This window comes from Heteronotia binoei, chromosome 9 (assembly GCF_032191835.1).
Source record: "Heteronotia binoei isolate CCM8104 ecotype False Entrance Well chromosome 9, APGP_CSIRO_Hbin_v1, whole genome shotgun sequence".
NCBI lineage: Eukaryota > Metazoa > Chordata > Lepidosauria > Squamata > Gekkonidae > Heteronotia > Heteronotia binoei.
The window spans coordinates 101,321,365-101,392,720 of record NC_083231.1 but is presented as its reverse complement, the minus strand read 5'-3'; the positions used below and the strand labels follow the sequence as shown (position 1 = coordinate 101,392,720).

The 71,356-nt window shown below is 46.3% G+C and overlaps 2 protein-coding genes across 4 annotated transcripts in view; both read right to left on the bottom strand.

Moving 5' to 3' along the window:
• KLHL8 (kelch like family member 8) overlaps nt 1-26,276 on the bottom strand; it is a 29,065-nt gene extending 2,789 nt beyond the window's left edge. The window contains exons 1-9 of one of the 3 annotated variants that reach the window (XM_060247081.1): nt 26,197-26,276; nt 20,437-20,758; nt 15,280-15,828; nt 14,580-14,766; nt 14,223-14,366; nt 8,714-8,825; nt 7,487-7,655; nt 6,997-7,156; nt 316-517 (exon numbers count right to left, since the gene is read on the bottom strand). In XM_060247081.1, coding sequence (XP_060103064.1) covers nt 316-517; nt 6,997-7,156; nt 7,487-7,655; nt 8,714-8,825; nt 14,223-14,366; nt 14,580-14,766; nt 15,280-15,828; nt 20,437-20,640 — 1,727 coding nt within the window. In that variant the 5' untranslated portion in view covers nt 20,641-20,758; nt 26,197-26,276. Of the gene's footprint in view, nt 1-315; nt 518-6,996; nt 7,157-7,486; nt 7,656-8,713; nt 8,826-14,222; nt 14,367-14,579; nt 14,767-15,279; nt 15,829-20,436; nt 20,778-26,196 lie in introns of those variants that run through there. The other 2 variants (XM_060247082.1, XM_060247083.1) reach the window with 2 other exon arrangements.
• An 11,593-nt stretch (nt 26,277-37,869) lies between these two features.
• LOC132577349 (17-beta-hydroxysteroid dehydrogenase 13-like) lies at nt 37,870-71,140 on the bottom strand. The gene is made up of 7 exons (XM_060247080.1): nt 70,906-71,140; nt 56,424-56,531; nt 49,281-49,412; nt 46,594-46,700; nt 44,736-44,873; nt 42,499-42,615; nt 37,870-39,420 (listed from the first exon to the last, which is right to left on the bottom strand). The coding sequence occupies exons 1-7, from the start codon at nt 71,113-71,115 to the stop codon at nt 39,312-39,314; spliced, it is 921 nt and encodes a 306-aa protein (XP_060103063.1). The 5' UTR covers nt 71,116-71,140; the 3' UTR covers nt 37,870-39,311.
• Between the last annotated feature and the right edge of the window lie 216 nt (nt 71,141-71,356).

Sequence of the window (71,356 nt, the reverse complement as noted above, 5' to 3'; positions counted from 1 at the left end):
ATCTTTGGACTCAGTCTAGAGAGAATTAAAGGCAAGCCAACAAGCAACTGTGTAGAATACTAGCTGCACATTTTTCAAGAGTTTGGTTAATTTTTAGCAGCCAATTCAGGAAGGCTTGCCTGAAATATTGGCAGAATGGGGAGGGACAAGTTATAGCTACATAAAGTGTCCCAGAATGGCTCCGTTTTTAACAAAAGGGACACTCTGGCATAGATGAGCTCTGCAATGCCTCAAAGTACTTCTAATCTACTGTCCATATCTTTTATATTCACCCACTATGGAGATCTAGCTTAGTGAAAGTAAGATTCTGATCACCTGTTCACCACGGGATCAAAAGCTTCCACAGTATTCAGATAAGCGTTTCCATTGTGTCCGCCAACAGCAAAAATTTTCCCCATCAATGTTGCTATGCCAACTCCACCCCTGGGGGTTGTAAGCTCAGCCACATACTCCCACTTGTTACAGCGAGGGTCAAATCTTTCAACCGAGGTAAGTGGAGAATTGTCATCAAAGCCACCTGCAACAGCAAGATATGTGCATATCAAGTCTCCTTTCATACAGAAAGCAACCTAACCTTTGTATCCAGCTATTCAACAGAGTATGGGCATATGGTACATACGGTGAAAACACAAGAAAAACAGGTTACTCACCTGTAATTGATGATCTTCGAGTGGTCATCTGTGCAGTCACACACATGGGGTTTTCCTATCAGGACGAACCCTACCTCGGAGATTTTAAATAGCTAGCCTAGGCGTTATTTTTGGCGCGCACTCCCTCCCGCTCTGGGGAGCAGGCATCCACTGCGCATGCCTGTAGCGCGAGGGAGGCGCCCAACCCACTCAGTTTCTTTCCCCGCCGCTGACATAATAGGAGCGCGGATATATAAGACAAGTAGCCAGCAGCGGGGACGGCTGGGCGGGCGTGTGTGACTGCACAGATGACCACTCGAAGATCATCAATTACAGGTGAGTAACCTGTTTATCTTCTTCGTGGTCTCTGTGCAGTCCCACACATGGGTGACTGATAAGCTGATCTGCAAGGCGGTGGGTGCTGGCACTAGAGTTGGAGGAAAAAATAGTGCAAAGGTTAGTGCAACATAGGCAGCACATTATAGGCTATAAGGTAAGTAACTACTCACCAAGCCCGGACCAGCTTCTTAGTCAAAGATGGAGCGAAGAACTGCCTGTCCAAAGGATGCATCCCGCCTAGCACGAACGTCCAAAGCGTAGTGCGTGGCGAAGGTCGAGGAGGAAGACCAAGCGGCAGCAGCGCAAATGTCCTCCATGGATACACCCCTGGCAAGGGCAGATGACGTTGACAAAGCTCTTGTAGAATGAGCTCTTATGGCAGATGGAACTGGTTGCTTCGCGAGCTTGTAGCACAGCTCTATAGCAGCAACCAACCACTTTGATAGTCTCTGCGTAGATATCTTTTTTCCCTTATGACGGCGGCCGTAGGCCACGAAAAGTCTGGAGTCTGTGCGGAACGATGCAGTTCGATCTATATAGTAGGCGAGTGCTCTTCTCACGTCTAGACAGTGTAGAGCTTCTTGGCCCTTATCCGTAGGCCGTTGGAAAAAGGCAGGTAAGGTAGTGGTTCTATGCAGATGGAATGCGGAGACCACCTTCGGTAAGAAAGCGGGATCTGGCCGTAACACCACCTTATCATGGTGAAACATGGTGTAAGGCGAGTCCGCTCTGAACGCGCAGAGATCACTTGCTCTTTTAGCAGAGGTGAGTGCAACTAAAAGAGCCGTTTTCCATGAGAGGAGGTGAAGTGGTATCGTAGCCATAGGTTCAAAAGGTGGTTTTACTAGTTGGCTAAGCACTAGTGACAAACTCCAGCTAGGATACATTTGCCGTAGTGGTGGGTGCAAATGTAAGATTCCCTTTAAGAAGGATTTCGCAGCAGGGTGTGAGAAGACAGTTCGACCCTGTACATGCGGGTGAAAAGCTGAGATTGCTGCCAGGTGCACCTTCAGAGAGGAGTACGTAAGGCCCTTTTCTGACAAATGCAGTGTATATGCTAAGATTTGAGGCATGGAAGCCGAGGAGGGTCTGAAATTATGCTTGGTAGCGTAGATGGAAAACCTTTTCCATTTCATGGAATATGACTTCCTTGTTGACGGTTTCCTTGCATTAAGGAGAACGTGTCTTACTCCTTCAGGAAAGTCTGAGAACATATCCTCCAGGCCGTCAGGCGAAGTCTGTTCGGGTCGTGGTGCAGAACCCTGCCGTTCTGTTGGGACAGGAGGTTGTGTGCCAGAGGGAAGTGATGGTAAGTGCTTTCTGACAGGAGGAGAAGGGTTGTGAACCATGGCTGACGTGGCCACCATGGCGTCACGAGAATGCAATCTGTGTTGTCCAGTTGAATTTTCTGTATGCACCGTGTTATTAACGGAAAGGGAGGGAAGAGGAAGTGTAGTGGACCGGTCCACGTCTGTATGAAGGCATCCCCTGCAGACTGTTGTGAGGGCGGACCTCTCATAAAAAAGATCGCACACTGTGCATTGTCTGGTGCAGCAAACGCATCTATTGACGGAGTTCCGAATTTCCGGAATACTGGCAGAAGGTATGACCGGTGGAGTGACCACTCGTGGTCGTTGATGGAATATCTGCTCAGTCTGTCCGCTTGAACATTCTGTATGCCAGGAAGATGTACCGCAGTGAGGTGGATCTGATGGGCAATACTCCAATGCCACAGGTGCATTGCTCTTTTGCAAAGGCGGGTGGATGCTGTCCCTCCTTGCCTGTTTATATAAAAAACCGTCGCCACATTGTCTGAGGCGATCTGTACGTGTAGGCCTTGAAGAGATGGAAGGAACGATTTTAACGCTCTGTGAACAGCTAGAAGCTCTAAGCAATTGATGTGGAGCGACTGTTCGTACGGTGTCCATTGCCCCTGGACCGTGAGTACGTCGAGATGAGCTCCCCAGCCCCATCTCGAGGCGTCTGTTGTAACCACTGCTGATGGACTTGGCCGTAAAAAGGGCATTCCCGCAAGCAGGTGAGCTCGAACTGTCCACCATTCGAGCGAAGGGAGGATGTGGCTCGGAACAGTGAGGACCGTTCCTTGAGATTGGTGTTGGGGTCGAAACGCGCGGACGAACCAGATTTGTAGGGTTCGCATGCGTAGTCTTGCGTGTGTCAGAACTGCCGTTGTGGCTGCCATAAGTCCTAACATGCGCTGAATGTTGAAGGCCGCTTGTTTGGGTTGTTGCATTATTTGTGTGGCCAGCGTCTGAATGGAGGATATCCTGTCCACAGGAAGATACGCCTTGTGGTCCGTGGTGCACAAACGAGCCCCAATAAACTGAATGTCTTGAGTTGGGGTAAGGTGTGACTTTTGATGATTGACCTGGAGGCCCAGGTTTGCTAGGAGCGCAAGTGTGATGGAAATGTCCTTCATCAACTGTGTCCTTGAAGCTCCCACAAGGAGCCAATCGTCTATGTATGGGTAGGTTGCAACGCCGCGTTGCCTGAGGTACGCTGCAATAACCGCCATACATTTTGTGAATGTCCGTGGTGCCGTGGAAAGTCCGAAGGGCAGAGCTCGGAACTGGTAGTGGTTGTTGCCAACGGCGAAACGCAGAAACTTCCTGTGGCATTGGTGTATTGTCAGGTGGAAGTATGCGTCCTGTAAATCTACCAGTGCCATCCAGGAGTTTCTGGGGATTAATGGCAGAATCGATTGTAAGGTGATCATTCTGAATTTTCTGTGGCGGATGAATTTGTTTAGGGCTCTTAGATCCAGAATCGGGCGCTGTCCCCCATCCCTTTTCGGGACTAGAAAGTACCTGGAATAAAAACCTGTCCGATGATACTGGACTGGGACAGGCTCTATAGCCGCTTTGGCTGTTAAGGTGTCTATTTCTTCCTGAAGGGAAGGTGATGGGGGAGTGGAAACAAAATGATGTCTTTTTGGTGGTGCTTGGAACTCTATGGAGTAGCCCCTCAAAATAATGTTCAGAACCCATTTGTCTGTGGTTATTTGTTGCCAATTGTCGAGAAATGGAAGAAGCCTGGAGACGTGCTGAAGTGGTAGAGGTAGAAAGTCAAAGAGACTGCTTCGATGAAGATGCAGCCTTTTTAGGTGGTTGTGGTCTCTGCTGTCTCTGGTTAAAGGATTGCTTTGGAGGAGGAGCTTTACGTTTCCAGTATTCAGATTGTCGAGGGGATCTGGAACGTTTGAAGGGGGTTGGTTTCCATGATCTGGGCTTATAGCTCTGTTGTTGTTGCTGCTGTTGGGCTACCCCCAATCTTTTCGCTCGTTTGCGGCTGTCGTCCACGGTGGACAGTATATCGTCCGTTGTGGCATTAAAGAGACCTTGGCCATCGAAGGGAAGGTCTTCTATCTTGAATTTTAGATCAGGCTGCAACGAAGAGGATCGAAGCCAAGCATGTCGTCTTAGGGCAATGGAGGCGGCCATCGCCTTGGAAGTGCACCCCACAGAGTGACGGATGGTGTTTATCTGTTGCTTTGAAATCCTGTTGAGCTCCTGAAGTAGCTTGCAGGCTTGTTTCTGGGAGGGCTCAGGCAGGGCAGAGACTAGCGTATTCAGTTGGGAGGAGATATTGTGGGAATACGCGGCGAAGTATGCTAGGTAATTGTTGATCTTGGCAGTTGCCGTCGAGATTGAATACATTTTCCTTCCAAGAGTATCTAACTTCCTGCCTTCCTTCTCAGGGGGTACCGGGTGGCGGGTCTGTTTGGTTTTAGAAGATGAATGCACTATCAGAGAATTCGGTGCTGGATGGCTAAATAAAAATTTCGAATCCGGTGCTTGGATCCTATAAAGGGATTCGATTCGTTTTGAAGTCGGGGGAATGGAGGCTGGGTTGTCCCAAGCTTCTTTGATGGCTTCTAGGTGTACCGGCAGCATCGGCAGAAAGGAACCAGCAGGTAAATCTGAGTGCACCAGGTCGTGTACCACGTCTGTCACCTTGGGTGCATCCGAAGTAAGAGTTACGTTAAGTGCAGAGGCCATATTGGCAATCAAGTCCAGGTATGTCTTTGCCCCTTCGGAAGGTGACAAATCCGCGGGCTTGGCGATATCTGAAGCAGGGGACCCAGGGGACATGGACTGTATCGAATCCGATGATTGAGCTTCGGATTCAGCATCAGAGTCAGGTTCGGGTTCAGGTAGGTCCGGTCTGGTTGGAGTCGTGCTTTTGGGTTCCACTGGAATCGCACCCCTAGGTTTAGAAGTCGAAGTGGAAGGAGTCGGAGACGGCTGTCTCGGTGGTTGCTTGCTCCGTTGGACAGGAGTCGCTTCCTTGGATGGGTTCATGTGATAATCGGTTCGGTACCGAGAATGATGGTATCCGCAGCATGCATGGGATTCGATGGAAGGAGACCTTGAAGCATAATGGCGTCGCCTCGGGGACATGGATGGGGACCGAGATCTCGGGTTGTAGCGATGGCGGTCCCTCCCTCTACTAGGGGATCTCTCCGGGAAACGCGCATGATGGTACCTATATCTCTCCATGCTGGGAGACCTGGCTGGGAACCGATGCGCATCGAAGTACCTGTAAGCATCATGTTTGTACTGGATGGGATTCGACATATCGCGGAACGATCTAGGATTGATGTGGTGTCGAGTCCACTGTTGCGGGTCTCGAATCGGCTCCAGCGCAGGGTCTAGCATGGATCCATGCGGGGAAGGGGATCGGGACGGAATGGGAATAACTTCTTCCGTCTGCTGGTGCGGCGACTCCGTAGCCGGGGTGGTCACTTCCTGGGTGTCGGATCCGGGAGTGGAAGGCTCGCATTGCGTCTCAGGCTCATTCTGTTGTTCGGAGGATTTTCTCGAGTCCTTCGGAATCTTCGGGTCCTTCGGGTCTGTCGGTTTCCGCGGAGCCTTCGGATCGGACGGTTTTCTCGAATCCTTCTGGCCCTTCGGGTCGGAATGCTTATGTTTCTTAGTGTGCTTCCCGCCCTTTGGTTTAGTCGCCGCGGCCGTTTGTTCTGACGTTCTCGCGCCGTCGCCGGCTTTCGCGGCATCGCCGGACTTATGCTTGCTGGGAGCAATGGCCACTGAAGCTGCCGACCTTGCGCCGTCCCCTTGGGGAGTCAGTAGGGGAGGCGACTTACTTGCTGACGAAGATTGCGACATATCAGGCTGGAGCACAGACTCCATTAAGTGGCTTCTGAGTCTAGCGGCTCTGTTTTTTCGCGCCTGTTTGCAAAATTGAAGGCAGTGCGCACAGGCGTCCACTTTATGGGATTCTCCCAAACAGAACAAGCAAAGCGAATGCCCGTCCGATGTAGGGATTTTCGCCCTACAGCGCGAGCACCTTTTGAAAGTTATTTTACTGTCCCTTCCTTCCATACGCCCGGGGGGGGGGGGTGGGGGTGGGGGAAGGGAGGTCTGAGGAAAAAGCGGGGAAGATATTTATCTAAATCTTTTTTTTTTTTTTTTTTTTTGAAGATAAGAATATGAAGAAATAGCGAAGGATGAAATAAGAGGAAACTTGAGGAAAACGAAGGCTAGATATCTGAGGTAAGTGAGGAGCGCAACGAGGTAGGACTATCCCGGGCGGCGGTTGGAAAGAAACTGAGTGGGTTGGGCGCCTCCCTCGCGCTACAGGCATGCGCAGTGGATGCCTGCTCCCCAGAGCGGGAGGGAGTGCGCGCCAAAAATAACGCCTAGGCTAGCTATTTAAAATCTCCGAGGTAGGGTTCGTCCTGATAGGAAAACCCCATGTGTGGGACTGCACAGAGACCACGAAGAAGATCAGAGTGAAGTTCACACAGTTCGAAAGAAGGTACACAAAGGTAGCATGGGGACATGACATGCTTGCATCTATGGCACACCTCGTGACTCATTATTTCACACAATTCCATTGCAAGAAAAAATATTTTTAGTTTTTCCTGAAGGGTTACCAACTCAAATGTTAAGATGAGATGTAGTGACTGACTGCAGTTTCCCCAAACATTTAGGTCGCTGCAGATCTACAACGTGATCCACAGAGAGCAATTCTGAGCATTACTCACCTACTACATATAAGCAGCCATGGAGTTCACTGACCCCATTGCCAGCTCTCCGCTGACCCATTTCTTTTACTTCTATCCATTTATCTAGGTGAGGGTCATATTTCTCCACACTGGAAAGGGAAGCTACACCATCATTCCCACCAACAGCATAGACATAGTTCTGAAACAAGCAAAGAAGCTAACATGAATATTATAGACCATTGTTAAAGACCATATTAATGTAGCAAAAGTAACTCCACTGGCCCCTTTTACTCTCACAATATACAGAGAGATTTATGTAACCAGCTGATGATGCAATAGCTGTCTATCCCATCTGTAAGGCTTTTGTGGTAATGAGTCTGCCTACATACTTTGTCTCTTCACCTACACTCAACCTCATTTCACCCCTGCCACATATTGCTACAGAAAGAAGCATGCAAAGCATTAAGGATATGACTGAAATATAATACAAACATTGACTGCACTTTTCACACTGAAAACAGACACTTACTACAAGAGCCACAGAGCCCACTCCCCCCCGAGGAGTATTCATTGGGGCCACCGCACTCCATCGATCAGACTCAATGTCGTATCGCTCCACGTCACTGAAGCAAGTGTTGTCATCTAGACCTCCAATGGCATAGATGGGGCCTCCGAGAGAGGCAAGCGCAATCCCTCTCCTACCAACAACAAAAAATGACACATTCAGTTATGCTACATGACCTTACAAGAAACTGGAAAAAAGTTTACCAGTGTACTGCGTTCAGACAAAGAGATACACAAAGTGTAGCAAAATGGCAATGCACAACTTAAAGGATTCATCTGCAGCAGCTGCATGCAGATTCAAAGAAATGCTGCTCTGACGGTTAACAGGTAGGCCCTTTAGCAACAATTTCGCTTTAACAGTTCCTGGGAGACAGCGCTGCACTCAGCTCAAAAGCAAAGGGCAACCATTAACAAGACTACCCTGATTATCAAGTTTGACAGTCAAAGGAAGTTAACTAACAGAAACAGATCCTTTACATGTTACTTATTAGCCACAGGTGCCCTTGAAAACACTTCTTTATGTGCTTAAGGCCCTACACGGCTTGCACTGAGACCAAGAATCAGTGGTGTGAAGTCAGGGGGCAGGAGAAAGAGAAGAGGGTTGACAATGGCAGGCGAGGTCTCCACGTCAATCAATGCATGTATAACAAGCATTTACAGGCGCTGTATCATACCCTTCTCACCCATGCAAGGAAGGATATAAAGCAGCCACCGGAGAGAAGGACTGTTAAAACTGGCTGCTGGAGATGGGACCACTGCCAATGTTACTGCTAAAAAAACAAGCCTGAGGTGCTAGACCACTTACAGGCTTGGAATTCAGCCAGCCACACAGGAAACAGTATTCAGCAGAGGTGGCTCTTGAGCTACTGAGGATCACAACCATAATAAATATATTCTAAACTCTCAGGAGCCCCACCCTCTTCTGTTGTCTGCATTGAGGACTTTTTAGGACACTCATAAACTGGCTTGGCTACAACCATCATATTTAAGTTAACTATCTGATCTCCCTCTGCTTCCAAACACATGGGTTGTTTTTTTTCCTAAGTCATGCTTTTTCCTTCTCCAACAATCATTTTCCGTTTGCTCTCCTCTCTCATGTGTCATATCAACTTTAGGTTAGGTATTTAAACACATATGCCCCATGAATCTGCTTGCTTTTAAATGGGGTAACTACAGCCTGTATTCAGCCTACCTTTTGGTATTCATAGATGCTTTCATCATCCACTTATTTGTGAGAGGATCAAACATTTCCATACTTCCCAGATGTTCATTTCCATCATGACCTCCTACTGCATAAACTTTACCTGAAATAAAGTATTTGGATTTAGAAACACTTGAACAATTCTACCAGGAACAATACCACTTCAACCAATCCACACAATTGAATTACAATTAAGAGCACACCATTTTTAAATGTTTATATCCCATCCCCGAACTAAAAAGCTAGCTCCCAGAGGAAAATAACAATAAAATAAAATCATAGTAGAAAAAAAGAGATTGGATTTATACCCTGCCCTTTACTACTAGAATGAGTCTCAGAGAGGCTTACAATCTCCTTTCCCTTCCTGTCCCCACAACAGACACCCTGTGAGGTAGGTGGAGCTGAGAGAGCTCTGACAGAAACTGTTCTTGAAGCTCTGAGAGGACTTGTGACTGATTGAAGGTCATTTCAGCAGGTGCATGCAAAGGAGTGGGGAATCAAACCCAGTTCTCCAGGATATGAGTCCACACACTTAACCACTACACCAAACTAGATCTCTACTAACAAAACATTCTAAATATACCAAGCAGCCAACCACAAAGATGTAACCAGCTAGCAAAAAGCCAACATAGCAGCATTAATAAAAACAGGCTAAAACATTTATTTGGATTTCCAGAAAACTTTTAACAAAGTCCCTCACCAAAGACTCCCAAGCAAGCTTCAGAGTCACAGGATAAGAGGACTCTTACGGATTGAAAATCGACTAAAAAATAGCAAGCAAAGCGTAAAAACAAATGGTCAGTTCTCATAATGGAGGGATGTGAGCAGCAGGACCTCTTATTGGGATCAGTGCCTTTCAGCTTGCTCAAAAACACATTAGGGGTGAGTACTGAGGTGGCCAAGTTTGCAAATGACATCAAATTATTTAGGGTGGTTAAGACAGATTGCAAAAAACTCCAAAAGGATCTCTGCAAATTAGGGGGAATGGGCATTAAAATGGCAAATGAAAATCAGTGTAAGTGTAAAGAAGATGAAGATGATGATATTGGATTTATATCCCGCCCTCCACTCCGAAGAGTCTCAGAGCGGCTCACAATCTCCTTTCCCTTCCTCCCCCACAACAGACACCCTGTGAGGTGAGGGGCTGAGAGGGCTCTCACAGCCGCTGCCCTTTCAAGGGCAACCTCTGCCAGAGCTATGGCTGACCCAAGGCCATACTAGTAGGTGCAAGTGGAGGAGTGGGGAATCAAACTCGGTTCTCCCGGATAAGAGTCCGCACACTTAACCACTACACCAAACTGGCTCTCCAGTAAAGTGGTGCCTATTGGGGCAATAATCCCAGCTTCATGTAAATGCTGCTGGGATCTGAGCTGGCAGCAACAGTTCAAAAAAGGTACCTCAGGGTGGAAGTGGAGAGCTTGATGACAATGTCAGCCCAGTGCATGGCTGCTGTGAGAAAGGCAACCCCCCTGCTGTCCATAATGAAAACAGGAAGAGAGAATAAAATGGCTGCTATCATACTGCCGTTACACAAATCTATGGTGAGAGAACACTTGAAATTCTGCATATAGTACCGGCTATTGCGCCTGAAAAAAGACACGGTAGAATAAGGAAAATGCACAAAAGAGCAACTAAACTGATCACAGGGGTAGAGCAGCTGCCCTGTGAGGATCAGATAAAACGTTCAGGGTCATTCAGCCTAGAAAAAAGGTGGAGACATGATAGAAGGGGAAGCATGATAGAAGTTTATAAAATTATGAATGGTGTGGAGAGAGTGGACAAGGAGAAACTTTTCTCCCTCTCCGATGATACTGGAGATCAGGGCCCTCCACTATAGCTGAAGTGTGAGAGACTCAGGACAGAAAAAAGGAAGTATTGTGTCCATGGCCACCAACTCGGAAGGCTTTCAAATGGGAGTGAACAAATTCAGGGAGGAAAGGCTACCAATGGCTACAAGTCGTGATGGAAATCTACTTCCTCCATGCCTCTTTATATATCAGTCGCTGAGAAGCACAGGATACTGTAGTGGTCTTCCTCTTTCTGGGCTTCCTAGCTGGTTGGCCTCTGTGGGAACAGAATTTTGGACTACATGGGCTTTTGGTCTGATGTAGCATGGCTCTTCTTATGTATAGAGGGAAAGGTGGAAAACCAATGATCTGAAAGTCTTGCCAGAATAAAATCTTTACTCAGCAACAGAAAAATAACAAAATCTAGTACCAAGAGTTTGGTGTAGTGTGCAGACTCTTATTTGGGAGAACCGGGTTTGATTCCCACTCCTCCACTTGCATCTGCCAAGGCCATCCATAGCTCTGGCAGAGGTTGTCCTTGAAAGGGCAGCTGCTGTGAGAGTCCTCTCTAGCCCCACCCACCTCACAGGGTGTCTGTTGTGGGGGAGGAAGGTAAAGGAGATTGTGAGCCGCTCTGAGACTCTGAGATTCATAGTGGAGGGCGGGATATAAATCCAGTATCATCATCTTCAAGGGAAGTTGAGGGGCCAAAATGGAAAAGGCTTGCCATTGGCTGCTACTTGCCTCACCTCTGAAAAAGAGGGAAGCAGAATGCCTCTTTCCTTTTATGAGTGTATTTTCTCTGAACAATACAATCGTTTACAAAGTTATCAAATACACAGATCTAATGTGGTTATCAAAGATCTGGGCAGTCATTCTGGATTGCCTAGCAACAAGAGACAATGTCACTGATGGTTACCTAGGTAATCCAGAATGGCTGCCATAGTTTTATTTTGAAACTCAAGGTGAATAGGAGGGGGGGAGACAAAAGAGCAAGAAGGAAGACTAGGGAGAAGCACAGCCAGAGCAGAGGAAGGAAAATGGAATGGGGGAGAGGGGAGGCTCAACTCAGAAACTAAGATTATAGGGTGGGGCTGCAGTTACTATATAATCATCGTAACTCAGCATTTATGTAATGCTTTCAGATGTTCAAAGAGCTCTGCCTGTATTGTTTTGTTGTAATTTTACAAGAACTTGTAAGGTATGCTCTTATCCCTAGATTGAGAGGACTGAGACTAGAAAATACTATATAATCTTGAAATCCAAAGGAGACCTCCAAAAGGTAGTTGTCAGATATCATCAAACCAGCAGCTTGTCCTGCACAAGATGCAGACATGGGGTCACAACATTCAAGCCTGAAACAATTTTTCCCTTGTTCCCCTGACCTGTATTTTTAAAAATCCAGTCTGATGAAGAGTCCTGAAGAACTTGAAAGCTTGCATACTGTATTGTGACAAGCAGGGAACCCACAAGGGCTTGCAGTGGCATCTTTTTTCCCTTCTCTGAATACCCCATAGCCTCTCTCCATTTCCTGCTTTCTTGTCTACTCCCCACCTGCCAGCCAATCTATCCTTTTTTTTTTGGCCCCCATCTTCAACTTTCATTCCTCTCATAGCCTTTCCCTGGGAAAACTCTGCTTGGTTCCACCTCACTGCATGGTACCAGCTGCTGGGTCAGGCCCAACCGCCCAGTGGGAAACACATAAGGACTTGTGGGGACACCTCACTTTCCCCCATATCCCCCCAGTCTACACTATTTCCTCTTCTTCTCTTCCTGATAATCCCCATATCTTCACATTTCCATGCTTCCTCCTTCTCACCACCCTTCATCTGCCAGCTACATCTATTATTTACCTTTATTTACGCTCTACCAATTTCCATAATGGGCACCCCTTGCAATATTCTCCTCTCCTTTTTATTCTCACACCATTCCTGTGAAGTAGGGGATAGGCTGCTAATGAATAACTGCCCCAAGGTCACCCAGTGAGCTTCAGGGGCAGAATGGAGATCCAAATTGGAGTCTCCCAGATTCTGTTCTGAAATACTAACTGCTATACCACACTGGCTTTTGTGTGGTGGCTGCTCTGCAGCTAGTCTTGAGGGAGTCATGAAAGTCATGTGGCAGCATATAATCCTGTGGTTGCTACTGCGTCTGGCCCTGATGAGTCCTCCTGCAAGGGTCAAAACAGCCCCCCTGCCTTTTACTGATAGAAAACAAAGCTGGCAGGCTTGGCAATATGTTTGCCTAGCAACAGCCTTGGAGGGCTTTTGTTTCTTAAAGCTATAGGTCCTGCTTCTACTATTTGGGATGGGTTAACCCTACTGTAAGAGCCCCGTGGTGCAGAGTGGTAAAGCTACAGTACTGCAGTCAGAGCCCTCTGCTCACGATCTGAGTTCGATCCCAGCGGAAGCTGGTTCAGGCAGCTGGCTCCATGTTGACTCAGCCTTCCATCCTTCCAAGGTTGGTAAAATGAGTACCCAGTTTGCTGGGGGGAAAGTGTAGATGACTGGGGAAGGCAATGGCAAACCACCCTGTAAAAAGTCTGCCATGAAAGTGTTGTGAAAGCAACGTCACCCCAGAGTCGAAAATGACTGGTGCTTGCACAGGGGACTACCTTTAACCCTACAATAGTGTTTCCTTTTTTTAAGATTTCAGATTTTTTCCTGCAAACTCTTCCGCCCCCCCCAGATTTGTAAGTAAATGTCTTGTGTGCTTAGGGTTCCAATCTCTAACAGGAGTCTTGCAGTACCTTTAAAACTTTATGGATTAGAACCCTCTTATTCAGGCAGCTGAGTGTGTCCTTGTTATGCAAACATTGTGTACAGAATTACTGAAAAACAAAAAGGGCCAAGAGACCACGAAATGCAGCAAGTACAGGGTGGACTGTTTCATCACTGTATCTCATTCATCACTGTATCAAAAACAGAGCCCCGTGGCACAGACAGGTAAAGCTGCAGTACTGCAGTTTGAGTTCTCTGCTCACAACTTAAGTTCGATCCCAGCGGAAGCTGGTTCAGGCAGCCGGCTCCAGCTTGAGTCAGCCTTCCATCCTTCCGAGGTCGGTCAAATGAGTACCCAGCTTGCTGGGGGGAAAGTGTAGATGACTGGAGAAGGCAATGGCAAACCACCCCGTAAAAAATCTGCCATGAAAATGTTGTGAAAGCAACGTCAACCCAGAGTCGAAAATGACTAGTGCTTGCACAGGGGACTACCTTTAACCCTACAATAGCATTTTCTTTTTTTAAGATTTCAGATTTTTTTCCAGCAAACTCTTTTCCCCCCAGGTTTGTAAGAAAATCTGTCTTGTGCGCTTAGGGTTCCAATCTCTAGATTTAAGTATGTTGAGAATGAATGTATCTTGGGTTGGTCTTAGTAAAAGGCAACACATGGCTTCTGGATTTTCTATGGTCCAGTAAGTCTACCTGCAATCTCTATTAGGCTGCAGGCCTAACACAGAATACAAGTGCTACTGTAGGATTTACTTCCGATAAACATATCCAAGATTAGATTATTAGGCACATTACTCTTAGCACTAAAAAAACCTATCCATCATTGGTCTGATCAATTCAAAGTCCACCACCTCACTGAAGAATAATTGTATCTTTTTATCCCACCCCAGTACTATTTGTATCTGAAGGCTATAATTTTGGTTGATGGAATAACTGAGTCATTAAACAATAACAAAGCATACAGAAAGGGTTTTTTTTACTAACCTCCCACAGAGATGACACCCACATGCCTTCTTCTACTGTTCATTTCAGGGCCAAAAAACCAGCTGTTCGTATTTATTGAGTAGCATTCAATGCTGCGAAATGGGTCACCAGATCCACCACGACCACCAACACAGAAAAGAACACCTAACGGACAAAAGACAGAGGTACACATTATTTCATGATTAGGGTAAGATAGAAGGCTTACATAAGAAGAGCTGTATAACTTTACATGTAACTTGACGGATGACAACCATAAAATAAATAAAAAGTAATTACAAAAACAAACATCAACTACATAAATCTCTAACACAGATTATGTCAGTTTCCATAGTATCAGTACAGAGGTCTATTTATTACCTGCTGTGTGTTTCCTTGGTGTAGTTCGGATGGAATATTCAAAGTCTGGTACTGTATGACTGCTCAAGTGTAGGTGGTAGTTTCTTGCTTCATCCAGCAAGTCCCGACACTTTAAGTTCTGCTTGACAATCTCTTCTTTTGCCACTACACCCATCAGAAAACAAATGGGCAACAGAGGGAGACGCACCTGATGGGGACAGACGTTTTGCATAAGACTTGGTAATGCCGGTTTAGTTTAAGATCCAGGGTCTCAGCAACTGCACAGCAGGCATCCCAAGAGAAATTAAGGAAATACTCATGGGCTATGGGTAACAAAAAAGTCAACTCCAAAGCCCCCTCCCCCGATGACTTGAGAATAACAAACTCCACGAGTGAGAGTCATCACAGAATGTAACAGACAGAAGATTAATAGAATTTGCCTGTTTTGGAGGGAGCAGCAAGAGAACCCGCATTTGAGAAACAAATAGACCTTCTGGATCCTCTTGTTTCAGGAGACAATGGTGAAAGTGCTCAACATCAATTTATCATATAAGCTAATGGAAGAAAATTGTAAATATCACCCACTTAGCAAAGGTAACCCAAGCCTGCTAAAAGCCAATGCAGCATTGACACGTCCGCCCCACACATGGTTACTTCTCTGCATGTTGTGACACAACATCCTCCAACAGACACTGTTGCCCCATTTTCCCCTGATCCTCACCTGACCAAGTATTTCATCTAACCACATGGCATGATGCTGTGGGTTGGCATGAAGCCATTTAATAGCAGCAGTGTAGACTTGCTTTTCACTCTCAATGCTGAGGTCGCTGGAGGACAACAGTTTATGCAGGTGCTGAGGCGACACACTCACAAAGTCTTCGCAGTCCACAACCTCAGCAAAATGTTCACAGGCATAGCGATCAGCCATGTCCATCAAGTCAATGCGGTTATGGCTCTCTGCAAAGGCTCGCACTGCCAGGCAGTTTGAAGGGTGGAAGTGCAGTTTCATGTACTCACAGCAAGCTTTGGCCACTACCTCCACCTGGAGAATGCAAGCAGCATATAAGAGGGGCTGGACATTGTCAACTGTCAGAGTCAGTCGTGACGAATAGACAAACTTGACCAAATCTTCTATGGCATCACCATCAAAGTCTTTGATCTCAATTAATGTCTGCTTGGCTTCCGCCATTTCAGAAAGAAACATGGCTCGGAAGTAAGGAATAACACAAGCCAGCACTAGCTTGTGACAGGAAATCAACTTTGACCCAACCTGTTGGGAGAACATATGGTTTTAATAGCTGTAGAGTTATACATACAAAACTATAGAATTAGGCTAGCGCTATCAAAGGTCAGATGCAGTATTTGGACCTCATTTTTTCACCCCATTGGCCCATTTTTCACTCCAAATATGAATTCCTGAATATATCAGGTTGGATCCAATCAGCTTTTTCAGTAGTAAAACAGGAAGCAGGGGTCTCCTTTAACATGGCTGAACTGCAAACATGGAACCCACATAGCCAATATGCAAGTGGGATGGGGGCTAAAATAAGAAGGGGAATTTGGCAAGACAGAGTAAAAGCAAACTGGATCCGACCCATCACTTCCCCCGTTTAGAATGGAAAATATGCATACCATGTTGATCACACCTCAGGCACATTTGCATCTTCTGATAAATGTGAATATTTTATTGGAAGTTCTTGCAAGACCAGCATTTTGCTTTATCTACTAGACCAAGTTACTTCTGTCCTTGATATAAGGCATACTCATTCCTGTTTTCCACTATTTTCACATTCCTCTAGTTTAGTCATTAAGCAGCATTATCCACTTCAATAAGCTATTCTTTCAACCAGTTGGCTCCAGCCAGAAAACACAGCCAAAATGGTTTACTGCCAAGAAAGTGATGGGAAGGAATTAGCTGTACATGGCTTTAGACAAAGCGTTGCCACGAAATACACGGACAACACTATGCCCAGTCCTCAGTATTACAAAACTGGTGGATCTGTGTGTCTACTGTCTGCATAAAAGAAAAGGTTGACACATGCTTTGGTCAAATATGGTTAGACAACAAACAGCTAAGACAAAATTGCCTGATATTTCAACACAGAAATAGAAATGGCTCATTTCCCAATGAAACAGACCAGCAGTAATCAGATAACATATCTGAAATACGAGGATGAACAGGCAGGGGAATTACCTAGCTGGAGAAAACCTTACAGTTTTAAGAAATTACTAAAAGTGAATGGCCAGCACCTTTATACTACCTACAAGCATTTTCTTGAAGATACTCTGAAGTCCCCTGGAGCTACTGTGGTGTTTTGAGGTCAAGGAGAAGGGAAAACTTAGATGAACCTTGAACATTCACTAGGTAGGAGCATTCAGAAGCTACCAATTGTTACAGTTAGGTTTATCTGTTAGGTTTATCTCAAATGGAGATCTGTTCTCCCTTCATTAATTAGGCTGTGTCCTTCAGACCCAGTGCCCCAAGGTAACAGTAAGACCTTCCTCCCATGAAGTGGGGATTTACAACTTTTACAAGGGTTTCTTGCTGTCAGATTGTTACTCACGGATTTTTACTGCTCAGCTTTTGTGCCTCTTTTCTAATCGAAAGACTGCTGAAGTAAATACCACTTAAAGTATAAGCAGAACACTCCAACTTCATCCACATACAAGGCTGGGAGAAAAGTGCTGGAAGTAACGGAGCAACACATAGTAGGGCAGTGGTAAGGGAAAGTGCAACTCCCCTACAATGCATGCATTGTAAAAATCAGATCTTCCACTCCCTGCTAAGCATAAAAAATTTACACTTGTGAAGAAAAAACATGACAAGCCTCCCCAATCCCTAGTTTCGTTCCTCCCCCCCACCCCGCCCCTACAATAAGGAAGCACAACTAGAAGAACCCTTTCATCCATCTCTCCCTCTTCTCCTCCAGCATATATAAATTCACACCTCCAGAGATTCTCTAGAACAGTGTTTCCCATTTGCAGGGTCATGATCTGGTACCGGGCCACAGAAGCCTCACTACTGAGTCACAAGAAAAGCCAAAGCTAGCTCTGCCCCAGCAAAACTAGCCCTGCCTCATCTCTGTGTTGTGCAGAGAGGAGCTGGGCTGCCTTCTCCTTCCTTCTCTCCCGCTCCCAGTGTTTGAGAGAAAAGCTAGCATCCACTGGCACTTTAGACCCATGAAGTGTTCTTCAAAGTAAGAGCTTTCATGTGCCTTGCAGTATGTTCTTTTGGGGAGGGAGCGCCCTCTCTCTCTCTCAGTGATGCTCTGTCTGTATTCTTGGTGCTGGGAGTGGGGTGTGGGGAAGCAACAGTGGCAGGGTTTCTAGTGTCCTGGCCCCACTGGTGGACATTCTGGTGCTTTTTGAGCATTGTATGAGGGAATTTTGGACTGGATAGTCCACTGGTCTGATCCAACATGGCTCCTCTTATGTTTATGTTCTTTCTTTTCTTTTCTTTTTTCTTTTCTTTTCCTTTCCTTTCCTTCCATTTCATTCTTTCCCTCCATTTTTACTGGATGAAACTTTTCCGTTCATCATACTGTTGTTGCAGACATAGAAGCTCTGCCAATGAAAAGTTGGCACCCCCAGTTGTAGCCAGGTGGCCTTTCTATGAGATTTCTGTGTGAGTGAGTGAGAGTAAGAGGTGTGAGGCAGAAAGAGATTATTGGAGATTACTGCGGTATATCTCAACAGCATTGGAAGAGATGGTACTATGAACTTGGCACCATTTTACTGGTCCTGCTTTTAACAGCTGTCTGACACCAAAATTAAACCCCTCCTGTAAATATTAAAAAGGATGAAAATAGTTCACTGGCTAAGTATCTGCACAACAGGTTGCTTTTAATGGCATGAGAAACAGCCAGTAAAAAGCTGCAAGTCCCTCATAAATATCCTTTTTGGGATAACTGAAGAAAAGCTTGTATGAACTTCATGTAACTTGAAATTAATTCATTAATTGCAGTACAATTCTCTGCTACCTTTCACAGCAATTTCCCCGTGTTTCAACCAAAGAAAAGTATGAAAAATAGCTGTCAAAAGATTTTCTTGAAACCAAGCAAGCTAGGTTGTAGCTTGAGGCAGGGTTCCAGTAGTAGCAGCTGAAGGAAGAGTCTACTAAATGTGTCAGCATATTTTGGTGTACAGAAGTTGCCAGGGCCCAGTGTGGGTGGTACACAGTGCTGGCATTCCTGATGACAATGGCAACAGCACTCCCAACTGCATACACTGGCCAGTGCTGTTGAGGAAGGGATGCGTAGGTGGTGCAAGCAATTGAACATGGGAATTATGAGTGCTTGCAAGCTGGAGAAGAATACACAAACAGATAGGTGCATGCAGATGTGGGGGTGAAAAGAGAGGACCGCCCACTTTCCACCCCCATTTTGGCTCAGCATAAGTTTCAGAGAGATTTTTCTGAAAAAATGAATTTACTTCCGAAGAAGAGGCAGGTTTGGGGGAGTGCCCTGGAAGTGACATCACAGGAAAAGGTGGAATTTTGGTTCAGTGTGCCCTGGAAGTGACATTACTTGGTCCTTGACACCACAGGAAATGACATAATTCCTATCTCCCGACTACACCCCCAAAGTCTCCTGGCTCCACCCTCAAATTTGAGTGAGCCACGAAGGAGAAGTGTAAAAATAACAGAGCCATCGGAAAGAAAAGTTTGGGAAACCCTGTTCTAGAAGAAAGCAAAACAACTCTGCAGTCATAGAAGCCAGTGGTAATTGACATTAACAAAACAAGCAAAAGTACTAAGGTACAGAGCATAGAAGATCTAAAATGATGATGCTTACTATTGTTCCAGAGACATAAAAAAGTAAAGGTAGTCCCCTGTGCAAGCACCAGCTGTTTCTAACTCTGGGGTGACGTCGCATCACGACGTTTACATGGCAGACTTTTTTACGGTTTGCCATTGCCTTCCACAATATGTTAAATTGATGCAACAAAAATACAGGCGTGTCCAAAAAGTTGCTCATGTTTGCCAATAAGCCTGCTGCCTTAAAGACATTACAGGTGCCATGCAGAGAGATCCTTTTTTCATAGAATCATCCCATGGTGCTGCTGTATATTAGGAGGTCATCGTTATATGAATGAGTTCAACTGAGCAAGTTATTACTATCTGATTTCACACCAATCTAAGCAATAGTGATGCAATAATCTGCACTGACCAGCAGGGTTTTAACCTTTGACAGCAGGATTTTAACCTTGCAGCAGCATCACAAAATAAACAAACTTATGGAATAGCAGCTCCCACAACTGTGGTATCAACAGGGCATTTCAGAATGGAAAGAACAAGCTGGAAAGAAAACTTCCATTGGCATCAGCTGAGATACTGTGTTCTCATGGAATGTCTACAAACACGTCAGGGACTAATACAAGCAGTCTATCCTGGCTTTCAGGGACTGAAGCTGCCAAATAATTTTCATAATAAGTAGCAAGACTGAAGTGAAAGCACATTATGAAGAAGAAGAAGACTGCAGATTTATGCCCCGCCCTTCTCTCTGAATCAGAGACTCAGAGCAGCTTACAATCTCCTATATCTTCTTCCCCCACAACAGACACCCTGTGAGGTAGGTGGGGCTGAGAGAGCTCTCCCGGAAGCTGCCCTTTCAAGGACAGTTGCAGTTGCTGGATTTTATGGGAGTAAGGCATGGGAAAAGTTGGGGAAAGGGAAACAGGAGGCATAGAATGACAGTAACCACCAGTTTTGCAGGATTTCTCCTGATATATTCTTATATAGAGGCAAGAGCACACAGCATGAATTACTGAATGCTGTCAAGGAGAGCAAATGCATGTTAGTGACCTAAAACAGTAAATGAGTATAAAAAAATCTTAAGATAAACTCACACACACAAAAATATGGAATATGTATCAGCACCTTCAGCGTGACATCAAAAAGTTCCCCAGCTTCATAGAAGCGAAGGAGAGAGCTGTGAAAATCCTTCCATGCTTCATTTGCTTCAAATACAAATATTTCTTCTTCGCCATCACTATTCAAAGGGGCCTTTTCCTGCTGGTGCTGCCTCTTCCCTTTTACCCCACGATGCTCCACTTGCGCTGGGACCATGGAGTCAGAAGCCATCGGCTAGTTGCCTCCTTCCAAGCTGGTCATCAGTCTCCATGAAAAGACACAAAATAAATCCTGCCAAGTGAATCAGGGTAAACAATCAGAGCTGAGCAGCAGTGCCCTCTTCTCATTCCTATGGAAAAAATAAGAAATGCATTAGACATTTTCCACAGCAGAGCTTTCAAGGTTCAGGTTAAATGAAGTACTCTATGTCAGGATACTTAATTCAGGAATGTCAAACATGTTGCCCACAGGCCGGACTCAGCCCCTGCCAGACCGGTATCCAGTTCTCAAGTTGCTGGCTCTTTCCTGTATCCTTCTCCCAGCCGCTACTGTTGCTGCATTGCCAAGCCTCTCTTTCTCCTTTAGGGAGAAAGTGAGGGGGAAGGAAAAAGAGAGTACATGCTCCCTCTGCTCTCTCCTGCTTCCTTCTCTTGAGCTGCTGCTGTGCTGCTAAACCTCTCTTCCTTCCTTTAGGGAGGAGGAAGGAAAAACAGTGTGCATGCACATGAGAAAAGCTCCCTCAATGCTCTCCCCTGCTCCCTCCTCTAGAGCTGCTGCTGCATCACCAAGCCTCTCTTCCCTCGTTTGGAGGAGGGAGGGAGGTTGAAGGAAAGAGAGAGAGCATGCAAAAAAGAAAAGGAGTCCCACGGCACGTTTAAGACCAACAGGTTCCAGGTATAAGCATTCCTGTGCATGCTCATGAAGAAGGGAGCTGTGAAAATACTTCCCAGCTTCATTTGCTTCAAATACAAATGTTTCTTCTTCACCATTGTGAGGGAGGAAGATTTTTCTGACAAGCACTGCTCTGCCGTTTGCTTTAAGACCTGATCACACAAATACATGTTAAAACAGGAAGGGGGCAAGAAAGAGAGGCATCTGGGATAAGAGGAATTAAAGGGAAATCATTTTTACTTTGAAAAGATTTTTTTTAAAAAACAAAATAGGTTTCTTTGTGCATAGCTGGGATTTTATTTTTTCAGAAAGACCCTTATTAGGAATTACAGCACTTGGATTGGATTCCATGGTTTAATGACTGAAAGTAGATGGCTAGTTAAAAAATAAATTTATGGTTCCATATATTCCAGTTCAATACATGACAACTACTGTTATATTTCTTGCAAGATTTACAAATCCTATGTAACTCCAGCTTCGTCTTGCCATTATACAGCGTCTGAAGTTCAGTGTCCATTAAATAAAAAATGATTAAATTTGAAGTTACCCAACCTGGGGGAGGGTCAGGGACCCCATGGTGTCTACAAATTCAATGCTCACAAAGCATCAGCATTTAAATCTTTCTCAACCAACAGATACTAGTAATACAACAACAATTATGTGAAGGGTCTGTGAATTTCTTTGATATTAAAAAAGAGGTCCTCATGCTAAAAAAAGTTGGGAACTAGTGCCATAGAGCAGAGGTCCCTGCTCCCCAACATGAACATAAGAACATGTTGGATCAGGTCAATGGCCCATCCAGCCCAATACTCTGTCACACAGTGGCCAAAAAACGCAAGTGCCATCAGGAGGTCCACCACTGGGGGCAGGACACTAGACGCCCTCCCACTGCGCCCCCCCAAGCACCAAGAATACAGAGCATCACTGCTCTAGATAGAGAGTTCCAATCATAAGCTGTGGCTAATAGCCACTAACAGACCTCTGCTCTGTATGCTTACCCACATGCTACCCATAACCACCATGGAACCTGTCAATATCTTTTCTGGTGCCCCTCAACTGATTCTAGAAAGTGGGTGGGACCAGATAATTCTTTTGTTCAGCACTGTGTGATTGAAAGCAAGTGGAAACCATTTTATGTGGCTTCTTTGGCTGAGCCCACTAAACTGTGTCAAAATTTCAAAGGTGTCCAAAGGCTCCAAAAGTTGGGGGACACTCTGCCATGGAACAACCCAGAATTCTCCAAAATGAGGACTTCTGTGGCATGGATTTAGAAGTTTCCCAGTGGATAAATCAATGCAGTGAATCCTTTCTAGATGTGGGAAGCCTGACAAACTGCTGTGAGTAGAAAACGACTGAATTTTGAAGGTTTCCTTGCTACTGTTAAGAGAGGCCACTGTTACTGCTGGTTAAGAGAACAAGGCTGCACAAAAGGAAATGAATTTCTCCATCCAATCTGGAGCGTCATTTGACTTCTGCAAAGAACTCTACTTTTTCTAGTTTTTCATGTACAACTACAGTTGTCATTCTCAGTTCAAACTGATCACAACCTACTGCTTCAATAGCAACTGTTTCCAAATTCTGGCTGCCCCAAACACCCCCCAAAATGTCTGACCCCCAAAAAGGAGCTACAAGAGAAAGGAACATTAAATTAGCCTTTTATTTACTTCAAAAACCAGGCCATCTGGGAGAAAAGCTGTTACAAAAGAGAGATTTTAACAGTCACTGAAATCCAGAATACCTGCTAAACTTGCTTATGATTGCTGGGGGCAAGGGGGAGGGGAAGACTAATGTATTTTCTAGCTGTTTATTAAAATTGCTGGTATGACATATGAGCCAGCTTAATTTTTTTTCCTAACTCAAAGATCCCTCCTGCCTCAGAGCCCAGTAGCTACATGATAAAATTGAAGCTTGCTCTACAGCAGAGTGATAAAGGCAAAATATGCACATCTTGTAGCAAACAGGAACAAGGCACTCAAAATATCTAACTGCTTGTTGATGCCTTGTCCACTCCTAGGCTAGAAAACCACCAGGCATCAGCTGTTGTTTTCCTACTTACAACGTTCTTTTTTAAGAGCAGCTCTGCTAGACAAATCAATTGGTTTTTAAAGCCACCATGATAGCGACCAATATCCTGGGTCCTCTTGCATTAACAGGCATAAACTGAAGACCACTTGTGACATCAATTTGGCAATGGAAAGCTGTCGATTCTCATCCAATCTGGACTCTGCAAATTATGCTTATGATCTTCAACCTCTTGAAATTTCTCCAAGATGTTATAGTCTCACTCTCTTTCACACACACACACACACCAACCCACATCACTGGAGAAGTTCAAGCTCTCTTTCAACAATGCTGCAATGTTCCATTCACTTCACCAAACTGAATACAAGCCCTCCTCTTTGTCTGCTAAAAATATGCATTTTTTCATTGCTAAACAAAGGAATTAACAGATTCAGTGGTTTCAGTTCCCATGCCATACCAACTGCCTAGCCCTGTACCCTCTGTTGGTCTCAAAATACTGAAGTACAACCACAACTAAACTTAATTAGAAGAAGATAATTAGTATTGTGACTTTAGCTAGCATATTTCAGCATTTCACTTTGTGACCTACTTTGGAATATTTTAAGAAAGCTCACAGAAACAAAGAAAAAAATCTCACACATTTACAGCTGTATAAGACTGCCTAAAATACAACACCAGATCCCCACATGATCTAGATAGGTCTGACAGTTCACTGTTCTATGTCTAGCAAACACTATTCCACAGCCCACCCCCACCTGGGTTTTTTAAAAAGCAGCAACATCAAGATAAATATGTTCTTAATCTAATCATCTTTAGAAGAGTTGTGGCAAACCTAGATTTATACAGGTCAATCAATGTCAACAGGGCTATGCACAGGATACATAAAAACCATATTTTAAAAACAATAAAAATCAGATTTTATAAAACCTACCTAAATTTCAGTTTTTAATTAAGATATATTATAGCTCAAAGATACCTTGTAATGGGAATAGGGATTTAATTTGTAATTCTGTAGTATGAGATAATATTTTCATGTAACATTCAAGAAAAGTTTTGTAAATGAGTTCCAGTAATTCATGGCTCAGGGGTTCAATTTCATGCAGTCCCAGAGGCGTCTGTAAAGATTACTTTGGTTGATCTTTTCTGTCTACCCAACAGGACTTAGTATTCAGTCTGGAAGATACCATCACAGATGCTTAGTTTTGCAGCTCTCAGATTGCGGATTTGTGTAATTTGTAGCACAAGAACCAGGAGGGTACACAGGCTCAGCTACAGCAAACTACCAGCTCTGCAATCCTTTCTGCCTGTCTCGCTTTGCACTGCTGCTTGTGCCTCAGGCAGCACCACACTGAAGCACTGGGGTGGGGACACTGCATAAGAAATGTAGTGTGCAGTATAGTAGCACTCTCTCATATATGATCTAAGGCACTTGTCAAAGAAGCTGGACAGAATGGGGTTTTAAGGATTTTAAAAAAATTATTCTATGCACACACACAAAATGTTCATAGCCTTCAGAGAAGTAATAACTAAGATAAACAGTTTAGGGTCCTTGCCTCCTGCATAAAGACTGATGAAGCTAGACTCATTTGTCAGAACCTGTGCATATGATTTACCGCAATAGCACTCAAAGGCTACACTTTCCTTCCACCCCTTTTATTATTCAACTAGGATTACCAGATGAGGACCCCAACTTTCACCAACACAAAAAGCCTCCCACAACCCCCTACTCTTCCTTCTCAATATTACACACCCCCTCCAAACTGCAATTCCCGCCCCCCCCAGTCTAATTGCACTTTTTGTCCTACTAGAAGAAACTCTACTATCAATGCCAAATATCATATCTCATAATATGCTTACTGATTGACTGAAAATAATTCTTTAAGATTGTACTAGAAACAAAAATAACGAAAAAACCAACCCTTCACACAAGATTTTTTTTTCAAACGAGAGAACCATCAAAGTCTTCCAAAAGCGCCCCACACCACCCTTTTAAAGGGTTCCCCAAAGCAAGGGTGCATTCTTCCTTTCCACTCTCCCAGAGTCAACTGCTGTACAGAAACCCAAGAGAGCAAAAGCAGCCCCATTCAAATACATTCCGCTATAAACTACCCCGAAATACCGACCGTTCACCACCAATGTTTCCTCTAAGCTGCAGAGTCTTGTGAGCAAAAATTCTACTTTGTGAGCTACTGGCATTAAAGTTGTGAGCAAATGCATAAATTAGTTGGCTCTGGGACCATTTTTCCTAAGCTAAGACAAAAAGTTGTGAGCTGGAGGCTAAAAATCTGTGAGCTAGCTCAGGCTAACTCAATTTAGAGGGAAGCTGACTAACAAACACAGATCCCAACTTTTGATTATTTTAATCTGCTAAGAACATTTCCATGACTCTACATACCAACTCACTACCCACTTTCTCTATATTTAGGACTGCTTGCCATTCCATTTTTGTTTGATAAAGTCTGCTTAGAGCATACAAAAGCTTACATTCTGAATAAAACTTAGTTGGTCTTAAAGGTATCACTTGTCTACTGCTTCAGACCAACACGGCTGCCCACTTGGATCTATCAGCTTAGAGGGGACACTGTTCACCACTCTGACACTCCTTTTCACCTCAGCCCCTCAAAGCACCATCCTGCTCCGAGACTGGACGCTGCGGCGGGGTTCGGGGGCCGAGAACTTCCTTTCCATGATCAGAAAGTGAAGCGCCTCCAAGCACGTACAGAGTGTTTTTCCTCTCTCCCTCCCTCCTGCCTTACGAGCAAAGTCAGTTCCCAAACTTCCGGCGTCCCTGTCAGAAAACTTCCCCCTTCCCTTCTGCGCCCCTCTCTCAGCTGCCCTGCCTGAGCAAGGGCGGTTGCCCGCTCCGACGGTTACCTTGCACGCGCCACGCCGAGGCACGCGCTGCCCGACGGACTGAGAACACCGCCGACAACACCGGACGCGCACCGGACGCTGCCGCGCATGCGCCCTCCTGAAGGCACCACCTTCGGAGGCGGGACCAGAATGAAAGGAGGAAGGTAGATTCAGGTGGGTCTGAGGCGACAGAACAAAGTTTGCGTCCAGTGGCACCTTTAAGACCAACAAAGTTTAATTCTGGGTATGAGCGTTCATACTTTATCAGAAACGGGGGAAAGGGTTTCGACGAGAACGACGGGTAGATGAACAAAGGAGGGCGTTAGGACGCATGCGCCTTTAAACCTCTTTAAACCTAAGCGAACGTACTGCGCACGCGCCAGCCGCCCGTTTGGTCAGGCAGCTACGCCGTAATGTTGAAGAAAAGGAAGAGCAGAGCTGAATGAGATGTCTGCGCATGCTTCATTGTAGCAGTAGGGGCCTCTGGGAGTTGTAGTTTTACTTTTAGAATAGTAAACGGAGGAAATTCGAGCTAGCTTGGGAACCGCATTTTAAAGAGCGTGAAGAGGGGGTAGCATTTATTTTCCAGTAGCAGTGGTGGTAAGAAGAGGAAGTGTATATAAGATCAATTTTAAAAGCATACACATTCTAGAGTAGCACCATGAAATGTATTTTAATTGTTAATTTTTACTGTTTTAAATTGTAATTTTAAATTGTGTTTAATTGACTGTTAGCCGCCCTGAGCCCCCTTGCGGAGTGGGCGGGATAGAAAATTAAAGAAATAAATAAATAGATGCGGTAACTCTGTTAGTCTGCTGCAGCAAGAATAGGATTTGAAGAAATGGGACTGTAGTTTACCAAAGGTGATGCTGGAATCCGATTCTGCAAGTCTTTAGGGTTGTAGATTTTGTCTGCATCCTTATTCCCATTCACAGTCTTCTCCTTAAATTAAATAAATTTCTATCTCCATTTCTGTGTCATGCAACATTAGCGTGGGATAATATCCAAAATAATAAATCTTGTTTCAGAGTGCAACCATTTGTATCTCTGCTCTCAAACTGAATATCCTGTAGAATTGTTTTAAGCCTTTTGACAGCTGGCCTGTCACCTTATGAGCAATTCCAGCTCTTACATTTTTAGCTGGATCCAAGAGCAGCTGACATTCTAGTACTCAAAAGTCACATGGGCATTGCAAAGCACAAGGAAGATTAGAATGCCATTGGAAATCACCCTTCCTACATGGCTACAAGTGGATTCTAAACCCAGAACAAGCACATTTAAAATAATCTCTCCTGTATGCATACAACGACAGAAGGGAAAGCACTGCAAAGCATTTGAAGTAGCAAGTGTGAATCTGGCCAAACTGGAAAGCCAGCTAGCCAAATAATTTAGTACCAGTATCTAAACTGTATTATTTTACTGTTTTTACTAATTTATGAATGTGCTGTATTGTTCACTGCCCTGAGTCTTGTATATACAGGGGAGGAAAGGGGTCCAAAAGCTTAATTTAGAAATAAATAAACAATAACATTCCCCCGACCACCAAGATTTGAAAAGATATCTTCCTGGGAATAAGTCCCACTGAACAGACAGCATTTAGCTACCTTCTGCTAAATCAAAATAATTTGACTTTAAAAAAATATGTATAACTTCAGAAGACTGGTGTTGAAATGAAATGTATTGTTAGTTTTAAGATGAGCAATGTTCTCTCTAAGCTGTGGAGTCTTGTGAACAAAAATTCTACTTTGTGAGCTATTGGCATTAAAGTTGTGCACTACTGCATAAATTATTGCACTCTGGGGCTATTTTTCCTGAGCTAAGACAAAAATGTGTGAGCCGGAGGCTAAAAACTTGTGAGCTAGCTCACGTTAACTCAGTTTAGAGGGAACACTGGTTATGAGCTGTTTGATAATTATGGATAAACTGAATATTTTTTTAAATGACTTTCCTTTTACTCTACTTAATCCCCACTTCTCCTTTTTTTCTTTCTGTATTCTATAAAATCTGAATAAAAATCTTAAGAATCCTGCAAGGTCAGTATTGTCTACTCAGACTGGCAGAGGCTCTCAGGTCTTTCACATTACCCACTACTTGATCTTTTTAACTGAAGGCTTCAGAGACTGAATCTAACAGCTGCAGGAAAAAACAGAGGGTCTGCCCACTGAGCAGAGTTCATGTACTTTGGATGTCCCTTCTACTGTTTTCTTCTAGCTCTGTCTCCATTGTTGCTAAACTGAGGGGGAATATGGTGGGGATTAAGTGAGATGAAATTCACATTAGACAGACCTCCTCTTGACATGTTTCCATTTTCTTGAGTTGGCACCGATTATAAATTCCTGTGCCTTCCACCCTATACCTTTTTAAACAATGGAAGCTGCTATGGGTACCCACTGGAAAGAAAGGTAGAGTTTAAATCAGGGATGTCAAACATGTGGCCTGTGGGACGAATCTGACCCATGTAACAAATGTATTTGACACCTCTAATAAGACAGGAAACACATGCAGAACATCAGGAGGCAGAACAAGAGTCCATGACCGAAATAAGTGATTGATTGAAGGCAAATGTCAAGGCCAGGAGGCATCCTCTCCACCACTGAGAAGCCTCATCATATCACCCTTGTTTTCAGCATGTTCTTCCAAAAGTCAGCAAAAATGGTAGCTCTCTGGAGGCCTATCATTCAGCAAGAGGGGGCTCAGCAACTCAAGAGAGTGTCCTGACCCATGAGTTGAAGACCAGGGCACTATGGGACCCACCCAGAGAAGGAAGCTCTTATCATCAGCCAGGGGCTTGACACTTCCTACAGTTTGCTGCCAGCCTGGGATTTCAGCAATGGTACCCTTAAAGCTATGCAATATTCTTCACTTACCCCATTGCCTCCCCCCACCCACACTGTGGCAGGTGTAGAACGGGAGCCTGCTCCAAATGTTTAAAAGTTACTGATTGCAGTGCTGCTAGTGAAAGTATAGACACTCTGTTCCCTTTAGAATTTGGCTTTCCTGAGTAGAAAAGATTTCCAGAATTAAGTGAGAAAACTCAGTGAGTCTCTGCTGGAAAATCTTTTATACTATCTGACTTGCCTAATGAAACAATCTGAGGAATTTCATCTTTACAGGAAGAGCAGGACTTTGCACTCGATCCACCTGTCCCTTAACAACAGGCAAGCTGAGCTGTTTTTAGAACTGGCAGTTTCCTTCAGCATTGCTGTGCATGATTGCACCAAAGAGTTAGCACAGCTGTGCTTTACTTGCTCTGGTTGAAGGGGAATTCTGGGAGATCATGGGAAAAGACAGCTCTCCTTGGGTGAAGCTAATCTTTCCATTCATGTTCAGGGACCACGAAAAGAGGGTTACAGTTCTCATAATTGGCCTGTTCAATCTACACTTCCTTTTTTCAGTAGTATCAGGCCTGCCTGCTGATTCTTGCCACAAAACACTGGCCACCACTATATGAGCAACTTTGGTGGAAGAAGAAATTGGCTTTATACCTCACCCTTCACTTGGATGTCTCAGAGCAGCTTACAATCTTCTTCCCTTCCTCTCCCCACAACGGACACCCTGTGAAGTAGGTGGGGCTGAGAGAGCTCTTTTGAGAACTGCTCTTGAGAGAACAGCTCTGCGAGAAGTGGGTCTGACCCAAGGTCACCCAGCAGCTGCATGTGGAGGAGTGGAGAATCAAACCCAGTTCTCCCAGATTTGAGTCTGTGCTGTTAACCACTACACCAAACTGGCTCTCAAGTGGTTTGTTTACCAGAAGTTAAGATTGCTCTGTTTCATGATGGGTATAGACTTGGGATGGGCACAAATCGAAGTACAAATTGCAATTTGTGCCTACAATATCTGATTTGTGGTTCGTTCCAAATCCGTTCAGGTGCTTGTGCTATGCGCAACTCGCAAAACGAAGTGGCTTGTTTTTTGAATGGTTCATCTGTTTTGTTATTGGTGGGGGATCCTCCTCACACACTACGAATGTGCCCGGTGTGATGGTTTTACCCGGAAGTGACGCTATCGCACCAGGCACATTGCCCTGGCAAATGTGCCTAGCATGAGAGTGTCACTTCTGGGTGACCTCACCATGCTGGGTACATTCACAGCGCACTGGCACTTTCTAGGCCTCCCAAACCAATGAACCACAATTCATTCAGAAAATTTAAAAAACACAAACTGAACCACTGAATCAGGAAAACCAATGAACAACCATTTTTGCATTCCATGCCCATCTCTAGTATAGACGTATTTACAGGATTGTAAGCCGAAATGCCCTCAAAACGAGGTTGGGGAATTAGTCAGGTGGGCACCTGGCTCACTAGGGATCGTTTTCCCAATGTATACAAGATTAACCAACCAGAGAGTGATGCTTAAATAATGGGGACTCCAATTTAGTAAAACCAATTATAATTTATTGAGAATAATAATAATAATAATAATAATAATAATAATAAATTTTATTTCTATCCCGCCCTCCCTGCCTAGGCGGCTCAGGGCGGCTAACAACATTTCAAACAATTAACATAGATAGATAAAACTTTAAATTTAACAATTAAAATTTTAAACATAAAAACCAGTCAATTAAATTAAAATTAAAATACATAGTTCAAATTGTATTAAATGTATCTGGCAGCAATAAAATTGTTTGGCGCTGGTTCTGCCAGTTTAAGTGGTTCCATGATCGTATTATGGATGGCGGCTCTTTATTCCAAGCAACTCAGCAGTTGGTATCAGTATAAGCTTGTCTGAAAAGGGCGGTCTTGCAGGCCCTGCGGAACTGGTCAAGGTTCCGCAGGGCCCGCACTTCCTCCGGAAGCTGGTTCCACAGTGCAGGAGCCGCGGCTGAAAAGGCCCGCGTTCTGGTATTTTTAAGTTTGACCTCTCTCGGCCCAGGGATGGTCATTTTGTTTTTACCCACTGACCTCAGTGCCCTCTGGGGTTCATGTGGGGAGAGACGGTCCCTTAGGTAGGCTGGTCCTCGGCCATATAGGGCTTTAAAGGTAATAACCAACACCTTGTACTGGACTCGGTAGGTAATTGGCAACCAGTGCAGTTCGCGCAGCCCCGGCCGTATGTGCTCCCATTTCGAGAGCCCCAATAGTAGCCTGGCCGACGCGTTCTGCACCAGCTGCAATTTCCGGGTCCGGCACAAAGGTAGCCCCAAGTAGAGGGCATTACAGTAGTCCAATCTTGAGGTGACCGTTGCATGGATCACTGTTGCGAGGTCGCGACGTTCCAGAAAGGGGGCCAACTGCCTTGCCCGCTTCAGGTGGAAGAATGCTGACTTGGCAGTGGCTGCTATCTGGGCCTCCATTGATAATGAAGGCTCCAGTAAAACGCCCAAACTCTTTACCTGGCGCGCTGGTTTCAATGGTGCGCCGTCGAAGGTTGGGAGAGCTATTTCCCCTCCTAGAGGGCCGCGACCCACACAAAGGACCTCTGTCTTCGCTGGGTTCAACTTCAGCCCGCTCAACCTGAGCCACGTCGCTACAGCCTGCAAAGCCCGATCCAGGTTCCCTGGGGCGGAGCCGGGCCGGCCGTCCATTAGCAGATAGAGCTGGGTGTCATCTGCGTATTGATGGCAACCCAGCCCAAACCTCTGGACAATCTGGGCAAGGGGGCGCATATAAATGTTAAACAGCATTGGGGAGAGAACTGCTCCCTGAGGCACCCCACAATCAAGTGTGTGTCTGTGGGATCGCTCACCCCCAATAGCCACCCTTTGTCCCCGACCAGAGAGGAAGGAGGAAAGCCATTGCAAGGTCAACCCCCCAACCCCTATGTCGGCGAGGCGGCGCTTTAGCAACTGATGGTCGACTGTGTCAAACGCCGCCGACAGGTCTAGTAACATCAGTACCGCAGTGCCGCCCCGATCCAGTTGTCGCCGAAGGTCATCTACCAAGGCAACCAGCACCGTCTCCGTCCCATGGCCCGGTCAGAACCCAGACTGGCACGGGTCAAGGACGGAAGCGTCATCTAGGAACCTCTGTAGCTGCAACGCCACTGCCCTCTCAATAATTTTACCTAAAAATGGTAAATTAGACACCGGACGGTAGTTTGCTAATTCGGCCGGGTCTGCTGTACATTTTAGATACTGGGTGATTACTGGGTGGGGGGCACTTAAGATTAAATGGATTTATCTAAAATAAATATAGTCTTCCATACAAGATAAAAATACTCATACAATCATACATACAGTCCTAGGAAATATATATAGAGATATAGAGACAACACATGGGTAGACAAACAGGGTGATGTTTACCTATCGTAGTCTTCAAGGAAGGCTCCAATGGCGACGTAAGAGGATGGGGGAAATGGACCCAAAACTGTGACCAGAATTGGGGATGGATCTAGACAGCAACACTGGGGTACTGCTAGATGCACACATGAGTGGAGTTGGGTCAGAGGTTAAATAGACTACCTTAGACCCTCAGGGGCTGGGAGGTATGAGGGAGGAGAAAGGGGAGGCTCTGCAGTGACCATAAGGGCTGGACTACTGCAGTAGCCAATAGAAAGTTCATTGGTGGCACCTAATTGGGTGCCCATGACTGACCAATGAACAAGCTTGGTCCAGGAGCACCTGAGTAAACTTTCAGGTTGAAAGGGACCTGGAGGAGGCTCCAAAGTGACAGTTGGGAAGAAGAATAGAAGTGATTACTGGGTGGGGGGCACTTAAGATTAAATGGATTTATCTAAAAGGGTGACAATAGAAAATCAAATGTTGGCCTAGGTAACACCCGGGTTGGACAAAAGACTTGGCTCTGGCAGGAGATGGTCTTCCTCTTTTCAGTCTTCTTCTTGGCACCAGTCTTTGTCTTGAGTTCCATTAGACAAAGGCTTGAGTGGTCTGGCAGGATATGCTTGATTGCCTTATGCAGAAGTTGAAGCAGCTGTTGGATATGGAGTCAGGAAAACAAGATGGATTCTGGTGGTGTTAGCCTTTGGTTCATGGAAACAAGCTGGAAACTGTCTGCCTGTACAGTTCATGGTGGCATGGCTTCTTCCATTGCAGCGGCCAAGACTGGGCACACAAGGAACAGCTGGAAGCTCGTCTGTAGTTCTGGCTAACACCCATCCAGAGATGTAGAATGCTGCTGCAAAGCTGAGGCTTATGGTATCCACATAAGCCTTAGCAACCGTGGGCAAAGTCCACTTCTTAGAGCAGATGTGTGCAAGTTAAAACTCCAGGAACCCTGGCAACCATACTGGTGATCACGATGTCCATGTGTATGAAAAGTAGGGGGCTTTTCATTACAGGATGGCTGTAATTCTAAAGACATCCAAAAACAGTGACTGTTTAGAAAATGATAAGCATCTTTTACAACTGGATTGGCTTGTCTGCACTGGATAAATCCAGGTGGGCAGCCGTGTTGGTCTGAAGCAGCAGAACAAAGCAAGAGTCAAGTTGTTCCTTTAAGACCAACAAAGTTTTATTCAGAATTTTATTCGTAAGCAGAAAGTTAGAGCATGTGTTGATCCATGCTTGAAAACAGATTTACTGTGGCTGCGTGAAGTGGCAACGTCAGGAAAAAGGGCTGAGGAAGGACCAAGTAAACGAAACTGTGAAAAATCCTGGGGATACGGTTCCTTATTCTCTCCGTCAGAAATTTACATGTGGAACACCTAAGGTCTCCACCCAAAATGACACAGCTTTGGACTATTGAGAGGCAGTTGCCTTATGGAACTTTTGTAGCGATTGTTTGAGGGAGAGAAAAGCACTGTGTTCCAGCTTAGATGTATTTGTTGTCAATTTTATTATATTGCACTAAATAGAACGCATATACACACTGGATGTGTGAAGGTGCTATTGTTTACCGGTGATTATTTCTGTGGATTTTCTCGCTGTATACATCAGCACCAGTAGTTTACTATTATTTTCTCTAGGGGAACTGATCTTGCTTGTCTGGAGGTCAGTTGCAATAGCACAAGATCTCCAGGTGTCTGATCTCCAGAGTTCCCCTAGTGAAAGTGTCTGCTTTTGGTGGGTGAAATCTATGGCATCACATCCCTGCTGAGTTCCTTCTCTTCCCCAAACCCCACCCTACACTACCCAAGCTCTACCTCCAAACTTCCAGGAATTTCCCAGCCCACAGCTGGCAATCCTGGGGAACCCAACAAGCCAGAGTTTGCAGCCTCAGTAGCTTGCCAGTAGCGACCCAGGCCCTGCACATATCTCTTCCCAAAGGAGATCCGGAACAGTGTGGGCTTCTGTTCTTCAGAGACCATTTGTTGACTTCTGGGCCAACATATATTAGTTCCATGATATTAGAGATTAGAGATATTAGTAAATACTACATATATTAGTTCTGCCACCCTCAATTTTAATCTGTATTTGCAGTCTCTGTCCACAGGATGTACTTGCTTGGGGAGATGGCGGACTCTCGTTTGGAGGTTTTCAAACAGAGTCTGGATGGCCATCTGCTAGCAATGTTGATTCTGTGAATTTAGGCAGATCAGGAGAAGGAGGGCAGGGCAGGTTGCATCAGTGCTTAGTTCTCGTGGCCTTTTCTAACACACCCAAGGAAATGCTGTTTGCCACTTTGGGGTCAGAAAGCAATTTTTCTGCAGGCCAGTTTGGCCTGGGGTCTTGGAGGGGTTTTTTGCCATCTTCTGGTCATGGAGCAGGGTAATAATAATAATAATAAATTTTATTTATATCCCGCCCTCCCCAGCGAAGCAGGCTCAGGGCGGCTCACAACACATCACTTCACTGGATGTATGTGGGGGAAGATATTTGTGAATTTCCTGCATTATGCAGGGGTTCGGACTAGATAATCCTGGAAGTCTCTTCCAACTCTGATCTTTTCAACTTTACTTTTGCTTTATTCCTCTACCATATACTTGGCCTCTCAGAAACAAGGGCACATTGCTTTGTTTTTGGTAACAACATCTACACTGCAATCCTATGCAGGTCTAAGCTCACTGCTTTCCGTGGGCTTAAAACTTGCATAACCCTGCCTGGGATTGTACTGTCACTCTACTTTCTGTCTTTCTTACAAACCTTTTCTGCACAGGTTTGGTGCTGTTGGGATGCAATGTTTGTGCATGTCTTTTATCTTTCTCAAACCTCTATGCTGCAATGTTTTGGGAAAGTCTGCAGCAAAACCCACGTGGGTGGGAAAGTTTGGATTTTCTTGTTCCTGCCTGGACCCAACTCTATAGCAGTTGTTTTCCTGCTGCATCCCTGCAGTGGCCAATAGCTGCTCCTGCCACCAGAGGGCTTTTTAAAATCAGCAGCTGAATGTCATAACAATCTGTGTCTCATGTTCTCTGAATTCCTAGGATTCATTTTTTTTTAAGTAAGAAACTGTAGCTCAGGGGTGGCTGAACTTGCTTAATCTAAAAGCGGCACAGAATAAGTTTGATGTTTGAGAGCTGCAAAACATGAATGTCAGATGTTTGAGAGCCACAAGACAGGAAGGAAGGAAGGAAGGAAGGAAGGAAGGAAGGAAGGGAGGGAGGGAGGGAGGGAGGGAGGGAGGGAATAGATGGGGAGGGGAATGTGGAAAGAAAGCAACTTTAACTCTAAATGCATTCTCTGATTTAAAGAGATAAATCCTTCTCCGTCAGTGGACAGGGCAGTGGGGCTTCAAAAGCCATGCAGTTTGGCCACCGCTGCTCTTGCTCCTTTCACTGCAGAGATAGAAGGGAGAAAGCATATCTCTGCAACAAAAGAAGCTACAGGCTTTTAAAAAACGAAAGCTGGGAAGTCAGTGAATCTGAAACATATATTGTTTTAAAGAGACTCAGTTGCCAATTAAAAACCCTCAGCAACCTGAAAAGGCCCTGGTGATGGTAGTCATAGCAGCTGCTGGGTGAATGGGGCAGGGCAGCTATGCAAGCCCTTTTGCTACTGTGCTGTATGAGCAGTTGCAGCAGCAACAGAGAAACCACAGTCTTTCCCTGTGTGGAAAACACTGGAGTGGAATGTACTCGGCCCTCCCCCTCCTGGTAGCTGGACAGAATGCACTCTTGGCTTGCTGTATGTCTTACAACAGGAAAGCCCCACAGAACCAAGCTTGCCAATGTGGTGGCGTTATTCAGCTATTTCGCACAGCACTGTGGGATAGCACTAAATGGGGTCTGGAGATCTCTTGGAATTGCAATTGGTCTCCAAACTAAAGAGATCAGTTCCACTGGAGAAAGTGGCTGCTTTGGAGGTTGGGTCTATTGTACAAGGGCTGCCAAGCTCCTGCTGGGGGTGGGGGATCCCCTGGTTTGGGGGGCCCCAACCTACCAACAAGAAGCAGGCCGCTGGAGGGATCCCTGCCCCCAAAGGGCCCCATCATTGCGCGATGTGCCTTGCTTGATGACATAACCCAGAAGTGATGTCATTGCACCGGACGCATCATGTTGGGGATGCTCTAGGATTCACATAGAGTTTTTACCATGAATCCTAGAGTGTTTACCATGAATCCATAGAGTTTTTACCATGAATCCTAGAGTGTTGCACAGCGGTGGAGGGACTTGGCAACCCTACATTGTACCCTGCTGAGATCCCTCCTCTCTTCAAACTCCATCCTCCGCAGGCTCCACCCCCAAATCTCCAGGAAGTTGGCAACTCTATATAAAGCATCAGAGACAAGGGGCCACCATGCTGTTGTGCCTACATAAAAACAGAGACTCAATCAGGTTTGAACTTGCTATGGATTAACAATTCCACCTAAGGAAAACCCAGAACACTGGTGCTAATGCATTGCTTAATGATAGTTCAGGCTGGATGGGGAATTCAATCCAAGGATGTGAACTGAGGGGAGGTAGAGAGAGGGTCGTCAGTTTCACAGTCTCATCCTCACTCTCATAACTGCAGTTGAGAGGATCCTGATATTGCCAACTCTGGTTCCAGAAATACTGGAGATTTCCAAGTTGGGACAGCATTTAGGTACACCCTCCAAAACTGCCATGTCTTTCAGGGGAACGGATCTCTGCAGTCTGTAGACCAGCTGTAATTCCAGAACTCCAGACACCACCTGGAGATTGGCAGCACTGATACCCTGAATTGCCTGGGCAGATGTTATAAACCAGCTGGACATTATTCTTCACATTGGTTGACTTGCTGGGCAGAAAAACCTTCAGTTTCCACTGCCAGAAGGAAGCAATCATTTCTATATGCAGTATTAGAGAAAGAGCACCATCTGCTGAATTTTCTCTGCTATTTATACAAACCAGGACAGAGGGAAGTCTACAGGCACAAAATACGACCTTCTTTCTTTTTTCTGATCAGTGAATCTGGTTCCTGTACACACACAAAGTCATTAATATTGATTAGACTCTTCTACCCCACATACAAACAGGAGGTAAGTGATACTGTTCAAGGGTAATATTGATCTGCACCGTTTCTGAGCCCTTATTTTCTAGGAGATCTTTTATTGCTTGTTATAAAGGACCTAGCATATATGAGAAGCATTTCTTCTCTGGCAGTGTGCAGGGCAATGTGAATCCCATTGTCGACAGCTTGTTAAATTTCATTTATGAGAAACAAGTCCTTTTCCCCACCCGCCACCCACTGAGCATTCCCGGACAACCTTCCTTTCCTGTGCTTTTAACAATTTATGATACCCTGTTTTATTGGAGCTCTTCTTTATACGTACAGGAAACAGCTATCGTCTTTGTTTATATATTGCTCTTAATGGTCTTGTTTTCCTGAGAAATATGTCATCTTTATAATCCCAGATGGATGCATTTTCTGAGAAACCAATGTTCAGTGAATTAATATATAATGGTTTACTGGCAACAAAAGAAGCTTGTAACAGGTACATAGAGGAGTCTGCGGTGTTCATTGAACTCCATTATCACAGGTTGGCTTTTGAAATTAGCTAAAATGATGTACCCCTTTTCATACCTTTAAAGAGTCCTCTTTAGGAAAAGTTTGTTAATTTTAACTGATACAAGGTATTCTGAATGGGAGAAGTCAACCTTATTTTGTCGCAGCCAAAAAGGAACTGAGGGAGAAAGGGGTGCTGTGCCATTGGACTGTGTGACTGTGGGGAGGGAGACATTTACAACAGTTCTAATGGGCATGTGGACATCCCTAAGGATTCTAAGCTAGAAGATCTGCTGTGGCAGGCTTGCACGTGCACAGTCCCCAATGTGGGACTGCACAGAAGACGAAGAGGAACATGCTTTTCATGCACACGGACACACAACACACTTGTAAGCACACATAGACCCAGAGAGGGTTTTTAGCAGTAGAAAAGAGCAAGAGTCCAGTAGCATCTTAAAGACTAACAAAATTTGGTGTAGGGTGTGAGCTTTCATCAGTCACTGCTCACTTCTTCAGGTACTCATCCCCTGCCACAAATTTTGCTAGTCTTTAAGGTGCTACTGGACTCTTGCTCTTTTCTGTTGCTTCTCCCACTCTCAACTGTATTGTAGCTCCAGCCCTTGCAAAAATCTACTTCTTGTTGCAGCATCTGGTACTATAGTCTTATGCAAAGTTAGTCCATATAAACCCATTGATTTAAGTAGGCTTTTACCAATGTAACTATGTATAGGATTACAGTGTTTGTTTGTGTGTGTATGTGTGTTTGTGTGTAAAGTGCCATCAAGTCACAGCCAACTTATGAGGCCCTGAAGGGTTTTTCAAGGCAGGAGGTTTGCCATTGCCTTCCTCTGCATTGTGACCCTGGAATTCCTTAGTGGTCTCCCTTTGAAATACTAGCCAGGGCTGACCCTACTTAGCTTCATTTTATTTTAACTTTGCTTATTGTCCATCTTTCTCAACCAGATTCAAGGCCAATGACAGGATAAAAACAGTGCAGGAAAACAGCGTAACACAATCGGCGAACAATGCAATAGGACTGGGATGATAGAAATCAGTGAACAAGACAAACTGCAGATCACCTAAACAATACAGAAGGTGAATTGCAAGATATGAGATAATGGACTGAAAGCAGGTGATACCTACAATCACAGGTTCAGAAGTATGATTACTTGTTTGGGATTATTTAACAGTCATAGCAAATCAGCGCTAAGCAAAGCATAAGAATATGTTGTGTGAATGAAACATGGGCTTTTTAAGATCCTTCTAGCTCAAAAATTCTGTGTTCTGAAAGTCAGGATCTTCCAAATGTCTCCAAACACACACACTTTGCCTTTCTCAGACCTGATTCCCATTGTCAGCAGCTGGCTCCATTCCACAAACACGGCTGCTAACCATCAGCTAATTTACTTACTCCTTTCATATATCTATCTCTGTAGTTACCAATCCACTCCCTTTCCATTTCTATAAACAATCTGTGAACACGTTCTGGCAGAAACCTGGAAGAAAGATGTAAAAAAGAGGGAAAAGTTACAGTGTCACTGAATGTATTCATTTTTTAGAATCCTTTTCACCCTGCTTTGAGAGCCATTAAAATATTTTTTTTAAGTCATAAAAGGACAAACAGAGAAGCTATAGTCAGTTTGACTCTGCTAACCGGTTTTGGGGCCATCAGCCTTTGAACCCCAACAATTACCAGGCAGAGACTTCTTTGCTCAAAAATCCAAGGTTTATTTGTAAAAAGATAAGGTGCATTTGCAAATGGGAAAGAAAGAGACTTCAGGCTGAACTCTCTCTCTCTCTGTCTTCTCAGCATAAGCTGCTGTTTTTAAAAGCATTTCCCCCCTCCCCTTTTCCTTCTCTGCTCCTGTGGCCAAACCGGCCACGACGCAAGATTCACAATCTAGAGCTACTCCCAAGCGCAAAAGCAACAGCCCCCCTCCCCTTTTCCTTCTTTATGTGAAAGCATAGACACGTACTGCTGCATTACCTCATTTCTACTAACTGGCTAAGTCTAAGTTTCTGTGCCTCTTACTATCTACCTAGCTAGATACACATGCTCAAAGCATAAAACCTCCCGTCTCCCCTGCATTCTGAATTTTTTACCTTTCGGCTCCAAGGCAACTACATTCCTTAGCTTTGAGGCCCCTATAAGCACAGATAAGCAAGCCATCATACAAAAGTTCCTATATATATGAATATTTACATTTGGGGCTTTTCTGAATGAGCCAGACTTTTGGCCTTAATTATTCCAACAACTCTGAAACCCTGGAGCTGACTGATAATTTTTTAAATAATTTATTATAAGAGTTATATCCAGCCTTTCCTTGTGGTTCAAGGCTGCTTACAATAGTAGCCACCTGACATTTGTTAAGATTAAAGAAAGGTAGATCAGGAGTCTCCAACATGGTGCCTGGGGGTGCTGTGTAGGATTACTGGGTGGGTCTCTCCTGGCAACTGGAGGGGATGAAGGAAGACTTATCAGAAGTGGGAGGGAGGCCCAAGTTACATTGCCAGTGATATGGCCACATCATTTCCTGCATGTACTGGAAGTGATATGCTGGGACATTTGGCCAAAAACTCTATGGTAAAAAATGGCTTCTACCATAGAGTTTTGACCCAATACCAGAGTGTCACCTGAACATCACCAATGTGGTGATATCACTTCCAATACAGAGTTTATTCCAGGGTGTTAATTTGGAAAGAAATAAAGAGGTTTGAAAGAAATACAGAGGTTGCAGAGAGCATTTATTAGTCAAATGCAGAAGGCTTTTGCATCTGTTTAAAGAAGAAGTTAATGACTGACTTGCTCCTAATACATGCGCTGAAGAAGAAAAAGACTGCAGATTTATACCCCACTGTTCTCTGTGAATCAGAGTCTCAGAGCGGCTTATAATCTCCTTTATCTTCTAACCCCACAAGAGACACCCTGTGAGGTGGGTGGGGCTGAGAGAGCTCTCATAGCAGCTGCCCTTTCGAGGACAACCTCTGCCAGAGCTATGGCTGACCCAAGGCCATTCCAGTAGCTGCAAGTGGAGGAGTGGGGAATCAAACCCAGTTTTCGCAAATAAGAGTCCGCACACTTAACCACTACACCAAACTGACTCTCTAATACAACAAGAGGCTGATAACCTTGACATGGACAGGAACATCTTTGAGAAAGAATTTGATGAAATGAGTCTAAACTGGGTACTCATCGGATGGACTCTTTTGTAACATTGCACTTCCTTCTTATGTGATAAATAGCTTTATAAGATTTTTGATAAAAGTTTACAATATGCTAGCCAGCATACCACAGTGTTTGGTTGTCTGTTACTCCCAATACACGCCACAGTGACGTTGTCATGCTGCCGGTCATGTAGCTTGGGCCTCCCTCCTGCTCCTGGTAAGTCCCTCCCACCAACCAGCTGATTGGCAGCAGGGGATGGGGCCCAGGGACAGGGGATACCTGACTTCCAGAAGGGGCCTGGCAACTCTAGTGCCATGATGCCTGCTGACATCTTCCCTGGTCCCCACCAGGTGCTTTTAGAAAGTGGGCAGAGCCAAGTGTGGCTTTTCCCAGCAAGGCTTCTGGTATCTGAGAAAGTGAGCAGTGACTCCCAAAAGCTCATCCCCTGCCACTAATTTTGTCAAGTCTTTGCCTGCCACCTACAGGACAGCTATTCAGGCTTTACTGCAGTCTTTCTCAAAATTTTGAAGAAAAACAGATTTGAGATACATCAAAGAAGAGCTGGGGAAACTCTAGAACAGAGGTGTCAAACTCATTTGTTACAGGGGCTAGATCTGACATAGGGTTGCAAGGTCCTCCCCCCCTCCCAGCCACTAGCAGGGGACGGGGGGTGGGCTTAGGTTGTCAGATCCAGACTGGGAAACTCCTGGAGATTTGGGAATGGAACCCAGGAAGGCCAGAGATCTTCATGGGGTGCAATCCCATAGAGTCCACTCACCAAAGCATTTCCCTCCCTAGGGAAACCGATTTCTGTAGCCTGGAGAGGAGCTGTAATTCCAGGGGATCTCCAGTTCCCACCCAGGGGTTGGCATCCCTAAAATGCCACTTTGTCAGGCTGAACCCGACACACCGATGCCAGCAGGAGGGCAGGGACAAGGCAGCCAGCCACGGGTTTTAAAGAAGAAGCTGGGGGGGGGGGGGCTGGGAAAGGAACCCCCCCCCCAGCAGTGACAAGGGAGGCTGAAGAAGAAAGCTGGAGAACAAAGGCTGCACAAACAGGCCTGGAACTGACTAGCATGGAGGCAAGAGAAAGACACTGCAGAGGAGTCTGTGGGGCCAGGGGGACAATGGCCAGAGCAGCAGAAGTTACACAGAGAGAAGACAAAGCACTCAGCAGTCAGGAAGGGCCAAGTTGGCTCCAAGAGAACCATGTTGCCAAGGGGGGATGGCACTAAGGGACTAGGGGCACAGAGGTCCAGGGGCTCTTTTATGGGGACTAACAGGGCAAACTGTGTAAAAAGAAAAGAACAGAAAAGTGTGCCCAAGGATGAGCATGGTAGGGTGACCCCTCCTGGTCAATCCATAGGGGAAACCCCCAGTCTGAGGCCACAAAGAACATGACACTCACCTGAACATTATCATTAAGAATTTTGCGGGTAGTGGAAGAACAATCATTTTCTGATTAGTCAGTATTCCTTCCATCAGTTTATTAACAGTATACTCCGTTTCTAAAACAGGAATAGTTCTGCAGTTAAATGAAAATAACAATAACAATTTATATACAGTATATACACCTGTATGTTTCTAATATATACACACAAGCTCTCACATGCCTAAAGTTCTGATATTTGGGATGAATTAAAACCTATGCTATGGATATTAATGGGTGGAACTGCTGAGCCACAGTAGCACTGGGGTCGCTGGGCACCCGGGAATTATGCTGGTACTGCTGGGTACTCTGCACATCGCCCTGGTTCCACTGGCCTTGCAAATATGCCCCCCCCTTCAGTTTCTACTGCAAAGATTCTCTGGTTTGACTTTAGTCCTTTTGAAAAAATGGAGGATGGGGGCATCTTCTTTAGGGGGGTAGTGAGTTTCTTAACATCCAGTGTGGTGATGTTTGTGAGCACCATTTTGTGATGCTTTGGCTAGTGTTAGTAAAAGTTAGAATAAAGGCGGATTCCTAGCTCTCAAAAATGACTTGTAGATGTTTGAGACAGTCATCTCTTGGGCTTCTAAATGGAGAACAAAAGCCCTCCCAAGTGCCAGCTCAGATCACGAGTGCTGTGATGAATTTTTTTTTTTTTTTTGCTGACAAGTCACGGCTGACTTAAGGTAACCCTGTAGGGTTTTCAAGGCAAGAGATGGTCAGAGGTGGTTTGCCATTGCCTGCCTCCACTTTGCCTTGCTTAGCTTCTGAGATCTGATGAGATTAGGCTGTCCTGGCACTATCCGGGTCAGGGCTAGGCTGAGAGTCACGTGACTGGCCCAAGTTCACCCAGCAAGCTTCTATGGCACAGAGTGGGGATTTAAACACGGATTTCCCAGGACCTAGCCCAACACTTTAAGCACTACACCACACTGGCTCTCACGGTGGACTAGCATGTTGGAATTTGATTTTTTTTTTTTAGTGGCATGATTATATATACAAAGTTAAATAAAATATTTTTTCCACTGTCTGCATTTCTTTTCTGGCCATAAAGTTGGGGTCCAGGGCACTTTTTAACAGGGTTGGATCTAGGGGGGGGGGGCAGAGGGGGGTGCTTGCCCCAGGTGACACTTGGAGGGGGGGGTGTCAAATTGGGTATGGAGTCCATTCTATTCTATGGGCCCATAAGGTAGAATGGCCCCATAAGGGGGCACCATTTTTTAATGTTGCCCCCCCCCCTCAAAAACCATGTAGATCCGGTCCTGCTTTTTAAGACCCAACCTTGTTCTGCTGCTTCAGACCAACATATCTACCCACCTGAATCCATTTTCTGGCCATTGTTATTATTTGTTTTATTTCATGATTATTACTGAAAATGATTTTGTTGTATAGTGGAGGGGCCCTCACCTGTATTGCCCCAGCCTAGCCTGATCTCATTCAATCTCAGAAGCAGGCCTAATGTGGAAGCAGGCAATGGTGAAACCACCTCTGAACATCTCTTGCCTTGAAAACCCTATGGGGTTGCCATACGTCTGCTGTGATTTGACAGCAAAAGAAAAAGAGGAAAGGGGAAGTGTTAAAAATTATCTACTCCAGGTGCCAAATATGCTAGTCCACCCTGAATAGGAGCCCCATGGTGCAGAGTGGTAAGCTGCAGTACAGCTCTGCTCACAACCTGAGTTCAATCCTGGCAGAAGCTGGGTTCAGGTAGTCGGCTCACAGTTGACTCAGCCTTCCATACTTCTGAGGTTGGTAGAATGAGTACCCAGCTTGCCAGAGGTAAAGTACAGATGACTGGCAAACCACCCCATTAAAAAGTCTGCCAAAAAAATGTCCTGATGTGATGTCACCCCATGGGTTGGTAACAACTCGGTACTTGCACAGGGGACCGCCTTTACCTTTTTAGCACACCCTGATAAGCCGAGAGAGAGAGAGACACCCTGATAGTCTTGTGTATCCAAACATTTGCCAATTTCTCAGAGCGAGACTTCTCTGCCTTCCCTCTCCTACTGCTGAGCTCCCTACATTTTTTTTCCAGTGGGGTAGGCAGACCCTCAGCAGCAGCATAGGGGGCCAAGTGGGGATTGCAGTGGAAGAGGAGGATCAGTGAGAATGCAGTGCTTCACCTTTCACAAATGGAAATGCTAGGAGAACTTTATGGAAGGCTATGAGCTAGTGTTAGCAATGAGATTTTTAGACCTCTCTGCTGTACTTACTTGGGAAGTAAATCCTTCACAAAGCCAGTGTTAATAAAAAACGGACAGAGACATGTCGTCTTGATTCCATCCTTTCCCAAAAAATATAGTTCTTCTGTCAGAGAGAGATGAAATCCAACAATGGCATGTTTGGATGAGCTGGGGAGCGGGGGGATAGGAGAGAAGGAAAGTGAGAAATTGCTTAAGGAAATATTAATTCTTGGTCACTGTGTAAGCTGTGGCCACGCTGGGAATTTTGAGAACTGATAGTACCACCACAAAATGGTCATCACAGAGCTCTGATCAATCAACATGTTGGGAGGTTCTAGGCTGAGTGCCCGCTATAGTAGAGGAACCTGTTTCTACACAGTCTGGGGTGTACCCAGGATTTTTCTTAGGTCAGGGGGCTTTTTAAAATTCAGGGGCACTCAAATTTTTAAAAAGCCCCCTGACCTAAAAAGACAGGACTGGCAGGCTGGGTCTTCCCACTTCTGGCAGCCGGCCAGCTGCAAGAAGCATAGAGAGCTGCTGCCTTTCACCCGCCCAGGGCTTTATTTTTGTAGCAGGAACTCCTTTGCATATTAGGCCACACACCCCGATGCAACCAATCCCCCAAGAGCTTACAGGGCTCTTATTACAGGGCCTACTGTAAGCTCCAGGATTATTGGCTGCATCAGGGGTGTGTGGCCTAATATGCAAACGAGTTCCTGCTACAAAAAAAAGCCCTGCACCCGCCCATCCTGCTCAGCTGAGCTAGAGGGGAGAGAGAGGCAGGGCTGGCTCAGGGGCCCTGAGTTGGAGGCCTCCTCAAGAAGTCAGGGGGCAGGACCCCAGAGGCCCCCCTGTAGACACAGGCCTGCTACAGACAAAAAAGTGCACCTTCTGGCCTGGTCTGAAATCCCACCTAGTGGAGAAAAGCCAAAGCTGAAACTTTGCTTTGGGGAATACACATTTTGGGGGAGAAGGTGGGTACTGTGGCACCCATGGGAGCCACATTTAAGTCCACAGTTTTATCCCCTTCTGCCCTGGAACCAACTGCCACAGAGTCTTCGGCAAAGCTCTTCCTCTAAGTGTCTCAGCAGCTCACCCTAGCCCTGTACACAGTCCCTTGGCATGCTGAATGAATGTACAGAGAGGACAGGTGGGCATTAGCGTACTGGCCCTGCCTTCCACCTGTGAATACTGGCTCTGTCTGGAAGAAATATCTGGGTGTACGCTGCCTCCCTGTGATTAACAACATTTGGAAAACAGCATCACAAAGAGGGGGGCTTGGTGAGTGTGCCTTCCATTCCTCCCCCACTCATTCCTGTCCCATCTCTTGTGGCTCTTTTGGCACTTGAAAAGACATGGGTGGGGGGGAAGAACACCACACTGTGGGTCTGTTCTGGATTGGGACCTCATGGTATTTAGAAAGCCTGGAAGGCTGGCATCCCTAACTGCAGTGTGTGAGATGGCATTTGGGCCGCTGAATGGTGCCTTACAGTCCAAGCACACTACATCTGTTTGTCCCCCTGTAACTCAGCTATGGATAGAGGAGGTGTCTGAATTTTGTTACTGTGGCAAATCACAGTAACAAAATTCTAATAAGCTACCCTTGGAAGGCACAGGGATTACACGGGAATAGTGATTGTCAGAGTTCAGTGTTGAAGGACTGTGATTGCCCATCCTTATCTTATAACTGATAATATCACCCCACACTAGACTGGATCCTATGGCAGTATCCTGATAACAGCAACGCCACAAGCAGAAGACTATTCATGGATCAGGGAATGGCACTTTGCTGTATGGGGAGGCCCCCCACAGAGGAACAGATCTGTGGGATACAACCTACTGAGTCTGAATTTGTTGCCAGAGTGTATGACAATCAGGTAATACATACGCATAAGTCACCATGAACGGTACACCTACAGAACCAGCAAGCGAAGCAATTGTGACGATATGGCCGTGGTTCATTTCCATCATTGCTGGCAAGAATGCTTTCACTGTCTTGAAAACAATTAAAAGTAAAACGAAGAAGCAAATGTTAGAAGCCAAATTCGAGGAAGTTTTCAATCAGAAATGGGTCTGTTCCCAATCATTTGTTTGTTTTAGATCCAGGTGGGCAGCCATGTTGGTCTGAAGCAATAGAACAAAGTAGGAGTCCAGTAGCACCTTTTAAGACCAACGAAGTTTTATTCAGAATGCATAAAGTTTTATTTCATATGCATGCATACTTCCTCAGACAATGGAAGAATAGAATAGAATAGAATAGAATAGAATAGAATAGAATAGAATAGAACAGAACAGAACAGAACAGAACAGAACAGAACAGAACAGAACAGAACAGAACAGAACATCTGGTTGTTTTGATGTGCAATCTATACTCTGAATGAGAGGCTACTGTTAGGACAGAATATGGAGAAACAGAATGGTTTCCACTTGACAAAGTTGCCAGATGAGGATTATTTTTATCTCACAGTCTCTTCACTCTATATGTGGATTGTTTCGTAAGGAAAACTGGATTCAATTTAGGTGAAGTTGAAGTGAAAAGTGACAGAATGGACATTAACAATTTGAGATATGCAGATGACACCATATTACTGGCAGAACATAGTGATGACTTGAAACAATTATGGTTAAAGCAGAAAGTGCAAAGCAGGATTACAGTTTAGCATCAAGAAGATACAAGTAATGACTACTGAGGTCGACAGTGAAGAAATTCCTTGGCTCCATCCTCAACCAAAAGGGAGACTGCAACCAAGAAATCAGAGGAGGTTGAAGAAGAAGATATTGGATTTATATCCCGTCCTCCACTCCGAAGAGTCTCAGAGCGGCTCACAATCTCCTTTACCTTCCTCCCCCACAACAGACACCCTGTGAGGTGGGTGGGGCTGGAGAGGGCTCTCACAGCAGCTGCCCTTTAAAGGACCTCTGCCAGAGCTATGGCTGACCCAAGGCCATGCTAGCAGGTGCTTCCAGAAGAAGAAGAGATTAGATTTATATCCTGCCTTTCACTACCCGAAGAAGTCTCAGAGTGGTTAACAATCTCCTTTCCCTTCCCCTCCCCACAACAGACACCCTGTGAAGTATGTGGGGCTGAGAGAGCTCTAATAGAAACTGCTCTTGAGCAGAACGGCCCTGAGAGAACTTGTGGCTGACTCAAGATCACATCAGCAGGTGCATGTGAAGGAGTGGGGAATCAAACACTGTTCTGACTCCACGCACTACACCAAACTGGGAAGAGCAGCCATGAAGGAACTAGAAACAGTCCTCAAATGTAAGGATTATGGTGCGTGGGTGTGAAAGTTGGCCAATGAAGAAAGCAGACAGGAAGAAAGTTGATTCATTTGGAATGTGGTGTTTTACAAATACCATGGGCCACCAAAGAAGACAAGGGTGTTCTGGATCAAAACAAGTGAATCATCTGTTGTATAGAAATACCTGACGAAATCTACCCTAACAGTATGGTGACAGAAGAATTATATGCTAGGCAAACTGATAAAAGAAAACAGCACTATTCCAAAGAGAATTACATCCTTCTTAACTGATTGGAGTGAGTGCAATTAGATAAGTATAACTCTGTTTAGGACTGAGCTGAAAAGATAGCATAATTAGGTGAGGGTCAAAATGGATATCATATTCTTGTGTTAATACTAAATTGAAAGTAATATCAAATTTTAAAATGCTATGGGAGAACTAGTATAAAATGTTCTTTAAATGGTACATCATACCTAAAGAAATGGCAAAAACTAACAAAAGCTACAATGCCAGGCATTGGAAATACAAAAGTACAGATCCAACATTCTATCATATTGTGACTGTGACAAAACAAAACAAATTGGATAAAGATTCATGAAGAAATACAAAAGATATTAAAAGTTAACTTCCTGATGAATATGCCCAGAATTGGTTGACTGGAAAAATAAACTGATTATATGACAACCGCAAAGCTAACATCTTATTTGCACAACAGACCAGTTTCAGAATTTCAAGAAAACTGAATCCATTTTTAAAAATATATTGATCAAAATCAGGGTGGAAAGCTTTAAAGATTAAAATAAGAATAAAATGATAAAGTCCAGAATGATTAAGAGACAGCACTGAGCAACATATCCATAATGTTTATGTTTACAATGACCTAATGTCAGAAAGGTTAGAAATGTTTGGAATGAAAGAGTAATAGAAAATAGATCAGATCAAAACAAAAATATATACAAATTACTTATATATATATATATTTGTACCTAACAAAGTAAGATCTGTTCACTGATTTTATAGATGCAAAAATGTTGTTAGTTACAATTTATTAGACAGTATTGATTATTATAAATGATGGGTTTTTTATTTATTGATATATATGCTCTTGTTGATCAAATATGACTGTCGTATATAAATGAAACATTGTAGTATTTCTATCTTATCTTTTTTCAATGTTTGTATTGTTTATATAAAATAAAAATATCAATATGGAAAGAAATATCAAATTTATAAAGTCACATTTGGCATATCCTACATATAATATGTATGATTATAACATGGCATTAGTAATTCTTACAATACAGGGAAAGCTTTGCGTTACATACTTACCCAGTAGTGAGCAAGAAGATTAACGTCAATTATGCTCTGGATCTGTTCATCTGGGACTGAAAGAAAATGTCCTGTAGCTATCACTCCAGCATTATTAATCAAGATACTGATATCTCCAATGTCTTTTTTCACCTATAAAATTAAAAAAATCCATAGGGACTGAAAATTCAGACAGAATTAAGATTCAACTCTTTCTTGTTACAGGGATACTGACAATTTATCTCAATGTGATGGTGACAGCCGGGGGGGGGGGGGGGCAGGGTTCACATTACTCTAAATATCCACTTGCTTTACCTGATGTAAATGTGTTTTTTTCTTGTGTTCACCAGGCCCATAGCCAGGATTTCAAAGGTCAGGGGGCATAAATAGTCTGGGGCACTTAGTGGCCCCCTCCCCCTGCTTCCCCTGCTGCCTCCTACTGCTGCTGGGACCAGGGTATACAACAGAGCATCTGTTCTTCCCTTCCCTCCTACTCCTTCCCTCCTTAAAAGAAGATGATATTGGATTTACACCCCGCCCTTCACTCCAAATCTCAGAGTCTCAGAGCGGCTCACAATCTCCTTTATCTTCTTCCTGACAACAGACATCTTGTGAGGTGGGTGGTGCTGAGAGAGCTCTGACAGAAGCTGCTCTTTCAAGGACAACTCTGCGAGAGCTATGGCTGACCCAAGGCCTTTCCAGCAGGTGCAAATGGAGGAGTGGGGAATCAAACCTGGTTCTCCCAGATAAGAGTCTGCACACTTAACCACTACACCAAACTGGCTCTCAATTGTGTGGGAGGCCAGCACTGGCTCCTGCTGCCCATCCTGCATGATTTAAACAGCCCTACCTCTCCCCTGCTGCTGCCTCCCGAGTGGTGGGGGGAGAGAGGGAAGGTCAGGGGCACCCTGTCAGGAAACTGGAGGCAGGGCCTCCACAGGCTTCCCTGTGGCCACAGGCCAGGTGTTCACACAATTTTGAAAACATCTCATACCTAGGGTTGCCAATCCCCAGGTGGGGGCAGTGGATCCCCCTGTTTAGAGACCCTCCTCCCGCTTCAGGGTCGTCAGAAAGCGAAATGTCTGCTGGGAACTCTGTTATTCCCTATGGAGACTTATTCCCATAGAAAATCATGGAGAATTGATCAGCGGGTATCTGGGGCTCTGGGGGGGGGGCTGTTTTTTGGGGTAGAGGCACCAAATTTTCAGTATAGCATCTAGTGCCACTCCCCAAAATACCCCCCAAGTTTCAAAAAGATTGGACCAGGGGGTCCAATTCTATGAGCCCCAAAAGAAGGTGCCCCTATCCATTATTTCCTTTGGAAGGAAGGAATTGAAAAGGTGTGCCGTCCCTTTAAATGTGATGGCCAGAACTCCCTTTGAAGTTCAACGATGCTTGTCACAGCCTTGATCTTGGCTCCACCCCTAATGTCTCCTGGCTCCACCCCCAAAGTCTCCTGGCTCCACCCCCAAAGTCCCCAGATATTTCTTGAATTGGACTTGGCAACCCTACTCATACCTTCTGCCGTTTCTCCCCTGTTCCTAATAAAACTGGATTTGGGGGGGGGGGGGGGGGATGAGGGGAGAGAAGTGAAATTTGTTTGCAACAAAGCCTCTGCTCTGTAATCTGGACTACATATTTCTCCATTGGTGACTTCTGGCACAACCTAACCACCCAGAAAGGGCAGGCTGGTGTGGGTTTTTTTAAAAAAATTGCATCTCAATGGGGAAATGTTTCAGCAATCAAAGGTGCTTAAATTGAAGCAGCTTCCTCTTCTCTCTCTCTCTTGCAGTGTTCTTCATACACACACACATAAATTAATTAAAAATTACAAAGACGCTTTAACCTTAAGAGTGTGTCAAATACCATTTCAAATGAAGGTTATCAAAGCTTTGCTTCTTATGCACCATTATTACATTCCTGGAGATCTTATCCCAAATCCAATCCCATTCTTGTTGCAAAATATGACTTTTGCTAACATTTTCTCCTTTACCCTTATAATCCTTTGCCTTAAACTGTAAATTAATCAACATTATGTCACCAATGAGTCTTTATATGCCAACCATTCTAATAACAACTTAGACTAATTCTGCAGGCGTCACGTTTCCCTGAGCCTGGACTTCTATTCATCCTCCACTTTCCCTGGTCTCTGCAAATGAATTAGCCCTCCCCAGGTGCAAAAGCCCTCTCTTGTCGTGCAGCATCCAGCATCGTAATCCTCTGTTTCTGGGAAGTTTTTCAAATCCCAGCATTCAACCTGCACCAACCTAGAGGGGAAATTTTTGTTCATCCTGTGTTTTTCAGCCCTTGGTATGCCCTCCCCTCCCCTCCACATTTGCAATTTCCACCCACCAAGCTCACTTTATTGTGGAACAGTTTCTGGATTATTAGCTCATTGTTTCTGATACTAAGGCAGGGGTGGCCAAACTGCAGTGGCTCTTTCACACATATTGTGTGGCTTTCAAAGCTTCCACCACTCCATCGGCCAGTTTAGAGGAGGCATTTGTGTCTTTAAATCACTTATCCAAGCCAAGCCAATTGGCAGCTTGAAAAATGCATTTAAAGTTAAAGTTGTTTTTTCCCACCTCTCTCCCCTTCCCCATCTTCCTTCCTTCCTTGTTTCCTTCCTTCCCTCTCTCAAACATCTGACGTTTATTCTATGTGGCTCTTACATTAAGCAAATTTGGCTGCCCCTGCTAAGGGCTTTTCTGCTGTTCACTATAGCAGATAGTCAGGGCTGGATTAAACCCTGTGGAGGCCCCTAGGCAGTCACAATCTCAGGGGCCCCCTTGCAAATTATCTCAGAGTTGGAGCACCTGCCCCACTGCCTACGGTCCCCACTGCAGCCTGAAGGCACCTTCTCAAAAGCCTCTTTGATGAAGCTGCAGGGGAGAGGCAGAGACAGGCAAACTTGGTGATGACACCAGCATCAGCCGCACCAGGCAAGTCAGGCAAAGAGCAGCTCAGTTTCTGGCTGCGTGTGCAGGCTAGGAGGGCTGCAAGCAGGGGGAAAACCGGGGGAGAAGCTGGCCCAGGGCCCCTAAAGGCATGGGGGCCCATAGGCCAGTGCCTATGTGGCCTAATTGTTAATCCGGCCCTGCAGATAGTGCTGTGACCACACATGTTAGCTTAAAGTGCCTACCTAGTAACCACAAGGTTGTATGATAGAATCCTAGGTGGGATGCTGGTAGGGTGGTTTTTTAAAACTTTTTTTGCATTTGAATCCAATTTTGGCCATTATAGCCTGCTCAGCAGCCTGCATTCCTCCAAAAAAATGCATTTTAAAATGTGGCTGACAATCCACGATTTTAGGTCGCTCCTGCAATGTTTGCAGTAGGATTTAGCATGTTCGGGGTAGGATGGAGAGTCTGCCTGCCAAAGATCTGTTCAAAAATGCTTATTCTGCCTCATTTTGCCTTATTGAAAAGAGAGATTCCCAGGCGACACTTTCATGCTCATGACAACCAAACATTCGGTTTGGATTCCTCGAAGCACCAATGTCCACATACATAAACACACACACAGAGACACAATCTATGATGGGGAAATTGCAGCAAAAATATGCAACTTCTAAATGAGACAGAGGAGGGCAGTAAGTGGGGTCAGCACATATGGCAGGCTGATGACCCCAAATGGTGGTGGGGAGGAAAAATAGGTCATGTCGCAGACTCGCTGCATGAGGGTAGGCGGCTTTGCCCTCATTCAAATAGACTGTGGAATTCAATCAGTGGGTTGGGCAATGAGAAAGAAGCCCTGGTGTGAAGCAAGTGAAGCTAATTCAAAGCTTCGCAACTTGCAGCTAATATGAGGTAACACAGTACTGTGAAAAAGGTCTTAGTTTTGCCTCAGCTTCATAAACCTTTAGACATTATTGCTTGTGTGACAGATCTCAGCTGGAGGCAGAGTTATTACCTGGAGCAAAAAGAGATACCTATCAGACAGGCTCCTTGAGAGAAACAAGGGTGTAAGGCAGGGGTGGCCAAACTGTGGCTCAGGAGCCACATGTGGCCCTTTCACACATATTGTGTGCAATGTTCCCTCTAAGCTGCAGAGTCTTGTGAACAAAAATTCTTCTTTGTGAGCTACTGGTATTAAAGTTGTGAACTACTGGCATTGTTGCTGTGAGCTACTGGCATTGTTGCTGTGAGCTACTGCATAAATTATTGTGCTCTATGGTCCTCCTTCCTGAGCTAAGCCAAAAATGTGTGAGCTGGAGGCTAAAAATCTGTGAGCTAGTTCATGCTAACTCAGCTTAGAGGGAACACTGATTATGTGGCTCTCAAAGCCCCCCCACCCCATCAGATGGCTTGGAGAGGGCATTTCTCTCTTTAAATCACTTCTCCAAGCCAAGCCAGCTGACAGCTTGGAGAATACATTTAAAGTTAAAGTTGCTTTCTATCCACTTCTTTCCCCTGCCTCCCCTCCATCTATTTGCCTGCCTTCCTTCCTTCCTTCCTTCCTTCCTTCCTTCCTTCCTTCCTTCCTTCCTTCCTTCCTTCCTTCCTTCCTTGTGGCTCTCAAACATCTGATGCTCATGTCTTGCAGCTCTCAAACATCTGATGTTTATTCTATGTGGCTCTTACGTTAAGCGACTTTGGGCATCCTGATGTAGGGTGACTGCTTAAATTGTCAGGGGCTCTGAAACCTTTCTGTCACAAGGGAGCTCAAAAATAAAACAATATAAACAGTGGAACGTATAGTTACTTAGGAAGAGGTCTTCGTATCCCTGGCTACTGACTTGGCTACCAAGAGTGTTCATGAGTGTACCACCAGTAAAAGATGGCTTTTGTGGTTTGGATGCAGAATGTGGGAACAGAATGTGCATGGAGACAGAAATCCTGGAGGGACAAGTGCCCTTTGGCTGCCAATTTGAGATGGGAAAGTCTTCTGTCTCTGCCCTATCTGCCTGTAGACTCTGCTCTCAGCAAATAAACAACAACAGTGGCACAATATAGAGGTAGTACTGGCAGTGAACTATGCTGTGTGCTGCCAGATGTCAATAATTGACATTACACCTATGGAGATAAACATGTTGATTAGTTGATGTTGCTAGTTGATTAGAATGCTGTCTTGTTTTTCAATCATGAGGCTACAAAGAGGTTAAGAACATAAGAACATAAGAGAAGCCATGTTGGATCAGGCCAGTAGCCCCTCCAGTCCAACACTCTGTGTCACACAGTGGCCAAAAAACCCAGGTGCCATCAGGGCATAAGAACCTAAGAGAAGCCATGTTGGATCCGGCCAGTGGCCCCTCCAGTCCAACACTCTGTGTCACACAGTGGCCAAAAACCCCAGGTTATATCATTCGAAACTACAACTTCAGATTGGGGTAGATGATATACACACAAGGTCCCAGGTTCAATTCCCAGCCCTTCCAGTTATAGCATCTCAAGCAGCTGGAACTGGAGACCCACTCCCCGAACCCCAGAGAGTCACGTCCAGCCACCTCCGAGTCAAATAAATACATAGTCTGATGGAATTGGTTTAAATCTCTTCTTAACCTCCCTCCTCATTCCCAGTATCCTATCCCTCACTACAGGTCATGGCTGTATTGAACAGCTCACCCACCAACAATTCAACATAGTTGTCTTCCATGTTTTGTGACTGTCTGAAGAAAACCTACCTCAGCTTACCGACACTAGGCTGGAAAATTCCTGGAGATCTGGGGAAGGGATCTCAGCAGGGTATGCTGCCATGGAGACCACTCCCTAAAGCAGCTGTTTTCTCCAAGGGAACTAGGGCTGCCAAACTCCCACCGGGGGTGGGGGATCCCCCAGCACAAAGCAGGCTGCTGGGGGTATCTCTGCCTCCCACAGAGTGCTCTGCACCATGACATCTCCCGGAAGTGGGGATGCTCTAGGATTTGTGGTATAGAGTTTTACTGTGAATCCTAGAGCATCTGCGGAGCAATGTGCCTGGCGTGATGATGTCACTTCCAAGTGATGTCATCATGCTGCGCACACAAAGTGCATGTGATAGAGGAGTCCCCCGCCAGAGCAGTGGTGGGACTTGGCAACCCTGAGGGGAACTGATCTCTGTTGTCTCGAGATTAGTTGTAATTCTAAGAGATTTCCAAGGCCCACCTGGAGTTGGGAACCCTACGTCACCTCCAAAAACACTCTGAAATGAAATTGCCTGTGCAGAACACCAGTTCTCTAGATAGCTTTAGACCTATAACTTTAGGACTCTAATCCTAATTTACTAAGAATGTCACTATAATGAGAACCTTGGTTCCTTCTTCTGAGAATGTCAGCTCTAATAAGATGTCTGATCATCAATGATGATCAAGTCTAAACAGAATCTCCATGGTCTGAGGCTGAGCCACTGTACTTCTGAATGCCAGTTTATGAGGGCATCAACAAAGGAGGGCTCCGGCCTGTGTGCCCTGCTGTTTGGCCTTCTATGGGCATTAGCTGGCTACTGTGGGAAACAGGATGCTGGGACTCAGTGAATCTAGGGGTGGAATTCTAGCAGGAGCGCCTTAGCCGCACACCCCTGATGTAGCCAATCCTCCAAGAGCTGACAAAAAAGAGCCTTGTAAATTCTTGGAGGATTAGCTACATCAGGGGTGTGTGGCCTAATATGCAAATGAGCTCCTGCTAGAATTCCACCCCTGAGTGAACCATTGGGCGGATTCAGTAAGGTTAATTTTATGCACCTATTACCATGATTCTCTTTGTCCAAGCACTTACATTTCTGCTTCAAAGATATTTGCAGCCTTACCCTGAAAGGTTTGAGCTGGGATCTCTACACGTTCACACAACATGGGGCAGTCCTATGTAAAGTTACTCTGGTGTAACTAAGCCCACTGATTTCATAGGATTCCATACTTATTTGGGGATTGCCATTGCATTCTGTGGGGATCAATGCTAAGTACACATGCACAGAGCTGAAAGTGGGACACCTCTGAAAAGCAATGAATGAAGGAGTTCAATAGAGACCACCGACCTATCAATATCAATATAGTCTACACTGACTGGTAGCTGCTTTCCAATGTCTCAGACTCAGGCAGAGGTCCTTCACATCACATCCTACCTGATCCTTTCAATGGAGATACTATAGATTGAACCTGGAACCTTCTGAATGTTCTACCACTGAGCCATGGCATCTTCTATGGTGCCTGAGAAAGGGAAAGGGTCTAGATCTGTGAAAATGACATCCTACCTCATCTGCAGTTCTGTAGATTTCCTCCCTCTTCTGACAATTCACCACGTACGTATGCACGACAGCACCCAGCTTTCTGCATTCATCTGCTGTTTCTTCAACGCCATGCTACATGTAAAAAGCAGAGAAACTTCCATAACCCACAGGCATGGTGACCAGTCAGAAGGAAATCACCTTGTGTTTCACAGACTCCAGCAAACCTTTTGACTATGTGGATCATGAAAAGCTATGGCTGAAATAGGATGTTCCACAGCATCTGATAGTTCTGATGTGCAATCAATACTCTGGACAAGAGGCTACTTTTAGGACAGAATATGGAGACAAAATTTATTTATTTATTTAATTGGATTTATATCCCGCCCCCACCCCCCGTTGAAGCAGGCTCAGGGCGGCTCACAACATAAGAATATAAGACAAGCCATGTTAGATCAGGCCAATGGCCCATCCTGTCCAACACTCTGTGTCACACAGTAGCAAAATTGTTATATATATATACACACACACACACACTGTGGCTAATAGCCACTGATGGACCTCTGCTCCATATTTTTATCCAAACCCCTCTTGAAGGTGGCTATGCTTGTGGCCGCCACCACCTTCTGTGGCAGTGAATTCCACATGTTAATCACCCTTTGGGTGAAGAAGTACTTCCTTTTATCCGTTTTAACCTGTCTGCTCAGCAATTTCATCGAATGCCCATGAGTTCTTGTATTGTGAGAAAGGGAGAAAAGTACTTCTTTCTCTACTTTCTCCATCCCATGCATTTTCTTGTAAACCTCTATCATGTCACCCCGCAGGCAATGTTTCTCCAAGCTAAAGAGTCCCAAGCGTTTCAACCTTTCTTCATAGGGAAAGTGTTCCAGCCCTTTAATCATTCTAGTTGCCCTTTTCTGGACTTTCTCCAATGCTATAATATCCTTTTTTGAGGTGCGGCAACCAGAACTGCACACAGTACTCCAAATGAGACCGCACCATCGATTTATACAGGGGCATTATGATACTGGCTGATTTGTTTTCAATTCCCTTCCTAATAATTCCCAGCATGGCGTTGGCCTTTTTTATTGCAAACGCACACTGTCTTGACATTTTCAGTGAGTTATCTACCACAACCCCAAGATCTCTCTCTTGGTCAGTCTCTGCCAGTTCACACCCCATCAACTTGTATTTGTAGCTGGGATTCTTGGCCCCAATGTGTATTACTTTGCACTTGGCCACATTGAACCACATCTGCCATGTTGACGCCCACTCACCCAGCCTCAACAGATCCCTTTGGAGTTCCTCACAATCCTCTCTGGTTCTCACCACCCTGAACAATTTAGTGTCATCCGCAAACTTGGCCACTTCACTGCTCACTCCCAACTCTAAATCATTTATGCCACAACATGTGGCATACAATAAAACATTTACATTAATAAGCATTAAAACAGTTTAAGAACAATTTGGTGCTAGTTTCAATACAGATTAAGATAGCATTCAATGATCTTAAGCATCCACTAGATCTAACATCTCGGTTTCTGCTTGACAAAATTGTCAGATGAGGATGTCTTTTATCTCCCTATCTCTTCAATGTATATGCAGAACATTTTGTGAGGAAAACTGGATTAGATTTAGATGGAAGGAATATTAACAACTTGAAATTTTCAGATGACACCATATTGATACTGGTTAAAGCAGAAAGGGCAAAGCAGGATTACATCTGAACACCAAAAAGACAAAAGTAATGACAACTGAGGAATTACGCAATTTAAAAGGCGGATGATGAAGAAACTGAAATGATTAAAGATTTTCCATTCCTTGGCTCCATCATTAATGACAAAGGAGACTGCTACCTAGAAATCAGAAAGAAATTTGTGGGAATGGCAGCCATGAAGGAGGTAGAAAAGACCCTTAAGTGCAAGGATGTATCATTGGTGACCAAGGTCAAGATAATTCATACCACAGTATTCCTCATCTATATATATAAAAGCAAATGTCCTGACTGACTCATCAATGCCCAGCCCAAACCCCTGGACCTAGAAACCCAAAATTTGGGGAGTGCATTCCTTCTATGACATAAATGCACACTCTGAAGGGATTTTTAGAAATTCGACCCCTAAGGGGGTGAAAAGGGGTAAAATTTGTTTTCCTTAAGGGGTAAAGCTGTGCTGTGTGGCTGCAGAGCTCTGTGTTCTGAGGTAAAAATCAGTTAATGGGACTACAGACAATTGAACAGGTGTCCTGACAGATTCATCAACACCCAGCCCAAAGCCCTGGACCTGTGTAATAGCACTGCTACTGCTGCTACTGTTACAGGGAAGGAGATAGGGCTGTCAACTCCTGGGTGGGAAATTCTTGGAGATTTGAGGGGTGGAGCCTGGAGAGGGTGGGATTTGAGGAGGGATGGGACCTCAGACAGGTACAATGTTATACCTGTCATACTCTACCCTCCAAACCAGCCATTTCTTCTTGGGAATCATTGTTGCCAATCCACAGGTGAACAGGAGGAGAAAGCCACACAGGTATTCATGTTAAATCAACCTCAAATACTTAGAAATTCAATTATTTATATAGCAAATTATTCATAGAAAATACAGTGTATCACAGTATAAAGAAAAACTACTCCCGAAACAACCATTCCTATATTGATATCTGACAGTGTGTTCCTTGAAATTGGAGTCGGGAAGTAGTGTGCAATGCCATGAAAACAGATACCGATTTCGCACACAGCTTGCCACGCGGTCACGTTCCTGTTCTCTGCGCAGCGTCCGTTGGATTTCCCACTATCTGTGCCAGAGTTACAGATAACTCTGGAAGTGTCACGGCTTTTGCGTAGCAAACGTAAACCGCTAAAACCCAGTTTACATTTCCTACTCAAAAGCCGCGGAACTTCCTGTAACTACAGAGCAGATAGTGGGAAATCCGACGGATGCTGCGCAGAGAACAGGAACGTGACCACGGGGTAAACTGTGTGCAAAATCGGTCAGAGAGTCCAATGCTCCAATTCTTCTCTGTTAGCCAATATCTGGACGGAATGCAGCAAGGCAATAAGACACAACAGGGATGCGCTAAATGCCCTGTTTCACGTGAGGCTTCAACGAGCTGCATAGACAGAAGTTAAAAATCGCTAATACATAAACATTACAGTTTCTGAAAATACAATACAGGTAATACTTGTAAATACCTTCGGAAATTACTAAAACAATTCATAATGGAGACCAGCGCTCCTACATTCTACAGACAAATGACGGCAATAGGAAATTGACCATAATGCACTTATAAACAACAGGTGTTGAGAATTTAAGGTCATCCCCAGGTGAGGGCTGGAGATCACTTAGAATTCAGTATTACAACTGAATTAAAGGTAGCTAAATACTGTAGCAAAGTACAGGTTTCCAGCTAGTTACCATACATATATGAATGTGAAAATTGCACAGTGAAGAAAACTGGAAAGAAAAAAAGCAAATTCATTTGAAATGTGGTATTGGATGAATGTTGTAGAGATACCAAAAAGACAAATAACTCTATGGCATTATATCCTGTTGCAGTCCATCCCTTCCCCCAAACCCACCCTTTCGGGCTGTACCTCCAGATTTCCAAGAATTTTCCAACTTGAAGCTGCTAACCTGAAGTGGGCAATTTCAAACACTTGCCTCAAAGCTTATTTCCACACAGCCATGCTATTGATGTTAATTAATTAATGTTATAACACTATCATTTCATCGCAGAGATCCCAATCTGTTTTAGCTACTACATTTTAATGCCTGTGTTTCTTCTTTTATCTGGCACATGTTAATACCAGGCTAACACATGGCTCTCTCTTCCTAACCTTGCCAGAGCCCTGTGTGTCAAGTCTGATGTTTCAATAACGAGACCTTCTTGATAAAAAAAAGTTGCTAGTTTATTGTAACATGTTGCAAGACTGTAGAAGCAGATTGAGAGACTGGCGAGCATGCACAAAGAGCAAACATTTAAGGTACACATCAAAGGGATTCCTGAGGGTGGGGACACTCTATGCAGGGCACATTCACACATTGTTATTATTTTATCGTTCTCAAGCACCGGCTGGCCTTGAGGCACTTTCTTAGCACCGGCTATCTCTGAGAAGGCACCACAATCTTGTTCCCATATTCCCGTTTCCAAGCATTGCTACATAACAAAGGATGGGAGGGGGGGAGGAGAGCTCTAGCTAGCAGCATCTGAATACAGAATGGTTTTACCCAGGATCCTTTTCCGCTCAGTACTAGTAAGATCACCCCGGGCATAGGCACGGATGCTCGGCTCAGGGATTCCAGTGCTCTTGGGGAGGGGAAGGTATGACGGTGGGAATAGACAGAGGTGTAAGGGAAGGGGACGGAGACAACACGGTGCTCGGCTCCCTTCCAGTCTACTTCCCATCCCAACAGTGACAGGTAGTGGGGCCAAGAGGAATAGCCTGTCTCCGTCATTGGTGTTATGCAATGCCAGGTCCGTAAATAATAAGACCGCGACCCTCAGGGAGTTCCTGCTCCAGCAGGACGTGGACCTGGCTTGCGTGACCGAGACCTGGGTGCGAGATGGGGAGACAGTGGCTCTTTCCCAGATGACCCCCCCAGGTTACTCGGTCTTCCACCAATCACGGAATAGCGGGCGGGGGGGAGGGGTGGCATTATTCATACGGGAGGGTTACTCCTTCCGGGCTCTCCCGGGCCCAAAGATTGAGGGTATTGAATGTGCCGGTTTAGCGTGGGATGTCGGAGAGGGGTTGGCGATCTGGCTGGTGTACCGTCCGCCTAACGCACCGGCCAGCGCCTTACCATCCCTGATGGAGGCTGTGGCGGGCTGGGCGTTGGAGTACCCAGGGCTTATGGTCCTGGGTGATTTCAACGTCCATGCCGACGACTCGGCCTCCACTCAGGCGATGGACCTAGTGTCTTCCATGGCGACACTGGGACTCTCTCAATTTGTTACGACACCCACGCACCAGGCCGGGCACATGTTAGACCTGATCTTTGCGTCCGGGATTTCGGTGAACGATATCGCGGTAGAAGCGGTACCATGGTCGGATCACCTAGCCCTCAAGGCCCGTGTGGAGATGCCACCCCAACCCTGTATGGGCGGAGAGCCTATTTTGGCTCGCCCCCGGAGCCTGATGGACCCGGAACGGTTCCAAATGGCACTAGGGGATCCCTGGCCCCCTGGCGATTCCCTCGATGACCTGGTGGAGGCCTGGCAAGGCCGGCTGACCAGGGCCATCGACGAGATCGCACCTCGACGTCCTCTGCGCCCTCGCAGGAGGCTGGCCCCATGGTATACCCTGGAGCTACGCCGGCTGAAACAGGGGCTCAGACGACTAGAGAGGCAGTGGCGGCATACTCGGGACGAAGCGACGAGAACATCTTATAGAACGTTTATGAAGTCTTATGAGATGGCAGTCAAGGCTGCAAAGAAAGATTACTTTGCAGCCAAGATTGCATCTGCAGATTCGCGCCCGGCACAATTATTTAGAATAATTGGAGATCTTACTACATTGCCTCAAGGCAAACCAAATGTTAGGGAATTAGAGATTGGCTGTGAGGCTTTTGCGAAATATTTTGCAGATAAAATCACGTCGCTCCGCCAAGACCTGCCTATCACATTGGATGCAGTACGGGAACTTGAGGCTCCGCGCCTGTCTTCGGGTTTGGAGTTGGGTCGGTTTGACCCGCTCAGCCTGGAGGAAGTCGATGGAATTCTCTCTGTTGCGCGCCCAACAACTTGCGATTTGGACCCTTGCCCCTCCTGGTTGATTAAAGCTTGCCAGAGGGAGCTTAGATGTCCTTTACGGGACATAATAAATAGATCCCTCTCGGAGGGGCGTTTCCCATCACCTCTGAAAGAGGCTTTGGTCCGCCCCCTCTTGAAAAAATGCACAGCAGATCCGGCCGAATTGGCAAATTACCGACCGGTTTCTAATTTACCGTTTTTAGGTAAAATTATTGAGAGGGCAGTGGCGCTGCAACTACAGGGTTTTCTGGATGACGCTTCCGTCCTAGACCCTTGCCAGTCCGGCTTTCGCCCGGGCCACGGGACGGAGACAGTGCTGGTCGCCTTGGCAGATGACCTCCACCGGCAACTGGATCGAGGAGGCGTGGCGGTGCTGATGCTGTTAGACCTGTCGGCAGCGTTCGACACGGTCGACCACCGGCTACTGACCCGCCGCCTCGCCGACATAGGGGTCAGGGGGCTGGCCTTACAATGGCTCTCCTCCTTCCTCAAAGGTCGGGGACAAAGGGTGGCAATCGGGGGTGAGCTTTCCCGGAGGCGCACACTAGATTGTGGGGTGCCTCAGGGAGCAGTTCTCTCCCCGATGTTATTTAACATCTACATGCGCCCCCTTGCCCAGATTGCCCGGAGTTTTGGACTGGGCTGTCATCAATATGCGGATGACACCCAGCTCTATCTGCTAATGGATGGCCGGCCTGACTGCGTTCCAGTGAACTTAGACCGGGCACTGCAGGCCGTGGCAACTTGGCTTAGGCTGAGTGGGTTGAAGCTGAACCCGACGAAGACAGAGGTCCTTTGCGTGGGGCGCGGCGCTCTGGGAAGGGAAATACCTCTCCCGGTTTTTGACGGTGCGCCGTTGAAGGCGGCGGGCCGGGTCAAGAGCCTGGGAGTCCTACTGGAGCCTTCACTATCAATGGAGGCCCAGGTAGCGGCCACTGCCAAGTCGGCATTCTTCCACCTGAAGCGGGCAAGGCAGCTGGCTCCTTTCCTGGAGCGCCGGGACCTGGCAACAGTGATCCATGCGACGGTCACCTCAAGACTAGACTACTGCAATGCCCTCTACATGGGGCTGCCTTTGTGTCGAACCCGGAAGCTGCAGCTAGTGCAGAACGCAGCGGCCAGGCTGTTATTGGGACTCCCGAAATGGGAGCATATACAGCCGGGGCTGCGTGAACTGCACTGGCTGCCAGTTACATACCGGGTCCGATACAAAGTGCTGGTTATTACCTTTAAAGCCCTATATGGCCGAGGACCTGCCTACCTGAGGGACCGTCTCTCCCCATATGAGCCCCAAAGAGCACTGAGGTCGGCAGGGAAGAACACGCTGACTATCCCTGGGCCAAAGGAGGCGAAATTACAGAGTACACGGGCACGGGCCTTCTCTGTTATAGCCCCGTGCCTTTGGAATCAACTTCCGGAGGAGGTACGGGCCCTGCGGAATTTGGACCAATTCCGCAGGGCCTGTAAGACCATCCTTTTCAAGCAGGCGTTTGTAGAACTTGATAGGATGGCTGTTTAATTACCAACTATTTATCTAGTGACCCCTGCCATAATACAAGTGTACAGATAACATCAGGAAGATCACCGCCGTTTAAACTATGGAATGATCCAGACATTTGGAACTGGTTTTAGATTGTTGTTTTAAATCAATGTATAACTTAAATGTTGTTTTAAATTACCTTATATTGTATATTTTATATTGTATAATTTTATCGAACTCTTGTCAGCCGCCCTGAGCCTGCCTAGGCGGGGAGGGCGGGATATAAATAAAATTTATTATTATTATTATATATTATTTTCCTGAACCAAAGTTACAGCTGAATTGCTCAGACATTATAGCAGACTTGACATACTGCCCCCCCTAAGCCCCCTCCACCGCAGGGGGAAGGAGTTTGGTTGTTTTACACTCCAGGGCGGTTGATGCGGTGCGGCAGCGGTCGACCATGGCAGGAGTGGGCCCCGTGGGTGGAGGGTGCCAACTGGACAGCCCGGGGTCCCGGCGGATCAAACTGCAATGAAACACAGGGTGGATTTTACCCAGGGAGGCCAGCAGGTCTAGCTCCACAGTCACAGGGTTAATCACTCTCTTGATTCTGAATGGTCCCACAAACTTGTAAGCCAGCTTCCGGGAGGGCTGGCTGAGGGGAAGGTTTTTGGTTGATAGATACACTGAATCCCCCACCTTATACTCTCCTGCAGGGGTGTGGGATCTATCGTATTGTCTCTTGTAGGATTCCTTGGCTGCCTCCAGATTTTCTTTTATGACCGGCCAGTTGTTGCTAGGCCCCCCCCCATTGTTCAAAAGGTGTGGAGGTGTCTTTACTGCCCCCGCCAGGCAGTAACAGGAGAGGCTTTCCTTCATAGCCAAAGACTGTGGAGAAGGGGGAAGCTTTGGTGGAACTTTGCATGCTATTGTTGTAGCAGTACTCGGCAAAGGGGAGCAAGTCCACCCAGTCCGATTGTCATTGATTTATAAAGCAGCTTAAGTACTGCTCCAGCACCCCGTTTACTCTCTCTGTCTGGCCGTCCGTCTGGGGGTGATAGGCGGAACTCAGACCCTGCTCCATCCCCACCAATTTGCAAAACTCCCGCCAGAAGGTGGCAATGAACTGCGGCCCGCGGTCGCTAATGACCTTGTCTGGGAATGAGTGTAATTTTATCACGTGGTCAAAGAACAGGGCCGCTAGTTTCTTAGCTGTGGGCAGCTGGGCGCAGGGGATGAATTGAGCTTGCTTGGAAAATGTGTCCACTACCACTAAGATGACCGTTTTGCCTCGGGAGGGGGGTAACTCCACTATAAAGTCCATGGAAACTATCGCCCAGGGCCGTTTGGCTGTCTCGAGGGGTTGTAAGAGCCCTGGCGGCTTCCCCCCCCCACCGCTTGGCCATTATGCACACTGGGCAACCTGTGACAAACTCAGACACATTTTTACGCAGAGAGGGCCACCAGAACTGGCGGTTCACTAAGTGCAACGTCTTTACATAGCCGAAGTGCCCCGCCAGTTTGGATGAGTGGCAGAGCTGCAATATCTCCCTCCTCAGACAGTTTGGAATGTATAGTTTGCTTCCTTTGTACCACAGCATGGGCCGGCGCTCCAGGGTGGATTGTCTAGGGGAGGCTTGTGGTGTAGGCGCTGCTTCGGCGGCGGGAGTCTCTCTGGGAAGTGATGCTGCTGCGGGCTGGAGGTCGATCTCTGGGGGTCGCTCGGGCTCTGCCGGTCCTGATTGTTTGCGAGTGTGCGGGGTCGGTGCCGGCGCTGTGGTCTCCGGCAGACCCCTAGCCGGCTCTCCCCCGGGTACTGCTTCCTCCACGTCCGTTGGCGCTTCTGGTAAGGTGCGGTGGCGCAGTTGGTCGATGTGCCGCCGAAGGGTCTGGCCCCCCTCTGTGGATACCTCGTAATGGCGGGTCCCAATTACATGCTGCACCCTACCCGCCAGCCACATGGGTCCCTGGGCGTAGTTGCGGGCGAACACGGGGTCCCCCGCGAAGAAACCCCTGGCTGCGTCCCTGATCTCAGGGGACCCTCGGAGGTCAGAGGCTCGGTCGGGGTGTAACCTGTCGAGCCTCGTAATGAGTTTGCGTCCCATGAGGAGCTCTGCCGGGCTGACTCCCGTGACTGGGTTTGGGGTTACCCTGTTGTCAAACAGGAAGGCGGCTAGTCTGTGGTCCCAGTCGCCCTGCACTATCCGACCCAGGGCTTCCTTGGTCGTTCGGACCATGCGCTCTGCCTGTCCGTTGGTGGCTGGGTGGAAGGGGGCTGACCTTATGTGCTTGATCAGGTACCTCTGTAGGAATGCCTGAAAATCCCCCAAGGTGAAGGCCGCCCCATTATCCGAGACAACAGTGTCTGGAATGCCATGGGTACTAAGGGCCCTGCGCAGTGCCCGGATTGCGGCGGCTGCGGAAGTGGACGCTACTGGAATGACCTCCAGCCATTTGGTGTAGGCGTCCACCATGATCAGGAAAGTCTGTCCCTGGAAGGGCCCCGCGAAGTCTAGGTGGAGCCTGGACCAAGGCTTCCTCGTGGTTTCCCATCGGGTAACTGGGGCACTGGGTGGCTCGGGGCGTGACTCCTGACACACGCTGCACCTCCGCACCCAGTTCTCGATCTCCTCATCCATCCCCGGCCACCAGACGTAGCTCCTGGCTAAAGCCTTCATCCGGACTATGCCGGGGTGGGTCTCATGAAGTGACTCCAGAACTCGCTTCTGTAGCGGGGGGGGGGACCACCACCCTGCTACCCCATAAGATGCACCCTTTGTGGGCCGCTAGCTCCTCTCTCCTCATTTTGTAGGGCCTAAACTCTTCCCCCATGTTTCCTTCCGGCCACCCCCTCACCACCCAGTCAAGAACCCTTGCCAGTGTTTTGTTCTTCCCGATAGCCTTTGCAACCTCCGCGGCGTGGAGGGGCTGCTCCAGGAAGGATTCAACCAACATGACCAGGTGTGCTGGGGCTAGTTCTGTGTCGGGTAGTGGCAAACGGCTGAGTGCGTCCGTGTGGCCCATAGCCTTGCCGGCCTGGTGGACTAGTGAGTACATGTAAGAGTTGAGGAATTGGTTCCACCTCAACACGCGCTGTGAAAGTATATGGGGGGTTTGGCGGTCTGGGGCCAGCAGACCTAAGAGCGGCTTGTGGTCAGTAGCTATTGTGAACCTCCACCCATACAGATAGTCATGAAACTTGTGGACCCCCGCCACGATTGCCAGAGCCTCCTTATCTATCTGCGCATAATTGCGCTCGGCCGGTGTGAGTGTACGGGAGTAGTACGCCACCGGTACCTCCCTCCCGTCCGGGAGTTGGTGCCCCAGGACTGCGCCCACCCCATAAGGCGATGCATCGCAAGCCAGGATGACCGGGAGGCCCTCGTCAAAATGGTGGAGCACCGCATTGGACACCAGGATGTCCTTGACCGCCTGAAACGCGGCGGCTTGTCGTTTGCCCCAAACCCAAGGGGCTTGTTTGTCCAGCAGCCGATGTAGGGGTTCAGCCAGGGCTGCCTTGTGGGGGAGGAACGAGTGGTAAAAATTGAGCACCCCCAAGAAGCTTTGTAGCTCTGCTTTGCAGGTGGGGGCCGGGGCTTGCACGATGGCACGGGTCTTTTCCTCCGTTGGGTGGATTCCCTCTGCGTCTACGGCGAATCCCAGGAACTCCACCCGTGGTACCCCCAGCAAGCATTTTTCCCTCTTGACCTTGAGCCCCGCTGCCTGGAACCGGTGGAGCACTTATCTTAGGCGGTTGCCGAATTCTTTGGGGTCTGGGGCGGCAATTAAAATGTCATCGAAGAACGGTTGGACTCCGGGGATCCCTTTCAGGAGAGCGTCCATTATACTTTGGAAAATCCCCAGAGCAACGCTAACCCCAAACTGTAGCCTCCGCACTCGGAAGGCCCCCCTGTGTGTCACAATAGTTTGGGCCTCTGCCGTTTTAGCATCTACCGGGAGCTGTTGGTAGGCTTGTGCCAGATCCAGCTTCCCGAAGATCTTAGACCCCGCTAGGGCTGCCAAGACGTGGCTCACCTCCGGCACGGGGTAGGGGTTGTCTTGCAGTGCCTTATTTATTGTGTACTTATAGTCGGCACAAATCCGCACCTCCCCGTTTGGCTTGATCGGGGTTACGATGGGGGTCTCCCATGTGGCATAGTCCACCAGTTCCAGGACCCCTTGGGCAGTGAGGTGGTCTAGTTCGGCCTCTATTTTTGGTTTCAAGGCGAATGGGACCTGCCTAGCCTTAAGCCGGATCGGCCTGACCGTCGGGTCGAGCGGTAGGGAGATGGCCGGTCCTTTGTAGCTCCCCAGGGAACCATCAAACACGTCGGGGAACTCTTGGCATACCTCCCCGAACCCCCTGGGTGTTAGGGTTTGCCCCACCCCCTCCAAGCGGATCCCCAAGGGTTTGAACCACGCCAGTCCTAGCAGGGTGGTAAGCTAGCGCTTTACCACCAGGATGTCCAGCGGGCCGCAGAAGGACCCCCTCTCAACTTGTACCCGGACCCACCCCACGATTTGCACCGGGTTCTTCTGAAAGTCCCGCAGTATGAAGTCCGCCGGCCTTACTTGAAGCCACTGGCGGGGGCACAGTTTCCTCAGGGTCTCCTCTGCTATAATGGAAATGGAGGAACCCGAGTCCACCTCCATTTGGCAGGGGTTCCCTTCGATGAGGACCGCCATTTTGATCTTGTCGGGGGTAGTGAGGGGCAAGTTCAGTACCTGTAGGGTTGTGGAGGCTGTGGAGTGGAACTCCGCCGACTCGTGGTGTGTGGTCGGCCTCCGGCGGTTGGGCTTGGCTTGGCAAGCCCTTGCAATGTGGCCGGTCTTTCCGCAGCTCCAGCAGTCCCAGGTCCGGTACGGGCAGTCCCTTCTGTCGTGGGGGTCGCCGCAGCTGGCGCACTTGGTGGCCGGCGGTCTCTCCGCCGCTGGGGGTCGTTCGGCCGCTGGGGGTTGTTGTGGCGTGTGGTTGGTTGCCCCTGCTGGGCGGCGCAGCTGGAACGCTTCTCCTTCGTCCTGACGGTCGGGGTCCAGCTCCTCGTAGTGGACCACATCGGCCCTCGTCTTGGGGAAGGTCCTCGAGGTTCTCTCGAACGCCACAGCTTCACTGAAGGCGCCCTGAAGGGTGAGCTCTTCCTTCGCGAAGAGCCTCTGTTGGAGCCTCTCGTCGCGGAGGCCCCATGTGAACCAATCGGCCAGAGTCTCTTCCAGCCGAGGAAAGTTACAGTTTCCCGCAATCTGGCGTAAGGCCGCCAGGTAGTCGGTGGCCGATTCTCCTGCTGCTTGGTCCCGTCGGTGGAAAAGGGCCACCCGAGATGGTTGGGGCAGGAAGTGGCCAGTGAGGAGCCTGACGATCTCCTCGAAGGACTTCTCGGTGAGTCTTGCGGGGGCCGAGAGACCCTTGGCGATCTCGAATGTGGCCGCCCCGCAGACGCTCAGGAGAATGTCCCTCTTCATGCTGTCCTCTGTGATTTGGTTGGCCCTCAAGTAGCATTCAACCCGTTCCGCGTAGGACTCCCAGCCCTCGGGATTCGCGGGGTTGAACGGCTCGATGTGACCAGTGGTACCGCTCTGGGTAGCCATGGTGGCTGTAGCGGCGGTCGTGGCCCGTGGGTTGCCCTGTCTCTGATGTAGCCGACGTGGCTAGAATCCCACCTTTGTCGCCACTGTAACGTACTGAGACGGGAGACGTTGGTAGGGCAACATGCTTTAATGGAGGCACATTACAAGAGTGGGAACACGCGGGCCGGGTCCCGCTAATATACAATCCCCGGAACAACCTTCAGGCTGGCCAGCCCAATCCTGGCCAGTTAAACTTCCCGCCACAGCTGATGATTGGCGGGGTGTTCCGCGCTCTGTGAGGAGTCGCCTGGGGACCGCCCAGTCGCCTCTGCCCAGGGCCGCAGGTGTCTGATCTAATGTCATTGCGTTACACTACAAGCACAACTGCAGCAAGCATCATGTAAGTGGGTAGCTGGGCAATGAGAAACTCTGGATGGAGGTGCCAACACTTGTAGGTATCAGAAAGCAGAACAGAACTTTATTAAATAGAGAGACTTTAACTAACTGAACACACTAGGCTTTCTCCCTTAGGAGAATTCTTCAGGCTTTCCTTTGACCCCTGAACCAGAAACTTCTCTGCCATCTCTCCTCAAAAACATTTTTTATTAAAAAATTACTGGTAATGAAATTCCAGCTGTCTGTGGTGGCTGAATCTCCCAACCAGGACTTTTTATGTAGAAAAAGCCCAGCAGGAACTCATTTGCATTTTAGGTCATACCCCCTGACACCAAGCCAGTCATAACTGCATTCCTGTGCATTCCTGCTCAAAAAAAAAAAGCCCTGCTCTCAACCATCCTTTGTTCCATTATGAAGAAGGAGATTCTTCTTCTATGGATGGATGAAATTCTTCCTCTTACTAGGGGATATGGATTGAGTCTATGGTTTCATCCTCATTTCAGCTGTGCGCTACTGATTTTATCTTCTTATCATCATTGCTTCGGGAGGTTTCTTTCTAGTAGCTTGAGTAAGATAAAAACTGTTTTGGCTCTTCTTTCCTGCCCTTGTGACCACCCTGTGAGGCAGGCCAGGTTAAAAAAGCGGCAGTATTCTCTTTAAGCCAAATTAGTGTGAGCTAGCTCACAATTTTTTAGCCTCCAGCTCACACATTTTTGTCTCAGCTCAGGAAAAATGGTCCCAGAGCAAACTAATTTATGCAGTAGCTCACAACTTTAATGCCAATAGCTCACAAAGTAGAATTTTCGCTCACAAGACTCCACAGCTTAGAGGGAACATTGAAAAGCGGTACTGCCAAAGATCACTCAGCAAGCTTCAAGACAGATTGGACCTGCTCAGAGCCTGAAATAATAAAACAATCCAATCTAACATTCCAATCAAACAATAAAAACCACACAGGAAAATCACCAAATCAGCAGCATAACACCAAGCCATAAAAACCATGCCAGGGCATAGAAACGACATAAAATGCCATTCAGCAGCCTAAAATGGTGTTCATAAAAAAGTCCTCAGCTAGAAGCAGACCAGGAAAAACAAAGATGCAAGCACTTAGTTACAAGCCTGAATTTTAAAAAGAAATGTTTTGGAAGAAAGAAAGAAAGAAAGAAAGAAAGAAAGAAAGAAAGAAAGAAAGAAAGAAAGAAAGAAAGAAAGAAAGAAAGAAAGAAAGAAAGAAAGAAAGAAAGAAAGAAAGAAAGAAAGAAAGAAAGAAAGAAAGAAAGAAAGAAAGCCTTAAGGGGAAAGACATTCTGCATGTACCTTATTGATATCCCAAAGAACCAACTTGCATCCCTGCTTGGAAAACGCATAGGCTGTTCCCCTTCCGAGTCCATGGGCAGCTCCAGTAATCAGAACAATCTCTCCTTTGAGAGATTTTTTCTTCTTGGGAATGAAAAGTTTTGCCAGCACCTGCACATAAGAATACAATATGATGGAAACAATCATAACACCCTGTAACAGCAAATGCATTATTCTTCCTCCTTTTAAGCATCCAGCTGTCATGTTGGAAGACTTGCTGAGTGAAACTTGGGAGGCAGGGAGCACACGCTTCAATATGCAAAAAAGTTGCCACTGGGCGGTGATGTTTCATCCTGCAGATCAAATAGATTGCATAATGTAAAAATAACAAGTACAACATGTGAGTGAAATCAAGTGCCATCCAATTGCAGCTGACTCATGGCCAGTGTTGCCTGAGTTAGTGTGAGCTAGC

Excerpts from the sequence above, each read along its gene's own strand:
- LOC132577349 (XM_060247080.1), bottom strand. The coding sequence starts at position 71,115 with ATGCATTTGCTGTTACAGGGTGTTATGATTGTTTCCATCATATTGTAT. Across the intron at positions 56,532-70,905 it reads TTCTTTGGGATATCAATAAG|CATGGCGTTGAAGAAACAGC; the intron begins GTACATGCAGAA and ends TTTTACATGTAG. Across the intron at positions 39,421-42,498 it reads TTCTTAATGATAATGTTCAG|GTTTCTGCCAGAACGTGTTC; the intron begins GTGAGTGTCATG and ends TCTTTCTTCCAG.